This window comes from Macrobrachium nipponense, chromosome 42 (assembly GCF_015104395.2).
Source record: "Macrobrachium nipponense isolate FS-2020 chromosome 42, ASM1510439v2, whole genome shotgun sequence".
NCBI lineage: Eukaryota > Metazoa > Arthropoda > Malacostraca > Decapoda > Palaemonidae > Macrobrachium > Macrobrachium nipponense.
In genome coordinates, this window is record NC_061103.1 from 31,341,793 (window position 1) to 31,413,881 (window position 72,089).

At 41.1% G+C, this 72,089-nt stretch overlaps 1 protein-coding gene and 1 non-coding gene across 2 annotated transcripts; one reads left to right on the forward strand and one right to left on the reverse strand.

The window, feature by feature from the left end:
* The first annotated feature begins 12,305 nt into the window (after nucleotides 1-12,305).
* Trnat-ugu (transfer RNA threonine (anticodon UGU)) lies at nucleotides 12,306-12,377 on the forward strand. The gene has a single exon. It is a non-coding gene; the product is annotated as a tRNA-Thr (tRNA).
* Nucleotides 12,378-28,941: 16,564 nt separating this feature from the next.
* On the reverse strand, nucleotides 28,942-49,610 carry LOC135213427 (ras-related protein Rab-32B-like). Its single transcript, XM_064247386.1, has 6 exons — nucleotides 49,488-49,610; nucleotides 39,098-39,154; nucleotides 31,574-31,634; nucleotides 30,088-30,271; nucleotides 29,504-29,629; nucleotides 28,942-29,174 (listed from the first exon to the last, which is right to left on the reverse strand). The coding sequence occupies exons 2-6, from the start codon at nucleotides 39,121-39,123 to the stop codon at nucleotides 29,140-29,142; spliced, it is 432 nt and encodes a 143-aa protein (XP_064103456.1). The 5' UTR covers nucleotides 39,124-39,154; nucleotides 49,488-49,610; the 3' UTR covers nucleotides 28,942-29,139.
* Between the last annotated feature and the right edge of the window lie 22,479 nt (nucleotides 49,611-72,089).

Sequence of the window (72,089 nt, forward strand, 5' to 3'; positions counted from 1 at the left end):
TGTGTATCATACTTGATAATCGCGGGTATAGTACTAAACATGCCATCCCAAGTAGCTTCCGCCATGTTTAGTACTAGCACCTTAGAGTAGTTGACGAGCAGATAACAAAACTACTCCAGCCGAGGCTTAGCAGCTGATTAAAGGCTAATTCCATGTAACAATAAATTGGTGACGAGGGACTCTCAGTGGGTTAAAAAAAAGAAAAAAAAAAGTCCCCTCCACTTTCTGAAGTCCACTGAATCTGCCGTCTACTTTGTTTCCAAAGTCCTTTGATCTTTGAAAAAGGAAGTTCTCTTACCCCTCCCCTTTGGGGAAAGGAGACTCCCCTTACCCATCGTTTGCTTACATCTATTCAAGCAGGCAAGCAGGTAAGTAATGCACTGCTGCTCTAGGTTTCCTTTGATGTTAGGAAAGAGAGAGAGAGAGAGAGAGAGAGAGAGAGAGAGAGAGAGAGAGAGAGAGAGGACTTCAATTAGTTTTACTTTAAGAACGCCACAAAGAGATTACGAAGAGGGGAATCCCCTATCAAAGTGGAGAGTGTTTATTTAAGAGTGAACAAAAAGGTTGTGTTTTGAAAGGATGCATTGATGGATTCTGGGAAAGCTTTCACAAACATGTAGGAGTTATATCCCTTCTGCTTTATACCGAATACTGTTGGGTATACACACACACACACACACATACATACATCATTATATATATATATATATATATATATATATATATATATTATATATATATATATATATATATATATATATATATATATATAAAGGTTTTTTTGCCACGAAGGAAAAAAATGAAAAAGCGAGATAGCCGAGTACTTCGGTCCTATTCGGACCCTTTACTGAGAACATAGTATGCCTCAGTAAAGGGTCCGAATAGGACCGAAAGTACTCGGCTATCTCGCTTTTTCATTTTTTTCCTTCGTGGCAAAAAAACCTTTATTTATACATAGCATCGCGTTTTATATACTTCGTGATCAAGTTATTCATATATATATATATATTAATATATATATTGTATAATGACAATATATCTGTGACGGTACTACTTTCATCGCACAGATCTAAGGTAACGTGTGCCGTGGAGGCTGTACTTTGGGGTTGGGAATTAGGCTTATATAAATTCTTCTTGTCTTGCTCAATGTTCCTTAATAATTCTGGAATATTCGTTTTAAAAAGGAAAGGTTCTACTTTTAGATGAGAAATGAAATTGATATATTCATACAATTACGTTTTATTCTTCTTTGTTAGGGGTTTTCTTACAAGTGTTTTTCCACCTTCTGAGTTACTGGCTTTTGGACTGAGGTAAAACTTAATTGGCACTTGTTTGCAATTACGAGTCTAATAGGCACGAGGGAATTTTACTAAGTATTGATTGTCACCTTCACTGTCTTTGATTGCTTCGCCACACCACACTTTTGCACCTGTTCTTCTTCTGGGGATTTTCTTTCTGTCCTTCTCTGTTTCACGGCCATGCCACTGCAGTTCTCCCCTCAGGCTCCCCGGTTGTTCTCTCTCTTGGCTTCTCTGTTCCCCTTTTTTCTCTGCTCCCTTTTCTGCTTGCTCTCTCTCTGTCTCGCCTTTTTGTTCAGTTGAAATCTCCTTAGCCCCGCCTTTGGATTTTTGGATTTTGACTGGGTGTGGCATTTTCTGAAAGACTTCTTGTGCCTTAGTGGCTGCAAACATCATACGAGACCGCCTTCCTGTCAGGTTTCTCTACAGTAATCGTAGGCTTTGAATTTGTATACGCCTACCTTCCTTCATGTCCTGGCTTACTAAGGGGCGTATCCCTTGGTAACCTCATAGGTCATTCGTTGATACCCCTTTTGGGCTGTCTTGATGACCAACACTCATGGCTTTTGATTCGTCGATACTAGAGGCCTATATTGGGAGGGTGGAGCACTTAAGAGTTCGGCACTCCCCTCCTTTGAACAACGGGTCATAGAATTCCTTTTTAACGTATGCCAGATGGCTCTCTCTGACCTGTTCACGAAAGGAACGGCGATTAGTCATAGGCGCTAATGAGAGTAGTTTCCAATTTCTCGAATATGCCTGAGCGATATCCTTCGTCGCCCATAATCTCTTGTTGGTCACTAATCGCTGGTACGGACAGAGGCTTTTTGGGGGTTTTTTGGGGGAGATGAAAACCAGATGTCTGATGGCTAAAAGCCTAATGTTTGGAGTAACAAAATCCCTTCGCTAAGAAAAATCATTATCGTATTCCTTTTCCTTGTGAAAATCTTTTTCTTCTCTTATTATCCGTTTCGTGCCTTTTTCTTAAGTATTATTAAGTTATTGCCTTTTGTAATAATGACACTGTGCCACACTATTACAGTCTCGGCCCGCTACCTCGCTGACTCCGACAGCGTTATCTAAGCTGAAGCAAATATTATACCTACAAGAGGACTCCTAACTTATGCTTCTTGGAAATCATATTGAAACTTTAACTCAAAACATCAAAAGTGAATGTAAACATGAGCAAATCCTTGATTAAGTAACGTTAAGGGCAACAATCAAAGTGAATGTAAACATGAGTAAATTCTTGAGTAAGTAACATTCAGAGAAACATTAAAACTGAATATGAATATGAACAAAATAACTTGATTAAGGAACAAATACTTGATTAAGTAATTAAAGGAATCATCAAACTGAATTCAAATATGAGTAAATCACATTAAGAAACATGAAACTGAATGCAAACAAAATAAATCACCAAAAAACCAAGAAAACTGAAAGTTAAACATACATAAGCCCTTAAGTCACAAAAGTTATATAAATGCATGGTAGAAGCAAAAAATAATGGTAACTATCCAAGTTTACAGTACATGATTGGTTCAGTCCTCAGTCCTATTCTATCTAGGTGGATATCGTCTTTCTTTTATGGAAAATAAATTTCGTTCTTCGTGACGACACTGATGGCTTCTTGTTTGCTGCGACTGTGCTTGGAGACAAGTCCTGGGAGAAAAATATCCTTGTGTATTTGTATGCAATAACAAGTGTGTCCTTGACTTCCTACTGAGATTGTGTATTGTGTTTATTCAAAATTTCATTGGACATTCTTACTGTAATTTCTGAGTAACCTTGTACATTAAACAATATAACTTTACAGCTTGATACTACAACAAAATTGGCAACTCGGTTAAAGAAACCGGTTAGTGGTTAATACTTGTAGGTTTCTTCTACTGTGACAACAATTAGTTAGTTTTCACCAATCGATATCTTGTTAGTAAGTTTTCAACATCTACTATCTTGTTAATGAGTCTTCATCAATTAATATCTTATTAGTAAGTTATCATCAATCAACATCTTATGGATTTGAACGAAATAAGTGTATTAATTACCCCTTCAAAATCATAATCATTTCTGAAACGAATTCTCTTATCTTAAAAATCTCTTAATGTCTATCTTAACCCGTCTTATTTATTCTTTTACTTCTAAGAATGTTCTCATGGAAAAAAAGGCAAAAAACGTATTTAAACTTAATATACGTCTTAAAATTCTTATACTGCGCATTGAACTGTTTCTTACATACCCAAACAATAATTCCCTTCAAGTCAAAAAAATTTAATTTGTTTGAAGTTAGAGCACATAACTCCAAAAAAAAACAAAAAATTGACTACAAACCAACTAATTAAAGTAAGAATTGCAACAATAAAAGATTATTCCTAAGTCGACCGATGGCGGTAAACTTAGCAATAAAGAAATCAAATAAATACATGGGAATAATGGGATGAATTAAGGGTTGTCTTCTGTTTCACTGAAAAGTGACTCTTCTATTTCTTAGGTTATATCTAGTTCCTTCTTCTGGAATTTCTTCTGACGTCTCTGTCATTTTGGATTCTTCAACTTCTTTGGTTCTCTTGACCTTGTCCTTGTTTATCCAAAATTCTTCTTCTAATGATTCAGCATATGTGGAAGGCATTTGGTTATTCATTTTCTTAACCTTTATCTTAGTTTCTTGTACGTCTACGACCTTGTATGGTCCTGTGAATTTTGTGGCTAACTTATAATTAATACCACTTCTTACTTCCTTCTTAATATAGACTTCATCTCCCTTCTTGTAGTCTACAGGCCTTAATCCTTCTTGATGCTTCTCTATCACATTCTGCTGGCTTCTTCTAAATTCTTGTGCAATTGCTTGTGGATTACTTTAAAGTTCCCGATTCTTATCTTCATGATATCTTCAGAGTAATTTGGCTGTACTGGCTGATTCAGCCATGCATAAGGTAATCTGGGTTCATATCCCATCAAAGCTTTTATGGGAGTTTGCTGAGTACTCGTATGATGCCTTGCATTTAATGATATTGGACTAAGGTAAATTGACGTACCAGTTCAGGATCCTGTCCTACTGTTGTGGCGTAATAACGTCTAGAACCTTCCTGTTATTCCTTTCTACCAAGCCATTGCTAGCTGGGTGATACGGCTGTATCGCTACCTTTTCTACCTTAAAGGCGTTACAAATTCTTGAACTAATGAGTTGTTGAACTCGGTTCATTATCAGAAATAATGAGCTGTGGGGCAGAATATCTGCAAAATATCTTATCGAAGAGAGCGGTTGCACAATCCTTGGCACTTTTACTAGTTAGTGGTACCAACTCTGTATATCTCGTGAGCGCGTCGATACATACTAGTATATTCTTATTCCCTTACTCGTGGTATGGAGATTAGTGATAAGATCAATAGATACTCTTTCGAAAGGAGTCTGTGGGATAGGATATTTCCCTAGTGGTACTTCCTTGTCTGTTCTTCCTTTGTAGCTGTTGCATGTTTATTGCAGCTCTTCACATAATTACTAACATCCTTGTGAATTCCCTTCCAATGGAAAGTTCTCTGGATTAGTCTAATTGTCTCATCCCTTCCTGGGTGAGCTCTCATGTCATCGTCGTGCATTAGCTCAATGACCTTGTTTCTTAGACTCTTAGTACTAACCTTTTGTGCAGTACACCTAAGAAATTGACCAAATGGGTCATATCGTGACACATCCAAATTAATACGCCATCTATGTCCGTTAGTGCATCTGTGGGACATCCAACCTTCCTACCTAGTTCGGTTAATTCTTGTTGGCTGTGTTTTCTTTCGTTTCTAACGTATTTGAACAGTTCCCTTATATCTTCATCTCTTTCTTGTTCCTTTATGAAATTTTGCCGGGAAAGCTCCTCTGATAATGCATGGTGAGTACATTTACGTCATTGCACATTGTTTCATTCTTTTTCTTCTTCTTTACTTGTCATATTTATACTATCACTTGTGACACATATCTTGATAATGCATCTGCTACCTTATTCGTCTTCCCAAGGGACATATTTCACCTCTATATCATAATCTTGGGCTGTCATGAACCAACGGGCTCTTCGTCCAGAAAAATTAGGGTTCTTTAGCATTTCTACTGCAGCTGAATGATCCGTGAACACGGTTATCTTGTAACCAAAAATGATATACCTGAAATGCTTTAAAGCGTCTATTATAGCTAGAGACTCGAGGTCTGTTACTGAGTAGTTCACTTCTGAGGGCTTTAATTTCCTACTGTAATAAGCTATCGCATTATACTTATTATCTTGTCTTTGCATTAAAACATGCTCCTATACCAATGTGGCTTGCGTCCGTGGCTAAAAAGAATTCTTTGCCGAAGTCTGGGAAACTAAGTACTGGGGGATGTGTTAATCTTTCTTTCAATTCATCGAATGCTTCTTGCTGCTTGTCTGTCCATATAAATGATACGTGTTCCTTTAAAAGTTCAGTTAGTGGAGCTGATATGACTGCAAAGTTCCCTACGAACTTGCGGTAAAAACCTGCTAAACCCAAGAATGACTTTACGTCCTTCTTGCACTGAGGTGTAGGATATTCCTTAATTGCCTTAATCTTTTCGTCGTTTACTTCTACGCCCTTTTCACTTAGTGTATGCCCAAGGTAGTCTATTTTCCTTTTAAGGAAGTTACACTTCTTTAATTTAAGCTTCAGGTTGGCTTTTCTTAATCTCTTTAGGACTTCTCTGACTAAGTCTATATGTTCCTCTATGGTATCTGTTGCTATTACCAAATCATCTATGTAACAGTGTACGTCCTTGCCTAGTAAATCGCCCAAAATTTTATCCATTAATCTTACAAAAGTTACGGGGCTTGACTTTAGACCAAATGGCATTCTTACATACTGGTATCTGCCGTTACTAGTGGAAAAAGCAGTTAAAGGTTTACTTTCTTCGTCTAGAGGGATTTGCAAGAATCCTTGCAATAAATCTATAGTGGTGAAGTACTTCTTGGACCCTATCGTAGCGATAAGATCTTGCATTGACGGCATTGGATAAGGATCATTTTCAGTAATTTGGTTCAATTTTCTGAAATCCACAACTATTCTGTAAGTTTTGTCCCTTTTAGGAACTAGCAAAGTGGAAAAGGACCATGGGGATTTAGATGGTTTCTCTTTTATTCCTGTGCCTATTCATTCTTTGTACTTCTCTTTCGATGATCTGGGTTTTGGGAATGTGCTACTCTATAAGCTGGTATGTAAATTGGCTTTGTGTTTGATGGAATGTCTATCTTGTGCGTTATTTCGCGTGTATTTCCCGGAAGGTCGCCGTCTAGAGCGACTACATCATTATATTCGCACAGTAAGTCTATGAATTCTTCTCTAACATGGTTTTCCTTAATGTCCTTTAAATGAGATCCTATTTTAGCTCTTCTCAGTTTTATGTCCTGAGCGTAATTTTCATTTCCTTTACGGATCGCGGCTACCGTTTCCCTTTCTACAACTCGGATAGGCATTGAGTATACTTCTGCTAGGCCTATCTCTGTACCTGGTGTTAATTTAACCTTTCCTCCTCTGTTATTGGTAATCTGTAACGCTATTTTGCTCTGTCTAACTTCATGTAAACTAGAAGAATAATGTATTCCGTTTACTTGCGACTTTTCAGTAAGCGTGAGAATTTCCTTCCCTTCAAAAATTGGATTTACTGTACATTCTACCCACGTACTTTCTCCTGGTTTAGTCTAAATTCCCCTCTAACTTTAAATAAGTGCATTGATTTGATTCTAAGAGGTTAATGATCTGTTGTGAACTCGTGATGCATTCTGGATATCTTCCCTCTGTCTTATCCTTCTTTAAGATACCTTTCAGTGTGGGATTCTCTGTAGTCTGGGTTCTTTTAATTAACTTGCATATTGGTATTCTAGAAATCTCACGACCGTTGTTAATCACTGGTTCTCTAGGAGCATCAATGCTTATCCCTTGTCTAGCCATAGTTGGATAACCTATCAGCAAATGAGCAAAAGTTAATTGTATATCTCGGCTACCAGAACATTTTCTCTTAGAGCAATTCTTCCTAGCTTAAATGGAAAATCTAACTGTCCAATTACGTGGATATCATTACCCTGGACGCTGTGATTCTACAATCTACCTGCTGTGTTCAAACTTAAGTGAGAAAAATACAACCGATCACCTTTTCTGACTTATATTCTTAGGACTACCCGTATCAAAGAATGTAATAATAGGTTTCTCTAGACCGACATGTGCAGGAAATAATGGTCTATAATATAATTCATTCCCTACATCAACTTTGCTAACCTGTGTAGCTGGGCTTAGCCTTGACATTCCGGACGTTCTCGTCTGTTATAGAGGAAGATTCATTGTACCAGTAAGCAGAAAAATTTCCCATTGCGTCGTCTGACATTGACTGAACTGGTTGATAACCTATACTTGCTGTTTGATAGCATATCTATTTGGGCGGAATCTCTATTTCCTCTAACTGGGGGAGATTGACTATTGGTTCTACTTCTGCCTCTCGACTGACGCTCTACCTCTAGGAGCTGAAACAAATTTATTTCTGCATTCTCGAGCACTATGTCCTGTTCTCTTATGGAAAGGACAGAAGGCCATCCCTCGGCAGTCACTGGCATAATGTCCTCTCTTCTGACAGTTTATAACACGTGACTGTCGAAAATCCTCCTTGAGAAGATTTACCTGGCATCTTATTCTGATTTCTAGATGGTGTCCTAGATCTATTTGGACCCCTTTTGTTCCTTTTGTCCTATAGCGACTAAAGGTCTGTATATAGGATTCCCTTCAGGTCTTCTACCTAGGATTTTTGTTTCCTCCTCCTCTTCAATCTCTGCTACCTCATCGGATGTCTCCCACTTACGAGTCATCCTTGTAATAACTTCCGTTGGCAGGCTTCCGATCATTATTGCTAGTCTAAATATTTTTTAACATGACTCATTAGCATTTTTTGTTTTTCTTGCCTCCTTCTACCTCTATCCAACCTGTGGATTCCATGAAGTACCCCATTCATTCATATGTTTTATACAACTGAGAGCTAAACTCTTGATAACGTCTTTCGTCTAATTTAAATTGACGCACTATCCTTGCCAAGCTAGTAACTGGATCTCTTTCACCAACTGTGGAATAAACCTTCCTAAAATACCGTTTCAATTCTTCCCAATTCTTAAGATCTCGGTAAGTCTCGGAGTGAACGTACCGCTCTAAGTCTCCTCCGGCTTCCAAATCAAGATAACTCTTGGCTTCAATAAGCTTTTCTCTATCTGTCCCCGTTGTCTATCTAGGCGTGTCTCCACTTGCTCTATCCAGTTCTCTAAGTTACAAGCTAACTGACCGTTCTTTCTTCCGCAAAATTTAGCTATGTGATTAATCACATGTCCCTTATGTGTTCCCATTACAGCTGCGCTCGAATTCGCGGACTGTGTACCTTCCGGCATGGTTAATTTCCTTGTTTGACTTCTCGTGAGCACAGGCGTTCTTACGTTCTGATAAGGAGTCGGTCTCCCTTTGACCATCGACTCGTTAATGGAAATTTTCTTAAGTACTGAGTATCATTAAAAGTATCAAAGTTATGACAGTAATATCCCAAAAGAAAATAATGATAATGACAATAAATTGTTTTTTCTTAAGTATTCGATCACCAAAAAAAAAATAAAAGATTTTTCCCAGAAATATTCTCAAAGTCTTACGTTACCGGTGAGCGATTCTTAAACAACAACAAAACCCTCTTAACAATACTGGTAAAACGATACTGAACTGACCATAAAGTGTACGCTAACGAGAGACCTCCCGTGAATTATCCTTGTTATCCTAAACAAACAAAATAAAAACAAGTAAACATTCATTCGACGTAACGAATAAAAGTAAAAAGCAAATACTAAAACAAAAAAAAACAAAGTACAAGAAATCACAAAACAACCAAAATCACAAAAAAAATAACATAAAATGACACAATCAAAATTCAAATTAAAATTTAAAGTTATTGGTTAGTAAATACAAATGTTCGGGAAAAGGTCTTAGTAGCTGATTAGTTATAATTAGTAAAATGAAGAAATATAGAGTTTCGTTGCCAAAAAAAAAAAGGTTCAGTGTGAAAATCTTTTAATCTTGAAATACCAGGAATTGTCTAACTGAAATGTTAATCGCGTAATTTACTCTTAATAAAGTTTAATGTTATGTAAGTGTGGGACATTTATTTGGACTTAACTTCTTTCGTCGTCTTCGACATCCGGGTTTACGTCTGACAGCTTGCGTTCGCCTACCAGCGCGTTGAATGATGTGTTGGTTCCCCCTCTCTCTCTCTCTCTTCTTCTCTTCGGGAAAGGGGATCTCCTTCTCTCTCTCTCGATTGCGTTGACTGTTGCGTTTTCGGGATTATGTTTTCTTTCCTCTTGATATATTCTTTACGCTTTCGATATCTTGTTCTTCTAGTGGAAGTTCTTTCACTGTTTTTCGGAGTGGAGTTTTTCTTCGCAAAGTGTGGGTGGCTTTTATTGTTACGACTCGACAACTGTCTTTGTATTTGGGGAAGCACTGGTAACTGTCTTTGGGGAGAACTTTCTTTTTCGAGTGGCGTGAATGGATTGAAATCTCTTATGCCGACGCTAAACTTTTGATTCTGTTTCGCTGCCGCTGTTTTTAACTGTCAATTGAGTCACGTCGTATCACGTCGCTAATCACCATTTCTTTGCTGTCTTTCTCTTCCTATCCTTACCGTTCGACATCAATTAATTGTGTCACTATATCAATCTTTATCTCATCGGTATCCCATCGCTCTGCCACCAATATATCTGTGACGGTACTTACTTTCATCGCACAGATCTAAGGTAACGTGTTGGCCGTGGAGGCTGGTACTTTGGGGAATTAGGCTTATATAAATTCTTCTTGTCTGCTCAATGTTCTTAATCTGGAATTCGTTAAAAAGGAAAGGTTCTACTTTTAGATGAGAAATGAAAATTGATATATTCATACAAATTACGTTTTATTCTTCGTTAGGGGTTCTTACAAGTGTTTTTCCACCTTCTGAGTTACTGGGCTTTTGGACTGATAAAACTTAATTGGCACTTGTTGCAATTACGAGTCTATAGGCACGAGGGAATTTTACTAAGTATTGATTGTCACCTTCACTGTCTTTGATTGCTTCGCACACCACACTTTTGCACCTGTTCTTCTTCTGGGGATTCTTCTGTCCTTCTCTGTTTCACGGCCATGCCACTGCAGTTCTCCCCTCAGGCTCCCGGTTGTTCTCTCTCTTGGCTTCTCTCTTTCCCCTTTTTTCTCTGCTCCCTTTTGCTTGCTCTCTCTCTGTCTCGCCTTTTTGTTCAGTTGAAATCTCCTTAGCCCCGCCTTTGGATTTTTGGATTTTGACTGGGTGTGGCATTTTCTGAAAGACTTCTTGTGCCTTAGTGGCTGCAAACATTATACAAGACCGCCTTCCTGTCAGGTCTTCTACAGTAATTCGTAGGCTTTGAATTTGTATACGCCTCCTTCTTCATGTCCTGGCTTCTAAGGGGCGTATCCCTTGGTAACCTCATAGGTCATTCGTTGATACCCCTTTTGGGCTGTCTTATGACCAACACTCATGGCTTTTGATTCGTCGATACTAGAGGCCTATATTTGGGAGGGTGGAGCACTTAAGAGTTCGGCACTCCCCTCCTTTGAACAACGGGTCATAGAATTCCTTTTTAACGTATGCCAGATGGCTCTCTCTGACCTGTTCACGAAAGGAACGGCGATTAGTCATAGGCGCTAATGAGAGTACTAGTTTCCAATTTCTCGAATATGCCTGAGCGATATCCTTCGTCGCCCATAATCTCTTGTTGGTCACTAATCGCTGGTACGGACAGAGGCTTTTTGGGGGAGATGAAAACCAGATGTCTGATGGCTAAAAGCCTAATGTTTGGAGTAACAAAATCCCTTCGCTAAGAAAAATCATTATCGTATTCCTTTTCCTTGTGAAAATCTTTTTTCTTCTCTTATTATCCGTTTTCGTGCCTTTTCTTAAGTATTATTAAGTTATTGCCTTTTGTAATAATGACACTGTGCCACTTATTAAATATATAATAACTATATATATAAAAAAAACATATATAATCTATATATATATATTATATATTATTATATATATATATATATATATATTATATATAATATATGTGTGTGTGGGCCGCGCGTGTACGCGTGGTGCCTGTGGTACTTTTTTTTATCTTTTATTAGAATCATATCAGTCATTACATAGTAAGTAAGTTATTACAAATTATTACAAAATTAAATATACATACAATATTTACAATTACTATTGGTTAGAAGAATTAGAAAACAAAATCAATGTATTTTTTAATGAAGATATCAGAGCAAATCCCATCCCTTAATAAAAAAATTCGAGATTTAAATGATAAAATTCAGTGTTATCAGTTATGGTCACAAAGTGACTATATAATTACTGATAACAGTGATTACAGGCACATAGTAGTGACCATTAACCAAGAACGTGTTTCTGCACCTATTCAATTTACATTTTCGGTCAGAAAACCCCTCTACTTTAGTAATGGCAATACAATTTTTATTCTTCAAGAGCAAGAAACAATCGAACGTTGGGGAGATTATATTTCATTCGTACAAACTTTCCACTTCTAGATGACCAAGAATTAATAATAATCTTCTGGGAAGTTTATTACTGTTTATCCGTTCATCAGCTGGAGCAATTTCATCTTGAGATTAACATAGGCGGTTTTTCATATATCGAAGCGTCAGGCAAAACACTTGTGGTCGACATAGCGTGACGTCATCACGCGAAAACGGAAATGCCATTCATTACGCCTGGTAAGGTACGAAGCTCCACAAGTCTCAACGGAATAGTTATATACTAGTAAGGAATTGATTGATCGCTTAACTCCAGATTATCTGGCGTGGAATGAATGTGGTAAACTTATAGAGGAAACTGGTAACAAACCAATAGCATAACTAGCGACCTTACCTCATAGCACAGTATTCAGGTGCATCATAAATTTTGTATATAACCTCCATCATCGAGCCTCCTTAGCTCAGGGGCAGAGCACTGGTCTTGTAAACCAGGGGTCGAGAGTTCGATTCTCTCAGGGGGCAAACGAGCTTTTGTCCTATACATGAAGAGTTAGTACTTATAAAGGATGCTTAGGCCAACATGTGCACAGGAACGAAAACGGAGAGTAGTGTAACCTCTGACAATGAAGTTAGGATTTCTCTAGACTATAAAAAACGATTAGAAGCAAAAGTGGGGTTGCATGAAGGTTGAACCGACTCTCCTTAGTAGAAGTGAGGCTGAATGCGAATGAAAGAAAGCTGGTGATGTGAATTACTAGTGTAATCTACAATTATAGTAATACATGAGGAAGTTACGTGGGGTGAAGGGGTAAGAAATGTAGGTATGTGAAGATGCAGTGAAAAGGTTGGCTTAGGTGAATATGGACCACAGTGTTCTGGGAAGGTTTTGGTCTCATGGAGAGAGAGAGTGGTGGATGATAGGCGGTGAAAATGTGTAATCCAGAAGTGTTGAGAGGAAGGTGAGGAGAGAGACTAAATAACTATTGGTTAAACAGGGTGGAAGGGATGTTACAATAGAGAGATTTAACATCCAAAAGTTCTGTGAGTACCCACAAAAACCGACGAACTACTTAGTCCATAAATTAGGTCACAGAGGAACAGTAAGTCTTGAACAGAGGAATTTCAGTGGCGGAACTATGTCATTATGGGCCCTGGTACAAATTATTTGAGTGGGCCTCTATCACGAAAAGCAAAATTAATTGTCATCACTTGATTTACCAGTAACTAATGTTCATAAATAAATCAAAACACACACCTTTATATATCTATGTGATTTATGGGTGTGTATGTGTATTATGCCTGTTATATGCATCTACATTGTATAAACACACACATTATATATATATATATATATAATATATATATTCAAATATAATTTTATATATAGATATATATATATTATATATATATATCTATATATATATATATATATATATATATATATATATATATATATTGTGTTTGTTTGTATGGTGTTTTACGTTGCATGGAACCAGTAGTTATTCAGCAAAGGGTATATATATTGTGTGCACGTTGAATATGCTAAAAACTTAACAAAATATTAAAAGTCACGTTGTCATCATGATCATTATCATCATCTTTAAGATTTTATGATTACTAGTAGTGTTATTATCATCATAACTTTTATCTTATCTATACTATAATACCATCATTATCATTATTACAACCATTATTAGTATTATCATTATTATTTTTGTTATTATCATTATTAGCAGTAGTAGTACTTAATAATAATAATATTATAGTTGTAACAATGAGTAATGATTATTATATAATTATCGATAAAAATAAAAACTACTACTACTACTACTGCTATGATCATCATCATTATTTATATTTTCATTATTTCTATTACCTAAACGTATTTACAAATATATTACCAAATCAATCTACTAAGCCACATGATGAGGCCAGTGGGCCCTGGTGCATTGCCCCTCCTTGCAATCCCCCCAACCACCCCCCCCCCCCCCCCACCCCCCCCCCCCCCCCCCCCCCCCCCCCCCCCCCCCCTAGTTCCGCCACAGGTTGAAGGCTGAGTCATCCTTAGCTACTAAAAGACGGTCAAATCTCTAACCACCTCAGGTAATTCTGGTATCCCGTACAAGTTATCATTGTTCATCGCATCTGTGCTTTAGGTATTCATAATTTTTTCCTGAACATGCACATTTCTAAACAACACCGAATTTTCATTTCCTTATAATGTTTTGTTTGTATGGTGTTTTTACGTGCATGGAACCAGTATGGTTATTCAACAACGGGACCAACAGCTTACGTGACTGCCACGTCGAGAGTGAACTTTTATCACCACACATTTAACCCCTCTCTCACAACCCCAATGGAATGCCCGAGAATCGAACTCGTGGCTACCGAGGTGGCACGCCAACACCATACCGACCACGCCACCGAGGCGCTTTTTTCCTTATAATGGGATGTACTGTACTGCGCGTTAAAAGCTCGTTTCTCCGTAAGTAAGTTAGAGATTCGCGTCTAATGAAAACCTACGTTGGTCTCTTACTCTGTTGGTTTTCAGAACTCATCGTGATCCACTGAAGCATCCATTAGTGCTACGGTATGCTGCAAGGGATTGGTACTAAACCTTATTCGTAACCTTTCTTTTTCATTTGGGACTGGATCTGCCTGCATACACAATCACTCACAGCAAAGCCATCCTAACGGAAAATAACTTTCTCCTAGTCCTGTGTGCTAGAAGTAGTCCGGCTTTTAAATACTTTCTATTACTATCTACACAGAATACTTCAACTTCCACTCCTGATGCCCATTACTGGTTAAATAAGTAGACAGTGTCTAGTTCCTTCCTGAAATCTTGGTTTTGTAGTGGATAAAAGCCTTATACCTGTGGGCGGACATATTCAGTCATAATGTAGACCTCGCTTCAGCGTAATTTGGCGTTCATTAATCTTCCGATATTTGTGAGCTTGCGCTATACAGAAGTAAAAACTAGGATATGGAGGAGACTATCCATATTAAATCCTTCGTGAAACTAACAAACAGCGAAAGCACATAAAATTCTGAAGCTCTGTTCATCCAGCAAGACACTATAGTATATAATTCACATGACATCACCCATGCATCTGAAATCTAGGCCAGTCCCTTACGACGCTCCTGATTCGGCTGTTAATGAGCCAATCACAGGGCTGGAAACTCTGTCTCTCTCGAGAGTTCACACAGGCAGGATTATGTTCTTCCACCTCTCCAGCCAATCAGGAGCGTCGTAAGGGACTGGCCTAGACAGTAGATGTACGGGTGATGTGAATCTACTATAGGTACCTGCATCGACAACAAGCTTGGGATAGCCGGAGAAATTCATTCTTTGACCTTGTTTATGTGTGTTAGGATGGGTGCTTTTACGTTGCATGGAACCAGTGGTTATTCAGCAACGGCACCAAAGGCTTTACGTGACTTCCGAAACCACGTCGGGAGTGACTTCTATCACCAGAAATACACTTCTCTAACCCCTCAGTGGAATGTCCGAGATTCGTACTCGCGGCCACCGAGGTGCCAGGCCAAGACCATACCGATCGCGGCCACAGAGGCGCTCCAAGGTGATGTTTGTGATCTTGGTAATCAATTTAGTATTCCAGCCCTAGACGGCCGAGAGGAGCTCAATCAGCAACCAATAAAGCTAGAACGAACGGTTTACAATGAAAGCAGGAGCCTGCAAACGGCGACCAGAGCGCTTCAGCGGCGTGGTTGGTATGGTATTAAGAGTGAGAGACGTGTATTTCTGGTGATAGAAGTTCACTCTCGACGTGGTTTGGAAGTCACGTAAAACCGTTGGTCCCGCTGCTGAATAACCACTGGTCCCATGCAACGTAAAAGCACCATACAAACAAACCAAACAAACGGCGACCAGGAAGCCGATGGTCCTGGTCATTGTCACTAGACCGACAGGACCCATAAATCCGGTCAATTTCGGTGATCCCTTGATCTCTTTCACATCAGATGCGTCAGCGCGTCTTAAACGTCTTGAAAATAGGCACATGTTAATGAGACGTTCCTCCGCGCATTAACGAGCTTGAACTGCAAGCAACTGCTTCGGCGTAGTTGTAATTTTAAATGGCCACGCGTGTATATATCAGTATATTGTTATTTCTCTTTCGCTTTGTGGAGATTGTTATCTTTGGACCCTGCTTAGGCAAGCAGAGTTAAATCCTAAACATACACCATAAAAGTAATGAATGTCATAAATTACGCAAGGAAGTAGAGATGCAATCTCTGCTCCCTGTGTGTATGTCATCTCAGAAGAAAATAAACAGAAAGGAAATAAACACATTACTAAAACTGTACAGTACAGTATAATAGTCCTTTGAATTATTCCAATTTTGATGTAGAAATGAAGCGTGAAAACGGTTACTTTTTACGAATATAACTTTAATCCAATTACACAAAATTTAGACTACTGGAAATTTACATGACAGTGTTTTCGAATACTTAATTAGTCCTTTGTAGAGGAAATCGTGTTGTGTATGTGATGAAACATCAATATTTACTGTGTCCAGGAAATCTTCAAGGTATTCTTAAATCCAATCTTCGGTACAAAACACAAAGAAGAATCAGTTTATATATATATATATATATATATATATATATATATATATATATATATATATATATATATATACACATATGATCATGTTTCATTACTATTCGCATAAATACATCTTTGTAAATGGTAAAGTATAACCAATAAATGTAACATATATGCAAACACTATCCGTTACAAAACAGCATAGGGGCACAAGCACATAACGACCATTCAATGGTAAAACCACACACGCGCCAATCGCCTCTTCAAAGCGTACCAGGAAGTCCAAGCTGTATCATTATGCAGCTCCAGCCAGTATCCGCCAACGAATCATCATCTCTCCGTGCCTCCCATGTTGCAAATACAGATTAATGTTAATGGCCATCTTTCACGACGTGACTAATGATTCCAACAACGAGGACCCCCCCCCCCCACCCCTTTCCTCCCCCATCAACAGATAACGATGACCAGTGTCGTTAAAAGGACACTCGGTCTAACGGCGTACCCAGGCAGAAGGCTCTGGCTGGCTTCGTGCGCAGTTGGACAGAGGAATTACCACGAGTGATATCATCCGTCCAAAAGGTAAACAAAGCGGAGTTTGCCTTGCGCCTCCTGATGCTCTTTCCCGCCAAGCCTGCTTCTGGATGGTGTCCTTCTTCTTCTTCTCGATTTTCTAGATGGGGTGACGACTGACGACGCTTCCTGATTTGAGGCTCTCTTCGTTAAGAGCTGGTGGCTTTCCTCTTCATACTCCTCTTGAAAATAAGCATTAGCTGGCTTCAGATGGCAAAGGCGAGCTTTTATATGCAACGTACTACAAAGCATCTGACATACTGCCAATATAGTTTCAAAAATGTACCTGAATATGGCGCTTTTCTAAAGGATAAAAAGTAGATCCAGCATAATAAGATCATGGGTTATTCCAGCGAAAATGCTCTTTTAATGTATCACTAATAGAAAGAAGTAAATGTCACGCATTAAAACTTAATACGAAACAAACGAGCAAAAATGACAAAACGAAATCACGCCCGCTTTGAAAAGATACGGCCATTAAAACCCAAACGGAATGTTCTGAAGACGAAAAAAACAGAAAAATATATTTCCACGCGCAGAACACCTGAAAAAACAAGATAATAAGATTTGCGCAATCTAATGATGTAACACAAAGGTCAAATATACATAATCATAAAGCCAGACATTAAGCTTGCAGAGACCACCAAGAAAAAAAAAAAGTTAAGACTTGAAAATATTATTTTGTCGGCCACTTGCCAATTTTCCACAAACACTTGTGTCAACGTAAATACAAGCGACGCCCACAGGGGTGGCCAAATACGACTACGCGCTTCGGATAAATAAATACGTGGACATCCAACGCGTCTGCATACGCACACACACAAACAGATAACCACATACTGCGGTTTACAGCTCTTAATACAACCGAGATGCATAAACAAACTTCAACCGGCCACATTTCATGAATATCTTGTCTGTTACTAAGCAGTATTGCAACCCAAATGGAATACTACCATATTTTCCAAGACTTAGCTGTGAGGTACGACGTCTTGAGATAAAAATGAGAAGCAGAATTATATTTGTATGTATGTATATATATATATATATTTATATATATATATTATATATTATATATATTTATATATATATATATATATATATTATTATAATTCTGCTATTTGTCTTTCTTTTCATTTTTTAAGTCAAATCTACTTTAGTTTGATTCGATCATGTTTTCATGTAATATTTAGTTTTTTCTTAATATATATATATATATATATATATATATATATATATATAGTATATATATATATATATATTATATATATATATATATATATTACACAATTATAATTCTGGCCTATTTCTCTCTCATTTTAAGTCAATTTCTTTAGTTCTGATTCGATCATGTTTTCATTTAATATTTATTTTTCTGATCTATATTATATATATATATATATATATATATATATATATATATATATCTATATATATATATAATATAGATCAGAAAAAATAAATATTAAATTAAAACACGATCGAATCAGTCTAAAGAAAACTGACTTGAAAGAAACCCCAAATTTGATCTTCATAAGCATTTTCCCGTGGTTTTCAAGCCAAAAAAAACCAACCTGATATCTTTCTCTACCCCGGGCCAAATGGAACAAAGAAACAAGTGCGGGATAGAATCGAGCCCAGCTCCCAAACAAGCGACAAGACGCTTTGTGAAATATGGGAGTCATACAAAGCGTTAGGAGCATCAATGCCTCGAAACATTTTTGCTGCAACCATAAAACGAAAAAGAAAAAATTTAGAACCTAAAAGTATACGTTTAAACAAGTGAATGAAGCTATTAGATTTTGTTCACAATGAAAGAATTGGAATTTTGAAATGATGAAAATCTGGCCCTCTAGCAAAATGCTGTCTATTAATTTTCAAAATGAACTTGTATCAAGATGCTTTCCGTAAGATAAGTTGGAGTCGTCATACCTTAGCAGGACCTGCCAAAGAATGTTGATTCTACAGATATGAAAAAGGTGAACTCTAGACAAGCCTGATACCTAAAAAAGAACAATATAATCATTTTAATCAGCCCTTAAGTAACTGCACATAGCTGTGTACGTTGAAATCTGACGGGCGCTGACACTACTTCAGATTAAAAACTATATGATTATTAGGGGCAATCATAATCACCACTTACATTTTTACATGGATTTTTCCTTACTGTGGTTAAACGCAAAGTGAATTCTCACTATTGTCGTTTGAATTCCAACTTAATCCCGTTCTTCTTGATTTCCTGGGCTTTCCCACTACTCCTCTTAGCGTTATCGCCATATCTATTATTCATTCCAGCCACGAACTAGTCTGTTTTTTGGGAAAACTCAATATTTTTCACATTGTGCCCACGTTCTCAGTAAACTCTTCGTGTTCTAATATCATTTCTTAGTGCATTCTGCTATGAATCTCGGTATTTTGTAGCTACACGTCTCCAAAACTTTTATCTTTAAGTGATACAGAAGCGAAATTAAGAATAGAAGGTGTAACTGGAGGAAAACCTCGCAGCTGCTCTATGAAACAATTATTAGGCGAGGGTGATAACACTTCACTTTGTCCAGTCTCTCTGCTATTTCAACAAATAATACTTTCAGCAATTTCTCTCACTATACTCGGTTTTTTTCCATCTGTCCATCCGCCTGTGGTGCGTATGGTAACACTGCGTCCTGGGCTTTAAATAGTTACATTCAACAATAATAATATCCTATTTCGAATATTAACGGTGTAATTCGCATACAGTAAATTATGAAAACACTTTCAATTGCAAATGTACACCCAGATATCCTTTTATTTACCTAAAACTTACACATAGCGTAACTATTTAAAGCCCGGGACGCAGTGTTACCATACAAAAACCCCACAGGCGGCTGGACAGATGGAAAAAAACCGAGTATAGCTGCTGATGATACATTTTAAAAACTAGGAGCTCAAGCTTATATAAACTTAGGAAAATGCAAAGAAACGTTCACATACAATGGAAACTCAAAATGGCACTGAATAATATCTAAAACCTCCCTATTCTACTGGTGTACATCAGTTACTAATAACCATTCATATTATCGATTTCCTAATATGGCAGCTGCATTATTTTTTTCATTTTTGCTAGGCTAATATGAATTTTGTCAAAACATCTCTTGAAAGAGCAGAAAGTACAGTCTGACTTAGGACTAAAATCATATGGAATAATGGTGGTCAGCTGTGGGCTATCTTGTATGTTCAAGCATTATTTATACTATAGGTCTTTATAGCTTATCAGGGAGCCACGCCTTTAAACGGGACAAATGAAAGGTTACTGACCATCAAAATTCATTAATTTCTAGTTTCTCAAAACTAACATACTACTGTATTGATAAAAGGCAGGATCTGCAATAAAACCAAGATTCAGTACAGAAAATTTATCTCCTCTATATAATACATTTTCTCTGTTTCACATAAGTACAAACGAAAATGTGTAAAAATATACAAATCAAAACTCCTCACCATGTCATTAAAACTTAAAATTATACTTAATTTGATTGTTCTTATACAATACTATGAAAGCACATGTGGTTGTGGATTATATACACATCACTACATAAAAATCAATCAGCACAATTAGTATTGCTCGTTTAATTTTACTTTTAAAACATAAAGTATAAAAAAGGCCAGACAATAAACATGAGGCTCAGAGTCTCTTCAGGCTGGCCGAAGGATTTAAAAAACTATAAAGACACCCAACACATTTAATGTGAACACCTAACATTTCCCATAAAACTGATCTTGAAGGAAGTATATGGACATGTTACTCTATGGTAAGTGGAAAACAAAAATGTACTGACTTTTAAGTCAACAAAAACGAAGCCCTAACACCCAATACACCAAATACAAGAGGAAGAGTCGTGGTGAGAGGCAACTCAAAAATGAGTTTCTAGGAAGGCAGCACAAACAGTACACAACCAAGTTGAGAACACAATAACGAAGGCCAAACAAGGATATGGCACTTATGACAAACATGAATTATGCTCCCTCTTCTCTGTAAATATTTTAAATACAAACAAATTTTTTCAACATAACCAGAGGACCTCAAGGAACATTTCCTATCACATTAAATCTTAAAAGTGCATATCGGTTTTTGGGCGGGGTTTATATTAAGAAAGTCTTTTTAGAATTTTGGGATACATAAACTCCCAAATCAGCTGCTCACTCTGCAAATATGAACTCTACATCACCTAAAGTTTAAACAGTAATATTCTTATAATTCAAGCTTGCATGGATACAAAGGATACACAGAATGCACTGTGCTGAATTCAAAGACTCGGTATGACAAAGAGACAACTAAGAATTAACTTTTCATGCCCTCGCCTTTAAACTAAATTATTTTTTTAAAAAATTACTTCATGGGAAACATAGATATTACTGATGTCAGTGATACAATCTTACTTCAATAACTGTTAAGTACACTAAAAGTTTAATTCTTACAATAACATACTTGTAAAAAAAAAAAAAAAAAATCAGCAGATTATTATTGCATCACCTTTTTTTTATTTTTTTTAGTTTCCAAGGATAATGAATACAAACAATTCACTCTCTGGAATTTAAACTGATTAAAAGAACTCGAGCATTTAGAACTAAAAGTCAGATCAGGACCACTGACATTTGCATAAAATGCCAGAGATTTCCAAATAATGAAAATCATGACAATTCCAAAAGTCACCTGTTGACCAGAGAGCCATATAATTCTTAAAGCCACTGAAAATATATGTAAATGGAGCACCACAAGTTTGCTCACAAATCTAGACAAACGCAAACTTCCATTCTTTTTAAATACACCATGCAGCTTAACATGAACGCTGATGTTTTTACATGACAACCCTCCTTTCGATTAAAATTATGTATGGACGAGATAATAAGATAAAACGACCAAGACAGGAACAAAATTTAAATGAAATCCAAATAAACAAAACTGTGTTCAAATGCTCATTAAACCTTCATCAAACTTACAACATTATGAGGATGTCAAAAAGCACTGAGCTCAAAGCATACGGTTACCATGACACCAAAAAAACTAAGACTAAAATGCTAATAGATGAACACTTTACAAATGTAAACAAACAAAAAACTTCCTGAAAACAAGATGACATAAATCTAACCACTAAAATACCTTCTTTACACAAATTCCAAAGACCATGAATAAATCATCGACAAAAGACAAAACCAGATTTAAACTGACTACACAAAAGAAAGACTAAAAAAATACCCTTTAATTTTTTAAAAGTATAATTCTTCTGCCGACATTCCCCTTTTTAGGTCTGGATAATCTAATCCTTTAAAGTATAATAATAATCCTCAACCAGACAAAAGATTTTGCCACATTTTGTGATTCTAAATGAACAAAACAAATGTTTGTTCAACCACATGATAATCTTCCAAACTAATGACAAGAAAATGACTTCACTCTGTGTGTTTGCGCACTTCTGAAAAATTCGGGAAAGTGTATGAGTAAGATATCAAAGGAGTACTGCACGAAAGCAACCAATATATGTTGAGTGCAATTGTTGTGCCAAGATCTGTAGCTGCATTATAAGTATACAGTTAAAATGAAAGTTTCCTTCTTTCAAATACCTACTTCAGCAGTATTACAAAACTGTCATAATCATCATAAATTGTTGAACTCTGCATTCAGAGAAATTCTTAAGGAATCTTGCCTTAAAACGCTTTATATCTTTTTCAATACTTTACGAAAACTGTGAAAAATATCTGAGGGTATTTTACCAAAATATTCATTAACAAAATATATAATTTTGTTAATATTCACTTGCCTGCATCATTAGAAAAGTTAAGTAATAGTAAAAGTATTGTATCTCCTCCCCCAAGAAATATACTGAATTTATTCATGTAGCCCATATGCTACAAGAATAAATTTACAAAGTAAAATTTGTGTAAAAATTTAAAGCCTCAAGATTTCAGCTTCTGATAAACAGCAGAAAAATTTTAATGCTCCTCCTCTTGGACAAAAATCATGGCCAGCAACTTTCCAAGAACAAGAGTTCTGATAAAGCGGTGTTAAATTTTGGTATGTCATTAAAATTACTGATTCAAGAACAAAGCAAAGTTCATTCTTAAATATGTATAACAAGTATTTCAGAGTATTTGTTAGCCAAAATGAGAGCAAAATATTAAGAAACTGCATAAGGGAGAAAAAAAATGAAGTTAATATAGTATGTAATAGCTGCATGTACAAGGGAGAAAAAAACAACTGCAAGTTAATGTAGTAATAGCTGCATATACAAACAACGTTTTTAGAAATACCAGCAGAATCAGGCATTCTCAATTTTTCACATGCAGTTCCCAATGTCAGCAGCACCAAACCCAGAATCAAGAACGTCTTGTACCAAAAGACTAATTTAATCAAGGCAAACCACATCATGAAACTGGAGCTTGGAACAAATTGAGCAAAAATACAGTCTGAGGGAATGATATGCACAGCGAACCCTGGCAGAGTCAAGACATGTCTCAGTGATCTCAACAAACTAATTCATAAAAAATAATACAGACCAATAATAAAATAATCTTCCACAATAGCTAAAATAAACCTCAACTGAAGAAGAGTTTAAAGGTATTATTCACGAGAGTATAAGTTACATATGCCTGGTATAAATATCAAGTATTCAGAGCTCTTTAAAAAAAATAATAGGCGTAGAGCCAGAGGGTTTGAAAAATTTTAATGGAAAATTCTGTATTTGAAGTCTGAAAACGGGTTCAATAATAATAATAATAATAATAATAAAAAAAAAAAAAAAAAAGGATTTCATTCAGACAAACATTGCAAACACTCAATTTACCTATTAATGAAAACAGGATTTCAATTAACTATGTTATGAAAAAAAAACTTATGCAAAGAACTGGTAAATGAAAACAGGCATACCAGGTACACAAAAGTTCTGCTTAACAGACAAAGTCAATCACAGAAAACAGTTTAACCAGACCACTGAATTTAGTCCAAAGAAATATCACGGAACAAAAAGCCTCAGTTGAAAAAAATTTTCTTCTTAAACCTACATATAGTACTTAAAATTTTAACTATGCAACCAAGAAATTTTGTTTCTGATATTACCAAAGTACTCTTAACCTCCAAAAATGCAGCAAAACAGACTATATTAACTTTAGATTACACATAATGGAACCAGACCACCACAACATTAATGTTAGAGGTCTTGTAGGAATGTAAGATATTCTTAGTAAGGATCATACCTGGAAATGTGAGTATACTAACATATACTTGCCTATAAAACAGCACAATAAAACTGGGGATAGAGACAACACACCCTTGTCTTATCTCTAGCAAGGCTCACAAAGAATCAAAGTGAACTAAGAACACAATCTGATCCCCAAAATTTTTCTTTAGGAAATAACCCACATCCGATTAAAAAATCATCAGAGAGAGAGAGAGAGAGAGAGAGAGAGAGAGAGAGAGAGAGAGAGAGAGAGAGAGAGAGAGAGAGAGAGAGAGAGAGAGAGAGAGAGAGATAAAAAATCTACACTTTCAAATTTCATAAGGATAGCCTCAAGCTGAACAAATATTAGTTCATACAAAGTGTAGAAGTCTACTCACTTCATAGACTAAGAAAAAATAGCTGGTGTTACTGGAGAGTAACAAATGCAAGTTCTACTGTTCTTTAACTGTCAGTATTTCAGTTTATCTCTGCTAAAGACCCCTGGGAGACAGTATCAGTGTTCCCCAAACTCTACCCAGCAGCCTTTATAAAACATTAGATTCCTCACATCCTGCAATACTGTAAAATTGATTGTCTTCATGCAACAACCGAGGAAACACAAGTGTAGATAGCAAGCATTAAGCAATTGAATTGAGTATGGAATTACTCTATATCCTGACATTCAGGCCCAATAACATAACACCATACCCGACTCCCCCTAGATTCAAGTATTTTATTCTTTTACTTATTACAAGAAAATATTTCCAGTACTTAATGAAATAAGTATTACTGTACTTCATTTCCAGAAAAGCTTATGGCAATCATTTAATAGTTGCACAGCACTCTTGATTCCAGCAAGGCTAATAAAACCACTACACTAGTGTGCAATCCAGGGCTTAAATACTGGAAAGAAATCATCTTGACTACACAACCTATGAGAGCAGCACTGGGAATGAAGGGGGTACTTTTTTTAAATTTCAGGTTTCCCAGTTAAGGGACTCATGAATTCCTTCCCTTCTTGGCTTCAGAAACAGCTGCCTAAAGAAAGATATAATCACACCAGCAATGCTCCAAAGCTATCACGATGCTACGTCACATTCCTTAAAAGTATTCAAGCCCACGATGGAATTAGATAAAATGATGATGTGAAAGTGACATTGAGAAAGCTAACTATGGGTACAGTGAAACAAGTTTCTGGATCAGCCCCTTCCCTGCAGGGGATTCCAAAAGACTGGGACAGGAGTATGGTTTCTTAAAACTTTACATGAGAATTAAAATAATCCAGGTAGTTAATTATGTACATACCAATTTACAGCCTATCTTTTCATAACATTTGCAAAGTAATTTTTGTGTACACTTTAATCATACATCCTTCAATAAACTGAAATACAAAAATTTTAGAAACACCACTCCCTGGACCTGCCACAGGAGTTTATCAGAGTTAAAATCAACAGAAACCCAACCACACCAGTTGTATTCTTCAAGACACCCACATTACATCTAAGGAACACTGTACACTATCAAATATATGGCATCTCTATTATAAGCTTTCTCTCCAAAAATATAATATATAAATCCTATCGATCTATATTACAAATATCTACATGTTCATTCCTTTACCTTCCAACTCACGGGAAGATAAGGAAGGTTGTGTTCAACAATCAATCTTGGCCATAACTTCCAATCTCTTTATATCACGTGATTAACAGGTGATAACTTGCAAGAGACTAAATATTTCTGAATGACCCTCTTCAATGACCTCAAGAATTGTGCAAAGGACTTACAAATTAAAACCATCTATATTCTACAAAATTACATGGTAAATGGGAACAAATACAATGGGAACTAACAATCTGTATCTTAAATAAAAACAAGAAAATTCACATCATGATACTGATAAAACTGACAAACTGTCTATTCTATAACTAATAAGTGTACAAATGACAAATATTTCAGAATGAGACATTTGTGTAATATGAACAAAATATCAATAATTTTGTAATCATTGACAAAACATTTCACTAAAGAAGAAAAGCTAAAAATTTGGAATTTATTATGTTGAATACTTAAAAACATGACATACACATAGTAGTTTCATAGCTAATAGAAAATCCTTCTTACAAGAAAAAGCTGAACATATATAGTTTTATTAAACCTAAAACAACATTATGTAGTTGCTTAGTGCTATTACTTAAACCAAGAAATACCACAATTCTTAATGTCCTCAAAGAGGTCAACATTAATTTTTTTTTATATTAATAAAGTAAGCCAACTTTGTGGAAAACAAAAAGTACAGTTGAACCTCTTAAAACCAGCATTCTATGGTCCGGGAACTCACGTGGTTCGGCTTTATTTTGAATCAGCCACCGTTAGTTCGTTGAGCAGCACCAGGGTGGCACCAGGTATTGTTTACAACTTCAAGAGAGCAAAAAATTGTCATATCTCCTTAGTTTTGATGAAAATAGTTGTTAGGAATGATATGTGAAGGCAAGTATGTTTTTGGTATTAATTTTAAGTGATTAAATATATATATTTTTTTAAATATTCCACTTGAGAATGCTCAAAACAATGAGACATGAGGCAAAACAAAAATTTCTTACTCTTAGTGCGCTTGAAAGACATAGTTCATACAATTTTGATCATTTCTTTTACATAAATGTGTATTTACTTATTCAATATGCCACCCATAAGATCAGATGATACAAGATATGAAGTGCAAACATAAATCTTTATCTGTGCTAGAAAATGCTTATTTCATTAGCGAATAGTTTAGTGTTTATTTTCCTAAATAGATGCCGGTGTGCTTTGTTTACGTTTTGCCGCCGACATTCAAATGCACTGTGATTGCCAAAAATCATTCAAGTTCAATTAATTTTTTCTCATCTCACTACCCTCTTAAAATCAAAATAAATGACAAAGAAATTAATAATGATATTTATGAAGATACCAAATTTATGATATTAAAGTCACAGATAATAATGTGCAGAATCTGAGAAAAGTTTAGTACTGTAGTCGACTTATGATTAGGCAGTGGCCTGGTCCCAAGGTTTCAGATTTAAGAGGTTGGACTGTACACAAAATTTTATAATACAGATACTATTTGGTCATAAAAAACATATAAAATTCAGCTCCCTAAAATTGAAAATTATGGCCAATGTACATGGAGGTGATGACATATTTCACTATGCACCAGGTGTACTTAACACAGATAGACATTCATCATTCAGGTCTTTTTTTGTGTTTCACAACCACACATTCCGCAAGACCCGAAAGTATCTAGTGTGCATTTTCTGATTTTGTTACTAAAAACGAAAGAGAATGGGAACAAATATCAGTAAATGCTACTACAAAACAAACTGGTCCTATCAAAGCACTTTGGTTGAATATTTGTAAAATATATGCATATGCATCTTCCTTAAAAATACATAGGACTGATGATAAGCACACTATCTGCATTGTAACCATGAGTATAAGTCGCTAACCCTATCCAGTATAGTGAGTCCCTTATATCAAAATATTTTATCACAGAAATAATTGCAACAAGCTACCTCAAACTTGACCCTGAGTGACCATTCATTTTGACAAAATGTTATGTTTCACTACTCAACAAAATAAAATAAATAAAAACATGAACAGCTCAAATCTGCTCTGAAAATGAACATCAATTTATTCATATTTTGCAACTTTGTAAGAGTAAGAAGTCACATAATTATTACTGCACTTTCGAAAAAATAGTAATAACCCACAAAAGTATATATCAAACACTGGGTATCATTATTGCTTTTTACAGTATTAACATTTGAGACAGACAAGACCTTTGTGAGGAAGGCACAAACTGAGTTCACCACAGCTATTATGTTGCAAAATACATCATGAAAACAATCTATCCCTGAGATGTAAAGAGGATTACAAGGTCATCAAAGGAGTAATAAATGTAAGAATTCAGTTACAGATGTGTGGTTACAGATTTGTAAGTCTTCAAGCAATATACAATCTGTAAGTCTTCAAGCAATATACAAGTGAAAAATGGACATGCTCCCACATAATAATGATGTCCATGACCTCAAAGAAAAGTTCAAAACCTGAGATCCACCTAACTGCAAAGGTCAACCTTATGTGCTATCGTAGCTCAACAGAAAAAAAAGAAAAAAAACACCTGTATGCTACTTCCATGGCACCTCAAAACATGACAGCTCGGAACAATTACTTCTGTGATAAAGGGGAAGCTAACTTTTGTACGATGCTTAACAGTTTGAAGAAAATGTTTGTGTCTTATCACAGACACCCAAGACAAAATAGACTCTTAGCTGTGGTTCATGACAGCCAGAGCCTAATAAAAAGAGCCCAACAATCAATCGGGTTGAACGACCCAAGCGATGGCCTTCCCATATCACAAGACAAGGACACAAAGAGACTTTGCTGTCCATACAAAATGTATGCCACAGTAGAGGACAACCAACTGCACAACTTAGTCCTGGCAGTGAAAGCTAGATATTGGACGGAATAGTTATTCATCAGGCACTTTCAATGTTACAAAAGGAAAACAACATAATATAGATATTGCAAGTACAAAAGATATATACAAACTATGAACTTGAAGAACATGGAAAAACCTTAAAATCTAAAATATATACTTAACCTAATAAAATTCTCCTGAAAAACATTTACATATAACCACAAAAAATTTATTTAAAAAAATTTATTCCATTAACCTAAAAATAAATTTCCCAGCTCTCAGTTATGACTAGATGATATACTGGGCACAAAAAAAAAATATATCAAAAGAAATTTAAACCTTGTTAGTACCCATCCAAAAATCTAGAACCAATGCCCAACACACGGCTCCCGCCATCCACAAGAATGTTGCCGCTTCCCAGCCGGGCTACACAACAGGATGCTGTACCAGCTGAACTCCAGCATACAGCTCAATTGAAAAACTCGGTGAATCCTCACCATTTTACCAACACAACAATTTTTTTCCATATCCCTCATCTGGAAAAAAATTAAGTCTTGTGTTCTCATGAGGGCTATAGGAAGCATTAAAGACATTTCATGCAATATGCGAGACAGAGATAAATATGGAAAGTGTAATCCTAGTCAAGATCTGAATCAGAAATTGCCAAAAAAATATGACAATCCATATTTAACAATTAAAAAAAAAAAAAAATTTGCAGTATCTCATGGATGTTCAATTTCTTTGTGTTACATAAATATAAAAATGGGAACAATTAATAGCATGGTAATATCTAATTCCAAAAGAGATTATTTTAGTTAAAATCTAGTCAATATATATATAAAAAAAACTGTCAATATAAACTTACCTGCAACAAAATGATGTTGGCTTTTCTGGAGGCTCTTCTGGGGCAAGGGTTCGGACAATGGCCTTGGTGCCTGGGAAGTCGAACGAACCTCAAGGATGCGACCCACAAGCCATTTCATGGCATCCTCTATTAAAGCAAATCACCGAATTAACATAAGTGAGACAATCATGACTGCATTTTAATATATTACCAAGTACTCATTTTACCAATAATTCCCAGTTCAACTACATTACTACTATCATCATTAGTGCCTATGATTACTTCTAATGAGCACTCATTTCCCCAAAACCAAGCCATAAAGCCATTCAACTTGTTCAGAACATTCCTCCAAAACAAAATATGTATAAGAAAAGAAAAAATGAGGGCTCTACAAAATGAAAATCAAACTGAATGCAAAATAGATAAAGGGCTGTAATAAGATCCATTTATGGCACTGGAGCTAAGTGCTTTCTGGTTCCTTCCAACCTGTAATAAATTTCATGCCAAAAATACCCTCAACACTGCCAGGAAAACTTCCTACATTTGTCAAACTGGGCATCAGACCAAAAGGACCGCTCGACATATCCAAATAAATTATTACTAACCAATATTAATGTCTTCTTTGGCAGATGTTAGGAACCAAGCATCAATGAGGTGCTGCTTGCAGAAGTTTTTAATCACTTCTGGCTGAATACTGATAGACTCAATATCACACTTGTTGGCCAGAAGCAGGACAGGAAGAGGTCTGCCATCATTCAGGGTGACCTTCTCCCTTATGTCACTGACCCACTGCAAAGAGAAATCACTAAAGTCAATTTTCAGAAGCAATTTTCCCACTATCTAATTGAAGACAGCTTAACAATTAATAACACAGGCGTCCACTATTTGGCCACATTGTTACCACTAATTTTCACTTGTTAAAATAGTAACAACAATAAATTCAGCACCAAATGAAAGATTAAACAGTTACAAGCTATAAATTTATGGCCATGAGATACCTCTTAATTGTTGCTACACCTCAAGTACCTATTTCATATGGTTCTGCAATTTTCACCTCTTCCAATTACACATATCTCAATGAACAGGATCTTTCTACCATGGATACATTACAACTTTGTTTTTAATTACTTGAAATGTCTACCTGAATCGCCCAAGTCATTTTACTTCAAGATCCAAGGCAGAACATATTCAATAACAGATGCAAGAGCCTAATTTACAAATTCAACAATTCACCAAATTCCCTGGCATATAAGCAACATTTAACTTCTCAAAAAATATCCAATAAAATCACCTTGAACCTCACATGGTACAGCTCAGTGGTAAGCCTATGAGTTACTAGTACTGGTTTTGGTGACAGAGTGCTAGTAAAGTTTGAATATATCCCCAATAACACTGATTCCCAGACTGTTGTAGTTACAATTAACTTCTCTACATTTATCAGTAACTGCAATATTATCGCAGTTAACACACATACCAGTGGTCTGCCAATCACTTAAAACATGGTGAAAAGATGTAACGAACCAAACCTTCAAACCTAAGAGACTTGCATAAAGTTTATTATTCCATCAATTCTTCCAACAACTGTACTATAAAATTGTTTAAAATAGGTCCACCATATGGGTTATAGGCAGCCATCTGGCTGGATACCCCATATTCTGCATAGGTAGAGAGAGGGAAGCCTTGAGTGCCCATTGTTTAATGCACGTTCAGTCTCTATGTGCAACAGCACATCACCTGTTCATTGCCTCTGCTGCAAACTGGTGTCTTTTAACTTAAATGTAACCACACATGCACAACAGCACTGCCAAAATGCTGTTACCTTTTTTTGAGACTTAAGTGTCTATGACAATCTATGATTGTGACATGGGTTTGTGGCTTTCCTACATGATTTAAATCCTCGTAAAAGGATACAAGAAGTGAAAATTACATGTATTCAATGATATTTAACAAATTTAAGTAACTTACAGAAAACCATGCTTATTAAAACGGACACCTTTAATGAAAAAAAGGACATCCTTGCAACCGCAATGTGTCTATACTTTAAATCAATAAGCCTAACAAACTGAAAGGAATTACAAGATAACTACTCACTTTAAGAACAGCTTCAAAGGTCGGAGGTCTTGAGAGATCAAATACAACAATAGCTGCCACCCTGTTAAGGATATTAGAATATAAGAGGTTAGACATCAATGCATTCTTAATGCATACCAAAAATGATATTGTTAAACTACAATAAAGTTTTGTACATACTTACCTGGCAGATATATACTTAGCTATAGTCTCCGACGTCCCGGACAGAATTTCAAATCTCGCGGCACACGCGACAGGTAGGTCAGGTGGTCTACCTTACCCGCCGCTGGGTGGCGGATGTACGAACCACTCCCGTAAGCTTGTCAGATTTTTCTCTTCCACCTGTCTCCTGAGGGGAGGCTGGGTGGGCCATTAATCGTATATATCTGCCAGGTAAGTATGTACAAAACTTTATTGTAGTTTAACAATATCATTTTTGTACATGAACTTCCCTGACAGATATATACTTAGCTGATTGGCACCCTTGGTGGAGGGTAAGAGACAGCTCAATAATACAGGTAAGACGGGAAACAACTAATGTTGTAGGATATAAAAACCTTGGTTCTCACCTTTCAGGATGAAGACTTCATAGATACTATCTCTGAGTCTGCATTGCCTGGAGAGCTACAGCTAGGACGTGACCTGATGCTGAAAGACTCTCGGATCTACCACTGGATATGTGATCCCCTATTGTGGTAGAATCCAAGTCGGATGCTGTTAGAGGGACCTTGTCCGCTTACCTAACAGATCCTTACCACTACCTCTGCAAGGAGCCAAAACCAACCAGACCACCTAACCAAAATACAAAGGGTTAATATTACGACAAAAAGAGGTGCCTCCTGCAACCTCTTTCAGACAACCAAAAAACAACAATATAAAATATAGGGTAACATATAAAAATTTACACAGGATAAGTTTCAGCTCCCTGCCCCAGCACCGAATCCGCCGATACGAAAGGACCCAAGGTGAAGCATTTATCATATGTGATTTTTACATCACGTAGGTAGTGGTTTGCGAAAACCGATTGGCATCTCCAAAAAGTCGCCTCCATCAAGTTCCGCACAGACATATTTTTTCTGAATGCAAGCGAAGTTGCGATGGCTCTCACCTCGTGAGCTTTCAACTTTCAGTAGTCTAAATGTTCTTCCTTACAGGCAACATGTGCCTCTGTAATAAGGCTTCTCAGAAAAAAGGAAAGAGCATTCTTCGACATGGGCCGAGTGGGGTCCTTTACGGAGCACCAAAGCACATCTTGATTAGCCTTAAGTTGTTCCTTCCTCTTAAGGAAATACTTCATAATTCTCATAGGGCAAAGAGTTCTTTCAGGCTCTTCCCCTACTAGAAAAGATAAACTACGAACTTCAAAGCTCCTGGGCCAAGGGCGTGATGGGTTTTCATTCTTTGCAAGGAAACTTGGAAGAAACGAACACACCATAGAATCTTCCTTAAAACCCTACATTGCCCTCAATAGCTTGGAGCTCACTCACTCTCTTAGCTGTAGCTAGGGCCAAAAGGAAGATAGCCTTCTTCGTCAGATCCTTGAAAGAGGCTAAGCCAGGAGGTTCGAATCTAGACGATCCAAGGAATTGTAGAACTACCGTCTAGATTCCAGTTCGGTACTATATGAGGACGCTTAATGGTTTCAAATGATCTAATAAGATCATGCAGGTCCTTATCATCGGATATATTTAAGCCTCTATGCCGAAATACCGCCGCCAACATACTGCGGTATCCCTTAATAGTTGACACAACCAGATGACATTCTTCTTTGAGGAAAATAAGGAAATCCGCAATTTGGGTCACAGAGGTACTGGAAGAGGAATGTTCTTCCTCTTGCACCAACGTCTGAAGACATCCCACTTTGACTGGTATACACGCAAGGTGGAAGGTCTCCTCGCTCTTGCGATTGCTTTAGTAGCTGTTGCTGAAAAGCCTTTCGCTCTGACCAAACTTTGGACAGTCTGAAGCCAGTCAGACTGAGAGCGAGGAGATTTTTGTGGTACCTGTCGAAGTGGGGTTGTCTGAGTAGATCGCTCCTTAGCGGGAGCGATCTTGGAAGGTCCACCAACCATTCCAGTACCTCTGTGAACCATTCTTGGGCCGGCCAAAAGGGAGCGATTAAGGTCATTCTCGTTGATCGGACTCTACGAACTTCTTGATGGTTAGCCCCAGGATCTTGAAGGGGGAAACGCGTAGACGTCGAGTCCGTTCCAGTCTAGAAGAAGAGCATCTATTGCTACTGCCTCTGGATCCGATATCGGAGAGCAGTAAGGATCCAGCCTCTTGTTCTTTGACGTGGCAAAGAGGTCTGTGTGGCCTGCCCCATAACTTCCACAGGCTCTGGCATAACATCCAGATGAAGGGTCCACTCTGTGGGAAGGACCTGATCTTTCCTGCTGAGGAGATCTGCTCTTACATTCCTCCTTTCTCCCTGCACGAACCTGGTGAGAAGCTTGAATTCCTCTTTCTTTCTGCCCACAGAAGAAGGTCTCTTGCTGTCTCGTACAGGGAGAAGGAATGCGTCCCCCCCTGTTTCCTGATATAATTGCCAGAGCTGTAGTGTTGTCCGCGTTGACCTGCACTACCGATCTTCTGACTTTGGGCTCGAAAGCCTTCAGAGCCAACCACACAGCCATCAACTCCTTTCTGTTGATGTGCCAGGCTACCTGGTCCCCCACCCAGGTACCTGACACTTCGCTGGTTCCCGAGTTGCACACCCCACCCCATGTCCGACGCGTCGGAGAACAACACCAGGTTGGGGGTCTGTGATTGAAGAGACAGTCGCCTTCGCAAAGAGGTTGGGATCTGTCCCACCATAAGAGATGTTTCTTGATGTCCTGGGATAACGACAGGGAGAACGTCAAATCCTGAGAACGACGACTCAATTCCGATGAGAAAGAATTGGAGCGGTCTCAGGTGCAACCTTCCTAGGGAAACAAATTGCTCCAGAGAGGAGAAGCGTCCCAGCAGACTCATCCACTCCCTCACTGTGCATACTTCTTTCCCTAAGAAGGTTGTTACTCTCTCGAATCCTCGGGCTATCCTTTCCTGCGAGGGAAAAGCCCGAAAACTCAGAGAGTTCATCTGTATCCCGAGATACACACACTCTTGCTCGGGAATTAGTGATGACTTCTTGAAATTGACGAGAAGTCCCAAAGCCTTCGTCAATTCTAAAGTTACTTGTAAGTCCTTCAAACAACGATCTTCTGAATTGGCCCTTATTAGCCAATCGTCGAGGTACATGGATATCCTCACCCCTTTCAAAAATGAAGCCATTGAGCCACATTCCTCAAAACCAAATCCCGGTGAACACTTGAGGGGGGCCGTCCGAGAGGCCGAAACACAGAGCCCTGAACTGAAAAATTTTTTTTCCCCCCCCCCCCCCATCATGAATCTGAGAAACTTCCTCGAGGAAGGATGGATCGGTACGTGGAAGTAAGCATCCTGTAAATCCAAGGAAACCATCCAGTCCCTGGACGAAGTGCTGCCAGCACTGATGAAGGCGTTTCCATCGTGAACTTCTTCTTTTCTACGAAGAAGTTCAGGGCGCTTACATCCAACACCGGTCTCCATCCCCCTGAGGACTTCGGAACTAGGAAAAGGCGGTTGTAGAAGCCCGATGAATGATGGTCTGTCACTAGTTCGATAGCCCCCTTCTCCAGCATCTGATCTACTGCTAGATGGAGAGCTTGATTCACGATGGGTCTCTGTACCTGGCCGTCAGTTCCCTTGGGATGGTCGTCAAGGGAGGTCTTTCGACGAAAAGGGATGAGGTAACCTCTCCTCAAAATAGAAAGGGTCCAAGGATCCGCCCCTTTTTGGGCCCAGACTTCTGCAAACTCTAAGAGTCTGGCGCCCACCGTTGTTTGAAGGACTTGCAAGTTATTTGGGGGCTTTAACAGACTTGGCGAAAGTCTTACCCCTTCTTGAAGGTCTACGACCTCTAAACGTAGAGGTTCTTGATGAAGATGCCCCTCGAAAGGGTTCTCGAACACTTGCCTTTTCCTTCTTAGCCTTGGTAGGGAAGGAAGGGCGAGGTTTTCTTGCCGACTGTGCCAAAAGGTCCTGGGTGGCTTTGGCCGAAAGTGACCTCGAAATGTCCTGCACTCGATGTTTCGGGAACAACTGAGTAGACAGAGGAGCAAACAGCAAAGAAGACCTCTGAGCATGGGAGACCGACTTCGTTAAGAAGGAACAATAAACCGACCTCTTCTTCACGATCCCGGCCCATAAAGGGAGGCGATTTCACTCGCTCCGTCTCTTACCGACTTGTCCATACAAGACAAAACACACATAAGGTCTTCTGGCGAAATTGACTCTGGCACTTCAATTTTCTTGGCTATGACTCCCAACGACCAATCAAGGAAGTTAAATACTTCTAGGCACTCTAAACATACCTTTGAGCAAATGATCCAATTCATTCATTGCCCAAGTCGTCTTAGCAGAGTTAAGGGCAGTTCTCCTTGTCGAATCTACCAGCGCCGAAAAATCCGAATCAGCCGACGACGGTAGACCCAATCCTAAGGGCTCTCCTGTTTCGTACCAGAAACCAGCGCGTCCTGATAACTTCGAAGGAGGAAAAGCGAACATCGTTTTCCCCGCTTCTTCTTTGGAAGCCATCCAGAACCAAAACTCCTCAGTGCCTTCTTCATTGAAAGAGTTGGCTTTCATCCTCACACAAGAAGAACTCTTCGCTGTCTTTTCGCCGTTGAAAAAAGTGAGTGAGGAGAAGGAGGAGCCGTAGGAGTAAGGGAATCCCAAAAACTTGTAAAAGTAGCTCTTGTAAGCGTTCTTGTAAGAAGAGACCCAGCAGCAGAAGGTGTTCGGTTTCCTCATCCGAACCTTCTAGGACGTCTTGTCGAGGCGAGCGCGGAAGATCCTTAGGTGACGAAGGGATCCTAGCAGGAGTTGAGCGAGAGGTTGGAGAACGCCCTCTCTTAGAAGAGTTCACATCCACTGGAGAACGATGAGAAGATCTGGGATGTCTACGATGAGACTCCCTCTTCGAGGTATCCGGAATCTCAGCCGAAGGAAGAGGTAGGGCTCCTACTCCGAGAATCCTCGGAAATATCCACAGGGCGCTTACGAGGAGGCGAGCGCCTACTATACTCTATGCGCCTATCCTGAGGCGAGCGGCTGCCAGGAGAAGAGCGCCTATCGAGAGCAGAGCGCTTGCGCGGCTCTCCATCCTGTCCAGTTGCGTACGATCCAACGGAAGTTCGACTAGAAGGCGAAATGCGCCTACTAGGAGAAGGCTGCTTGCGAGACTCTTGACGTCTAACAAGAGGGTAACATTCAGGAGAAGGGCGCTTCAAAAAACTAACGAGCGCCTACTTGGAGAAGGGCGCTTCCGGGATTCCTGGTGCCTACCAAGAGACAAACGGTCAGGAGAAGTGCGCCTAGAAGCGGGAGAGCGCCTACATGGAGAAGGGCGCTTGAAAGACTCTTGTTGTCTGCCCCTAGGAGAATAATCAGGAGTATGACGCCTTAAAAGAGATAAGCGCCTACTAGGAGATCTATGTGCAGTAGGCTCTTGGCGCCTACCTTGCGGGGAGCGGCTAACAGTAGGCCGTCTATCATGCACACGACTCCTACCAGACTCTAGATGCCTGTCAGGAGAGAAAGTCACGATCCGACACTCGAGGAGAGTGACATCTGGAAGAAGAACGCCTACTTGTATAAGGGCGCCTTCTAGAATCTTGAGGCTGCTGAGGAGAAGTCTCACGCGAGGGAGTTGAAGAAATCGCGTGATGAGCAGGTGCAGTGCGCTTACCGGAAGCGGGAATCCAATCTGGAGAAAAAACTTCTTTCTCCATAGAGCGTCCTACCGATGTTTGGCGCCTTGAAATCGAAAGAGAGCCAGGCGAGCGAGGGCGCTCACGCGAGCCCCCCCACCTTCATACGAAACCTCCCCATATGAAGGAGAACGATCCTCCGAAGAGCGGCGCCTAGATCTCTTGATCGGAAGAGAAACGTCCTTCTTCCTGTGATCTAACTGCTAGAGAGTCTGCTAGCGCCGTGATCTGAGCTTGAAGTCCAGCGAGTACTCTCGTAGGAGAATCTTCTTGTTCTTCCTCGGAAGCAGGCGCCGAGCGCGGAGCGCGAGAAGAAGAACGATCACGCAGGATTTCTTGGGTTTCTTCGCCTCCACCGACGATTCTTCCGGGAAAACCTCCGGACTAGAAGCCAAAGGGGACTGCAGGGAGCCTTCCAAGCCCTCTTCAACGGGGGCGCGACGCATCCGGGGAGTTTCCAACCTCTCTTCTGGAGGGAGGGAAGACGACGAAGAGGAGAAGCATTGGCGTAGGAGCTCCTTCTTGTAGCGATCCGAGGCAGCCTGGGAGCGTACTTCAGGATCTGCCGAGGGACGCCTGACCGGTGGGGGCTCTCCCTAGCCCTCCTGCGGCTTTCGACTTTTCCTCCCCTCCACTGGAACTGGGAGTCTGGAAGAGGTCTAGGCCTAGAGGCACTAAGGAGCCGGTCAGACGCACCCTCCAACAACACTGGGGACACTGCACTGATCACTAACACTCTCCTTACCTTCCAACTGACGAATCTTCTGATCCATAGAACGATTCGTGGCTTTCAGAGCTGCCGCCTCCGAAGGCGAATCTTCGGCTTCGGTGCGGGGAGCCGGGGCTGCAACTTGGAAGAAGGTTCTAATTCTACGTTAGTACTATTAGGGTCCACATCCAACTCACTCATTCTAGATCTGCTAGACTTCTAGAGGAAGCCTTACGCACTCTATCACGCCTTATATTCTTCTTCATTCAATCCCTTACATTCACTACAAGGGTTAGCAAAAGAACATTCATTCCCCCTGCATTTCATGCAAAACCGTGTGGGGGTCTACCGAAGCTTTCGGCAACCTCACCTTACATCCTTCATTCACGCAAACCCTAAACAAAACCGAAGTTTTAACTACCGAATCTAGATCAGACATCGTTAAAGAAAATCAAACTCAAAATCAAACAGGTCCACAATCAGCGTATGCCAAGCCAAAACAAAGCGAATACGTCACCAAAAAGAAGTCCAAATTAACTCCAGGCAAGCGAGAATCGAAAAACTATCGAGAGGGAACCGACAACAGTTGTTATCGTTCCCGCGACAGAGAAAAAATCTGACAAGCTTACGGGAGTTGGTTCGTACATCCGCCACCCAGCGGCGGTAAGGTAGACCACCTGACCTACCTGTCGCGTGTGCCGCGAGATTTGAAATTCTGTCGGGAACGTCGGAGACTATAGCTAAGTATATATCTGTCAGGGAAGTTCATGTACAAAATATACTAGCTCATAAATAGTTTTGTAAACAAATTGACAGCTGAATTTACATTGTAGTACAAACACGTACCAAAAGAAAAAGAAAACATCCGTAGCCAGATGATGCCTCAACAGGAAACAGTCAACAAATTTTCTTCATTAGGTTTTCATAAACATAAGTTCAAAAAGGAAATCACTGTCGTATAGATAGTTTTTATTAAAAAAAACATGAAAGCATGACTCCTGTGTGCTAAGAAAACAGTTACTATATTATCAACAACACTACGCATATTTATAGTAGACCCTTGTCATATGTCCAAATCTCTCATGACCAGCAATGTCCCTGAGAACAAAAATGTGTTTGAAGTATAATGTGCACAAAAAAACATTACATGATAGTAAACGTCTAGAAATACATAGTCTCACTTGAGAAAATGTAGTCATCGTAAGAACTAGATCCACCAACTATGGAAGCTTGGTCCCACAGAACTTGGGGGGAAAAAATCTTACAAAAGATACAGCCTTAAAATTGCTACAGAAACATGCTTCAAATATTTGCAAGAATGAGTTTTCTTGAAAAAACAATTGAGAACAAATAAAAATATGATAAAAAAAATTGGAACAATGGATAAAAATTCTAAGGGACAAACTGGGATAAGTTCCTGTAAAAGGAATCGTGTTATAAAACATGTAGTGCAATGGTGTTATTCAAATCTAAATAGCACTATTTTTTTCCTAACTGCAATAATTTCTAATTATACTGATTGGCTGACTCAACATCATGATAATGACTAATGCCTCAGCAACTAATATGGACAAGAAAACTTTCAAATGTATATTTGCTTCAAAACTTGTCTCCCTGAGGAGTTGTTCTTGAAGGAAAGCTGCATTGTGGAGAGAGAGAGAGAGAGAGAGAGAGAGAGAGAGAGAGAGAGAGAGAGAGAGCGAGAGAGAGAGAGAGAGAGAGAGAGAGAGAGAGAGAGAGCGATAGAGCATTTTACTTTATCAATGGATGGCACAAAGGGTTTGTTTCTTGATGAATGAACTAATTTTCTTAATTTACTGCAATTCCCCAAAAATATAATAGATGACTAACAACATTTATGATTCTGACATAATCTCTCTACCAAGATTGTTTTACCCTTACTTTACATCTGTTGTCGGTTTGAAAGGTGGACAATCACAAAAGATATGCTTGATTGTAAAGTGTTCTGGGATGTTATCTGTGTGTGTTATTCCACCGACGGATCAGATCATGGGGTAATTCATCTAATAATACCCATAGGTCGGCAAAAAAACTGACCCATTCAAAGACGGATATAACTTAAAAAGTGGCTTTAAGTTTTTGAATGAAAAACACCATAATCTAACAGTTGGCTTAATGTTTCAATCTGCTACAGTTAGCCATTATTCCACAAAACCTGCCATTTACCAAATGTGATGAGTCTGTAGGCCAGACAGAAAGCTAACAGGTAGAATTTCATTGGAAAGTAGAGGAATGACCGTTAATCTTTAAAAAATGAAATTTTCATTATTAAAATGAAGTTTATTGTATACTTACCGAACAATTATAGAGCCGTGATTTCCACGAGCGGCAGGATACTAAATTCAAATTTAGCGCGTCGGCGTCGCCAACACTGGTGGTGATGACGTCATCTCCCTCCACTCGCGGGAGAACCAGGTACAACTGCCCAGGTGAATCCAATTCTTTCTGCCGTCCGTCCACCTAAGGGAGGAGGAGGGTGGGTAATAATCATAATTGTTCGGTAAGTATACAATAAAACTTCATTTTAATAATGAAAATTCATTTTTTATTGTAGTGTCTTACCGAACAAATTATAGAGCTGATTACACATTTATGGGAGGTGGGATTCAGTGGACCACTAGTATTTTTAAATGGTTACATTTATTGCAATACCAGTAAACACTCAAGGTGTCTGTTGTACCTTACCTTGTAAGAGAGCTACAGCAGACTGTTACTGCCTCTGGTCGGTGCTCTTCTTACTAATGTAGAGGAATTGGAATTTGACCAAAGTTAGCCTCTACAGGAGTGGAATCCTTCCGTAGTTCAAGCGAGTCAAGGCTGACTGACGGAGGATAGTAACAACAAAGATTGCCCTTGCCCTGGGCTAAGACCAGAAATTCAATCATACAAAACATTTGTCACCAACACCAGATTTAAAAACACATATACCCAACCATTGTAAAATCTGACCTAACAGACTGGTGAGTATCCCAGGTACTCAGTACCCCCAGCTTCCCTTGAACTCGACAACCTATTCAAGGTGAAAAGTTAGCATAGAGGTGACGACCCCTGTGCCGTTTCTCCCAACACCATGCCAGAAACCGCCACCGGACCTAACGTTTTACAATTCTCGAAAAACCGTTTCTATCTCTTTGAGATAATACTCGCAAAAAACCGAATTCGATCTCCAGAACGTGCTCTGAAGAATCGAAGCTAAAGATAAATTCTTTCTGAATGCTAAAGACGTTGCCACTGCTCTAACCTCGTGAGCTTTAACTCTCAGAACGGAAAGATTGTCGTTCTCGGACTGCGAGTGAGCTTCCTGATAAGCTCTCTAATAAAGAAACGATATAGCATTCTTAGAAAGAGGACGAGAGGGATTTTGAACCGAGGTCCAGAGCTTAGAAGATTGTCCTCTAATACCCTTAGTGGCAAACAGATACTGCTTAATAGCCCTGACTGGACATAAGAGCCTTTCCTCCTCCTCATGTCCACCAACTCAGATAAGTTCCTTACCACAAAACTCCTCGGCCAAGGATTAGAAGGATTCTCATTTTTGGCTAGAAAGGTCAAAGAAACCGAAATACAGCATTGCCTTGAGAGAAACCGACTCTTTTTTGTCTATAGCGTGCAATTCGCTGACACGCTTTAGCAGAATCTAGTGCAATAAGAAGAGTGCCTTCTTAGTCAAGTTCCTGAGTGAAGCCGACTTCAAAGGCTCAAACGGTGGCCCCATGAGGAACTTAAGCACCACATCTAAGTTCCAAGCCACTGTATCCTTGCGGGAGCCTTAGTGGTTTCGAAAGACCTAATGAGGTCCGACAGATCTGAATTGGAGGAAATATCCAAACCTCGATGTCGAAAAACCGAAGAGAGCATGGCTCTATATCCTCTGATCGTCGAAGGAGCCAGTTTCTTAGAGTTCCTAAGAAATAGAAGAAAATCTGCTATTTCTGTTAAAGAGTGCAGAAGTAGAGACTTTAGCACTTCTACACCACTCTCTGAAGATTCTCCACTTCCCTTGATAGAGTTTGTTAGAAGACTCTCTCCTACAACGAGCGATAGCTTCTGCAGCTCTTCTTGTAAAAATCCTTTCGCTCTGACAAGATTCCGGACAGTCTGAACCCTGTCAGAGCTAGAGCGGACAAGTTTTGGTGGAACCTCTTGAAGTGAGGTTGTTTGAGAAGCCACTTCTCTGGAGGAAGAAGTCTGGGAAGTCTACTAACAACTGGAGAAGGGGTCCGGGAACCACTCTTTCCTGGCCAAAAGGGAGCGATTAACGTTAGCGTTACATTGCTGTCGACATGAACTTGTTCAGCACCTCTCTTTATTAGACCGAACGGAGGGGAATGCATAAGCTTCCAGACCCCCTGACCAATCCAACAGCATTGCGTCCCACCGACCAAAGCTAGAGGATCTGGGACTGGCGAACAAAAAGAGAGGAAGACGGTTGTTCCTTGATGTCGCGAACATGTCTATTGACGGTCGTCCCCCCAAGGGCGCCAAAGTTTCTGACAAATCTTGTTGTCCAAAGTCCCCACCTCCAGAGGTAACACTTGCTGTTGACGACGTTAACTCGTCCGCCAGGACGTTCATCTTTCCCGGACAAATCTCGGGACCTAGCTGAACCTTCGCTTTCGTTTGACCACAGGAGATCCTTGGCTACTTCGTACAGAGAGAAAGACTGAGTCCCCCCCTGTTTCCGCACGTACGAGAGAGCCGTGGAGTTGTCGGAATGCACTGCCACTACTCGACCTTCTACTAAGCTCCGAAACTGTCTGAGCCCCAAGAAAATTGCTAACAGTTTCTTTACATTTATGTGGAACTTCTTCTCCTTCTCCGACCAAGCTCCTGAAGTCCGTTGATTTCCCAGTAGGGCTCCCCAACCTGTGTTCGATGCGTCGGAAAAGAACTGTAGGTTCGGAGGATGGGTCGTAAATCTAACCCTTCTTCCAACTTGCTCGAGAGAGCCACCACCTTAGGTCCTCTTTTATTTGATCTGTGACAGGAAAGGTAATCGAGTCTGGTTGTGTCTTCCTGACCAAGAGGCTCTCAGGAAAAACTGCAGAGGTCTCATGTGCAGTCTTCCCAACGTCACAAATTTCTCCACTGACGTCAATTTGCCCAGGAGCCTCATCCACTGATTGGCGAACTTACCTTTTTGTCCAAGAACTCCTGAAACTGTCTCCAGACAGCCTTGAACCCTCTTCGGGACAGAAAAGCCCGAAAAACTTGAGCATTCAGAATCATCCCCAAATAAAGGATGCTCTGAGATGGAACCAACTGGGACTTCTGTTTGTTGACCAGAATTCCTAACTTTCTGGCAAGATCCAGAGTTGTTCCAAGGTCCTTCATGCACCGACTCTCTGATTCGACGGAGAAGCCAATCGTCCAGATAGAGGGAGATTCTTACTCCTAATATGTGCAGCCAGCTTCCTATCGGGATAGAACCCTGGTGAAAACTGAGGAGCGGTTGCTAGTCGAAGCAAAGCGCCCGAAACTGAAACACCTTGCCTTAGAACATGAACCTCCAGGTAACTTCCGAGATTCGCGATGTATCGGAATGTGAAAATAAGCGTCTTGCATGTCCCAGAGAGACCATCCAATCCCCCCCCCCTGTCTGATGGACTCCAGAACCGACCGAGTGGTCTCCATATGAATTTGTTTTTCTGGACATGCAAGTTCAGGGGGCGCTCACATCCAAAACCGGCCTCCACCCCCTTGATGACTTGGGAACTACAAAAGGCGATTGTAAAACAGCCTGGAGGAAAATCCCCTTCTATCTGGTTCTCATCGCTTCTTTGAGAACAAAGCGCTTCCACTTCTGCGGCTAGCGCCAGAAATTTGTCTGAGCCCGGAGAGTATGCCTGGAATGGAATTGGCACAGGTGCAGAGCGAGGGAGGTGAAAACGAGAGGAATACGATAGCCGAACTTGAGGTACTTGCACTACCCAGGCTTCTGCTCCTCTGTTTTCCCATTCCTCCCAAAACAGCGCCAGCCTGGCTCCCACTGGTGCATGAAGAACCGAGCTTTCATTTGGAGGTTTTGTTAACCTTGGCCGAGGCCTTAGACTGAGGTCGCAAATTCGACTTCGGCCGAAAGAAGCGCTTGGGTTTTCCTCCCTCGAAAAGGCGCTTGGGTCAGAGAGAAACCGAAGGAACAGTCTCCACAGGAGCTTTAGGTCTCTTAGTAGACTGTGACCAGTAAATCCGAAGTAGATTTCTTACTAGCGCAGACGAAATTGACACCCACTACATCGCTGGAAAGAGGTTATCTTTCACAAAAGAGCAAACAGAGCAGACTTCTGTTGGGACGTAACCTTTTAGAAGCAAAGGAGCACCAAAGTTGCCTTTTCTTAAGTGTACCAAAGGCGATGAGTGAAGCTAACTCATCACATCCATCCCTAATGGATTTGTCCGCACAGGACAGAACACCAATCCAATCCTCCGCTAACTCCTGAGAAAGAGAAGGACAGTCTTCGATCTTGGCCGCTAAAGCGCCAATAGTCCCAATCAAGGAAGCTAAAGACTTCCAAAAGTTTAAATTGATTCTTTACAACGTGGTCCAACTCAGGCGCTGTAAGAAAACTTTCGCTGCGGCGAAAGCATATCTTCTAGAGGAGTCGATTAAACTGGAGAAGTCTCCCTGGGAGGAGGCAGAAACTCCCAGAGAAGGAGCTTCCCCGGTTACATAAAACCTATACCTCTTACGAAGCAACTTAGAGGGAGGGTAAGCAAAAAAGAGCCTTCCCTAAGTCTCTTTTTCATAGACCATCCATTTCTCCGTCTCTTTCAACGATGTCCCCTAACCGCTTTAGGATCGAACAAGTTTTGGAGGAGAGGGTCTGAAGTTTTCCCTCCTCATCAAAAAAAAAGTCGAAGTTGGGGACGCGGGCCGCTTTCTCAAAATAATCTGGATAAGATACCAGAAGAAATCTAAGGAGACGTGAATAACACGAGAGGTGATGTGAAACTCCTCCTCCTCTACTTCTTCTTCATTCTCCGATACCGCCGAAGAAGTAGACGGAACTACAACCGGATCTGAAGGTTTCGAACCACCCTTGGACTCATTCATCCAGTTGGTTAACATCTCTAACTGCTTGCGCAAAGGCGCCAGAGACGAATCAAAAACAGTTTAACGTAGGCTTGGAAGAGCCTAAATGTTCAGCAGGAGGCGGAAAACAAACTTGCGCTCGCTCGGAGCCGCCGAAATTCGAGGCGAAACAGGCGCATCAGGCGTAACAGACGAAAAAAAGCGCCTAAACAGAAAAACACCCTTAGAACTGCTAGCTACAGCGCTAAAACCACCAATCCTCTACTAGTAGATGGAGCCGAAAAAGGCACATTGATTCGAGTGGACGAACGAGGCCGCCGCTAATGGTCGCGGCGCAACCCCTACTCTCAGTCTCCTTATACCGCTTGATGGAGGAGGCGAAGAATCGGCGCCTGAACGCCGCTTTAAGGACGCGAAACGGGCGAATCTCGCCAAGAGCGCCGCGCGACCGGAGACGAATCGCTTGAATCATTCGAAAGGCGTCTGACCGCAACACCTTTCCAACGCTTAACCGAGCCCTGTTGAGGCGCAACAGGCTCAACAGAGAGGCGCCTGTCTGTGGCAAATCCCGATCGACTCCCTTGGACTTCCGGTATGTCTTCTCCCCCGGTGCGGGGGAGCTGGACAGTGACCTTTGTCTAGGAGACGTGTCAGGACAGACAGACGCACTCAACTACACTCTTACCTGAAGCCGCTTTCTCCAAAAACGTCTTAACTGAATTACCAAGTTGCAAAACCGTATTCGCTAGTACCGAAAATTTCTGATCTAGCCTCGATTCCAGACTGGCAATGGTGTCGAAGAAACTACACGGGAAGCCGGAGAAGCGGGATTAGTAGGAGGAATAGGAGGTGTAGTTATTAAAGGAGACATAACAATTTGAGGAGAAACAGAAGGAACAGAAGCATCGCAGACGAAGCGGAGCTAAGTCTACTTTCCCTAAGCGCTGCTTTTCTAATTCTGTCTTTAGCTAATTTCTCCGAGTATGAACTAAAAAACTTCCATTGAGAATCAGTCCAATCACTACACTCGTTACATGTTCGATCTGCTGAACAAACCTGTCCCTACACTTAACACATTTAGTGTGAGAATCATATTCTAACTTGGATAATCTAGTTTTACATCCTGAGATGCAAAACCTAACTCCCGACGGACTAGAATCCGACATGGCAACCGCCTAAATAAAAAGCAAAATAACAACAACGCCAAAAAGAGTACTTCACCAATTCCGAAGATCAATTTACAGAAAAAAAAAGCGAAGCAAAGTCATCCAACCGCACCGACCACCGATGTTCACCGACGCCGGCAGGAAAAGAATTGGATTCACCTGGGCAGTTGTACCTGGTTCTCCCGCGAGTGGAGGGAGATGACGTCATCACCACCAGTGTTGGCGACGCCGACGCGCTAAATTTGAATTTAGTATCCTGCCGCTCGTGGAAATCAGGCTCTATAATTGTTCGGTAAGACACTACAATAAAAAGACTGAACATATGAGACATGGGATGAATCATGCCCAACAAGCCATGATTAAGCTGGGAGAAGTGCACGTCAAAGAGTGTATGAGTGCCTAGTCTCAATAACAAGCGAACTGAAGATAAGTAAGAGGTTATCAATCAAATTAAAGCCATATGAATAACTGGAGGGTAGCATCATGCAAACTTATTCAGCTAAAAGGCAAATGATATGATGTAGTAGTAAAACCTACAAGTATAATGGGCTAGACAAGTGTAGCCATTAGAGAAAATACATCAAGGGTGGCAACGACACTGAAGAAACTGTATTAAAATAAGGGTTTGCAGACAAAATTCCGACGGTCATATTGACGCCGGACAAAATGTTGATAGGTAAAATAACATGGTATGTCCAAAGGGGACAAAATGTCGACGAAATAAGGGCATGATATAAATGAAAACTTTATAAAGAACATGATATGATAGTAGGTTTGGTAAACATAAGCCACAATTGATACAAACTGTATCAATAAGCATCAAAAATTTATTTATTAAAAAAACATAATTAAAAAATTAGAGCAATTGCTGTTAAAAACAGGACATAAATGAAGATAGGTTTGCTAAACAAGACATAATGGATAATTCTATAAGGAATTGATTCTTTCTTTAGTAAAGCATCACACACATCCTCTACTGATACATCTGCTGTAGCGCTGTGGATTATATTTGAGGGAATATATATCTTCTGTAGCCCTGATCATGTCTTAAATTTTGTTCTGAACTTTAAGAGTATCACATCTGAGATTATCAGGTAGGTGATAATGGCTTGTAAAAGAGGAAAGTAATGTTAGAAGTTGTTATTCTTTCATTATAATATCCATGATTTTCACAGCGCCATGAAATTCTGTTTTCCTTTTGCTTATCTACAATGTAAGCATAACCTTTATAAAGAAGTTTCTTGCCATCTTTATTAGCATTTGTTATCTCCAATATAGCATGAGCTGGTTTATAAAAACAACTTCAACACACTTAGGACCTTGGCAAACTAATGGTGTTAAAAAAATAGGCTAAAACGTTGAACAATCAATCTTTGCAACAACTTCTTCAACAAGACAACTACTAATTCAACTTGCTTCATGATCGATAGAAGATTAACAGAGCAGACAGAAAAGGAGATGCAGAAAAAAACCTGATAAGAGACAGAAGAAAAACCTAAGTGAGAAAATGAAATTGAGTTTGCAAAAACTTTATTACATTGTTTTAATTATGTACTGTTGTCGACATCTTGTCCTGTTTGGAGGACATCTGCATTTTGCCTGTTGACATTTTGTCCATTGACATAGTACAAAAAATAAGTTAGAGGTGGCAGAAATGAGGATGTTCAGATGGACGAGTGGAGTGACAAGAAGAGATAGGATAGTATAAGAAAATAATACATCAGAGGATCAACAATGTCAGTGAAGAGTTAAAGAATGCCTAAGGGTCAAGACTGGAGGGGAGGGTTTGGGCACCTAATGAGGGAAGAAGACAATGAACGATATGTTGCTGGATGAGAACATGGAAATGGCAGTGTTAAGGATGCAAAGAAGAGGAAGGACCCAAGGAGGAAAATGACAAGACTGCATTTAGGAAGACATGAGACAAAGGAAGGACACACAACAGGCAAACCTGGAAAAGGCCCATTAAAAACAGTAACCACCACAGGGGATTAAGCTGAGAAAACACAGGAAAAACACTAAAAAAACACTAAAACTTATATAACAAAAAAAAAAAATTCAGTGATTCATTCTTCGTGAAGCAGGAAACAGGACCCTAGTGTTACTGTAAGTTTCTTAATCAGGTTCCTTCTTCATCAAAGGCACTCTACAGAGAACCTTCATTTACCCATATCAGACCTGAAAGATTCCATTTAAACAAGTCAAAATCCTCAATATCATGAAAACCAGGAACCCATAGTGTTATTTACTAAATAAGTTTCTTAATCAGGGTTCCTTCTTCATCAAAGGACACTACAGAGAACCTTCATTTTTACCAAATCAGACTGAAGATTCCATTTAACAAGTCAAATCCTCAATATCATTGACACTCAACAACAAGAAGGGTGCTTCCTGATGTTTGAAAGCCTAATAATTGTAAAACAAAAACCATATCAGCAACTAATTCCCAAATTCCCAAAATTACAAAATTACAGGAATATTAACAAAAAAATACTTCTAATTTAAAACTAATCTGCAGTGCTCACTTCTGAAAGACACAATTTGAGATATTAACTCTATTGCCCCAATGATAGCTTTGCAACTTTTCAATTTATCCTATGGTTCGTATCTTGTATTCTGTGTCCCATACATCTGACAATACCCAAAGAACCCTCTTTTGTTCGTGGCCAACAGTACATTTATCAAAAACAATGTCATTTCTGATCTTACAAGCACTCTCAATAGAAGCATAACTTGACTTCAAAAGCAGAGAGCACAAGAGATCTCATTTATGCCATAATCTCATCATAAAAATAATTTTTAGAACACCATTTATAACCTGGCAATATTTGGTTTGGTATTGGCTTAACATCCTTAAGGCTGTGAATCTTAGTAACAAATACTGTACTGCCTAGTCTACCTAAGATTTCCCCCAATAAAAGCTTACCAGGTTCTTATTGCACTGTACAAATCCAGTAATAATTTCTTTCATTCCATAACATTCCCATCTTTTGCATAAAACTTAATTTTCCCGTTATAGCACACAACATACCAAATGATGATACAATACTGATTCACTAAAACTATCTGCCTGACTTTTGGAAAAGGAAAAGTAAATAAAGACAAAAACTAAGTATAAACCTTGAAAATGCCATAAATCTTATCTCTCACTTCAAATAAAATTAGTATAAACTTATTTGCTACTAAACATATAAAGAATAATTCTACTAACCATAGCTGCAGATTGACCTTAGTTTTGGGGTCCCAATCCAAAGTTTTAACTGCAAAATCCACCCCTATGGTAAGCTTGTAGTAGGGACTGAAGTGGCCTTCTGTGTAGCGTCGTATTACAGCCGTTTTTGCCTGCGAAAAATATAAATCATTAGTAAAATGATATTGTTAAGATACAATAAAGTTTTGTACATACTTACCTGGCAGATATATACTTAGCTATAGACTCGGGTCGTCCCGACAGAATTTCAAAACTCGCGCACACGCGACAGGTAGTCAGGGGTGATCCACCCATTCCCGCCGCTGGGTGGCGGGGTCTGGAACTATTCCCGTTTTCTAAGCCATAATTTCTCTTCCACCTGTCTCCTGAGGGGAGGCTGGGTGGGCCATTAATCGTATTATCTGCCAGGTAAGTATGTACAAAACTTTATTGTATCTTAACAATATCATTTTTGTACAAGTAACTTACCCAGCAGATATATACTTAGCTGATTGGCACCCTTGGTGGCGGGCAAGAAGAGACAGCTAAAAACAAAATAATACTTAAACTAAATACATTAAAAAACAGGGAAAAAACAACCTATGTTCTTGGATAACATAATCCATAGTTCCTACCTTATTGGGCTGAAGAGACTTCATGACTACTGTCGATGAGTCTGCTTGCCTCAAGAGTTTCAACGAGGAATGAACCTATGGTTGAATAACTCTTTGGATCGTGTCAATGGGGGCTAGCCCGCTTACGCGACAGAGCCTATACTGGATCGTACCAATGGGGGCTGACCCACTTACATGGTAGAGCCTTGACCTTTTGTCATATCAATGGAGACTCGCCCTCTTACATGACAGAGTTAAGGTTATTAAACAAATCACAAAGCCGACTGAAGCCAATCCGATCACTGAACCATGTTAGTATTGTTACAATCTATGAATTGTAAGAGGGTCCCTATTCCCTCTGACAATTAACCAATAAAAACAACCACCAATAAACAGTAAATTAAGCCTTAAACTAAATAGGAAGGATTAGCCTCAGCCCCTTCTCCCACAACTGAATTCGCCGAAAACATACGCTCCCAGATGCAAAGCACTTTTCGTACGAAATTTAACGTCTCTTAGGTAATTCGAGGCGAACACCGAATTACATCTCCAAAATGTCGACTCTATAAGAGCCTGAAGAGACCAGTTTTGTGAAATGCCATAGACGTAGCTATGGCTCTCACTTCATAGGCTCTCAACGTCTGCGAACCTTGAGATGCTCTTCTTCGCACTTAAGGTGAGCTTCCCTTATTACATCTTTTATGAAGTATGTAAGGGCGTTCTTAGAAATCGCTCTTTTCGAGGATCTCTTACAGAGCACCAAAGACTTTCTTCTGTACCTTTCAGCAACTTCTTCTTCTCCAGGTAGAACTTGAGTGCCCTGACTTGGACACAAAGTCCTTTCTAGTTCTCTCCCTGTTAATGAAGATAGTCCTTTTATCTCAAAGCTTCTTGGCCAAGGCTTTGAGGGATTTTCATTTTTCGCTAAAAAAAATGGTTTAAAGGAGCAAATCGCTGAATCCTTCTTAAACCCCCACTTTACCTTCCAAAGCTTGCAACTCGCTAATTCTCTTGGCTGTTGCTAACGCAAAAAGGAATAATGACTTTCTCGTTAAGTCTCTAAACGAAGCTGAGTGAGACGGTACAAATTTTTCCGACATTAGGAACTTGAGGACCACATCCAAGTTCCAGCTAGGCTTCTTGATTACATGTTCTTTCGTGGTCTCAAAAGATCTTATAAGGTCATGAAGATCTTTATTATTCGTCAGATCTATTCCTCTATGTCGAAAAACTGAGGCCAGCATACTTCTGTAACCCTTCACTGTTGAAACTGCCAGGTTACAGTCTTTTCTCAAACAAAATATAGGAGAAAATCTGCGATTTCAGTTACAGAGGTACTGGAGGAGGATATTTTCTTTCCCTTACACCATCTTCTAAACACTCCCACTTCGACTGATATATATATTTAGAAGTGGAGACTCTTCTGGCTCTTGCAATAGCCTTAGCCACTTCTCGTGAAAAGCCCCTTGCTCTGACGAGTCCTTCGACAGTCTGAAGGCGGTCAGACTTAGACGGGGGAGGTTTTGTGAAACCTGTCGAAGTGGGGTTGTTTGAGAAGATCGTTCCTTAGTGGAAGCGATCTTGGAAAATCACTAACCACTCCAGCACCTCTGTGAACCAATCGAGAGCCGGCCAGAAGGGAGCGATGAGGGTCATTCTTGTTCCTCCGAGCAAGCGAACTTCCTCAATAGTTCTCCTACTATCTTGAAAGGAGGGAAGGCGTATGGCGTCCAAGCCCGTCCAATCTAGCAGAAAGCTGTCTACTGCTACTGCTTGAGATCCGAGATCGGGGAGCAATAGGTTTCTAATCTGTGATTCTTGTTGGTCGCGAACAGGTCTATATTGGGCCTTCCCCACAGATGCCAAAGTTGTTGGCAAATCTGAGGATTGAGAGTCCATTTCCGTGGGTAGGACTTGTTCTTTTCTGCTTAACAGATCTGCCCGGACATTTTTCTCTCCCTGCACAAACCTTATGAGGAGAGAGATCTTCCTTTCCTGTGCCCAAATCAGCAGATCCTTGCTGATTCGTACCAGGGAAAACGGAATGCGTCCCCCCCCTTGTTTCTTTATATAAGCGAGGGCTGTTGTGTTGTCCGAGTGAATCTGAATCCCCCAATACCTGGAGACCTGGTTCCTCGAAATGAACCAAAGCTAGATGAATGGCTGTTAGCTCTTTCTTGTTTATGTGCCAGGACACTTGTTCTCCTTCCCAAGTGCCTGACACTTCTTGCGAACCTAGGGTCGCTCCCCACCCTGAATCTGAGGCGTCTGCAAACAACGCTAGGCGAGGGTTCTGTAAGCGAAGGGAGATTCCCTGCTTAGTTTCTGTGAATCTAACCACCAACGGATATTCTCCTTGATCCCTTTCGAGATTGGAAATGTATCTCCTAGATTGTTGGACTTCCAATCCCACACTTCTCCTTCAGATAAAATTGAAGGGGGGCTAGGTGAAGTCTTCCTAAGGAAACGCACTTTCCAATCGAGGAGAGGGTCCCCAGTAAGCTCATCCATTCCTCGCGGGAAACAATGTTTTCCTTAAGAAGGACGACACCTTTCTAAAGCAGCGTTCTCTCCTTACTGCGAAGGATACGCTAGAAAATCCAGAGAATCCATCTTGAATCCCCAGATAGACAATACTCTGCTGGGGAGTCAGCATGGATTTCTCGTGATTTACTAAAAGTCCTAAGGACTTTGTCAACTTTAGAGTAACTAATAGGTCCTCCAGACATTTTTTTCTCTGATTGGGCTCTTATAGCCAATCGTCCAGATATAACGAGAATCCTGATCCCTTCCAGATGTAGCCAATAAGCTACATTCTTCATGATGTCCGTAAAGACTTGAGGGCAGTCGAAAGTCCGAAGCACATCGCTCGGAACTGGAACACTTTCCCTTGGAACATGAACCCTCAGATACTTCCTTGCTGCCGATGAATTGGCACATGGAAATACGCATCCTGAAGTCCAGGGACACCAATCCAGTCCCCTGGACGAAGAGCAGATAGAACAGAGGAAGACGTCTCCATTGAAAATTTCTTCAATACAAAGAAATTCAGGGCACTGACGTCTAGAACCGGTCTCCATCCCCCCGATGCTTTCTGGTACCAGGAATAGCCGATTGTAGAATCCTGGAGACTGGAGATCTTGAACCAGTTCTACCGCTTCCTTGGAAATCATCTGTTCCACTGCTTGCAACATAGCAAGCTTTCGGACCGGATCCGAGTATCTTGCGGTCAACTCCCTTGGAGTTGTCGTCAAAGGGAGGATTTTCCCTGAAGGGGATCAAGTATCCTTTTTTCAGGATAGAGAGGGACCAGGAGTCCGCTCCCTTCTGCGCCCAGACTTTGGCAAAGTGGAGTAGCCTGGCGCCTACTTTCGTCTGGAGGACTTCCTGCTCATCTAGACTTCCCGAAGGACCTTCTAGATGGTCTACTCCTTCTCTCTGGTCTGCGACCTCTAAGAGGGGCTCTAGAAGAGGAGGCACCTCGAAAAGGGCTGTACAAAAGAGGGTCTCTCTTTTTTCTCTATAGGCACTGCCGGCCTCCTCTTCTTGGCTGAGTGCGTGAGGAGATCCTGAGTTGCCTTCTCCGTAAGAGATTTAGAAACCTCTCTAACAGTCTCTTGTGGAAAAAGGTGCGGGGATAACGGTGCAAAAAGAAGAGATGTCCTTTGCAAAGGTGATACTGCTCTTGCTAAGAAAGAGCTAAAGACAGATCTCTTCTTTAATACTCCCGTTCCAAAAAAGAGAGGCAACTTCAACAGAACCGTCCATGACCGCTCTGTCCAGGCAAGCCAGGACGCTCGAAAGTTCCTCCATGGAAACAAAGTCAGTGTCCTGAGCTCTCTTCGCTAACGCTCCCAAAGCCCAGTCCATAAAGTTGAAGACTTCTAGGGTTAAAGAGGCCCTTTAGAAGGTGGTCTAGCTCACACATGCCCCAAGTCGCCTTAGCAGACAGCAACGACTTCCTCCTAGAAGAAGTCCACTAAGGAAGCAACAATCCGCATCTGCGGAAGAAGGCAGAACCTAAACCCCATAGGTTCTTTGGTCTCGTACCACCTTCCTGGTTTGCCTGTTAACTTGGAAGGAGGGCAGGAAAAAACTGTCTTGCCCGCTTCCCTTCTGGAAGTCAAACCACTCTGAAAAAGTCTTTAATGCCTTTTTCATACAAAGAGCGGGGCGCATCTTGATGAAGGAAGACGACTTGAGAGCTTTAGTGCTGGACATCAACGATCCTGGTGAAGGAGGGTCCGCAGGATGAAGGGAGTCTCCGAACTCCTTTAGCAGCAAAAGAGAAAGTCTCTTGTAGTCAGAAACTGCTACATCTACTGGCTCTTCGTCTTCGATACCTGGTCCAACTGATCCACAGAAGGAGATCGTTTTGGAGTGATCTGGCTCTTCCGGGCCCGGGAGAAGAACTCCTTTCCCGAGAAGGGAGGGAGCGCGGAACATTAGCACTTCTATACGAAGAGTGAGGCTCCTGCCTGTCGGAAACACTCTTGCGCCTACTAGACTCTTGTTGTCTAGGTTCGCCAGGTTCGTGGCGCTTGCTAGGCTCCTGACGTCCTGATTCAGGGCGCTTGAAAAGGATCCCCGCGTCCTGATTCCTGACGCTTAACAGGCTCTTGGCGCCCTAAACACTGACGCCTAACGTACTCCTGGCGTCCTGCCTCCTGGCGTCCTAAACTCCTGGCGCCCTGACTCCTGGCGCCCTGACTCCTGGCGCCCTGACTCCTGGCGCCCTTGACTCATGGCGTCCTGGCTCATAGCGTCCTGATTCCTGCCTTCTAGCAGAATCATGACGTCCTGAATCTGTGTTCTAAAAGGCTCTTGACGCCCTTTCTTGCGTCTTGCTGCCTCTTTGCGCCTGTCTGGCTCCTGGTCCTGCAGACCCAAAGGATCCTGATACCTAAATCGGGTTTTCCCGGTTCCTTGCACCTAAACCGATCCGAGACTTCTGCTCGATTCGCGGCGTCTCAGAGGGCGCTTCGGGGAAGACAGCCTATAGGGCGAAAGGGCTCTTCTCTAGGAGAACAACTCCTATCAGACGAGTCTCTCGACGAAGGCGATAAACGCCCTGGAGATCGTGAGGGTTCTCTCCTATACGAAGCGGGGCGCTTTAGCGGAACTCTTAACAGGGAGCGAGACATCCTTCCTCCTTGTAGAGTCCTTAGCAAAAGAGCCTACGAGAGAATCTAACTGCTCTTGCAGATTAACCAAAAACTTCTTCGTAGGATCCTGAAGAGAAGGCTCCTCTTGTTTAGTCTTCTTAGGTCCCGAAGGCCAATCCCTTCCTCGGGAAAAACGCTCTGGGCTGGAGTCAGCCCGCGTCTCTTTAGGAGCCTTCCAGGCTCTCTTCAAAGGGCGCGAAAGAGAGGGCCGAACTCCATCCTCGTTTAGGAGAGGAAGAGTCTGAGGCCGAAAAACACTCCTTTAGGACGCCTTTTCTGCGGCAATCCGAGGCAGCCTGGGACTTAACAACAGGATCTGCCGAAGGGACGCCTGACCGTTGGGGATGTTCTGCATCCTCCCTGCCGCTTTCGACATTCCTCCTCCCCTGGTCCTGGGAGTTTGGAAGCGGTCTAGGCCTAGGAGCAATGAGGAAACCGGTCAGACGCCCCCTCCACTGCACTGGGGACACTGCACAAGTCACTATCACCACTCTTACCTTGGTTTAGAGCTCGTAGCTGCGCTTGAAAGTTTCTTAATTGAAGCTTTTACATTTTCCCTCTCTGACGAAGAATCTTTGGATTCAGAACAGGGAGAAGCAGCTGAGGCTAAGGGAAAACTTGTTAGAAGGAGAGTTAATTTCTTGTTCTAAGGAGCAAGATCTACTAGATGACCTAGCTGAAGCCTTTCCTCACTCTATCTCTCTCAAGCTTCCGAACATAGATGGATAATTCCTTCCCATTCAAGCTCCGTAAGGTTCTCGCATTCAACACAGGTGTTAATAAAAGAACATTCATTCTCCTGCATTTAGCGCAAATACTATGAGGATCTAATGCCGATTTAGGCAGCCTAACCTTACAATCTTCCCTACTGCAAACTCTAAAACATAGGTGAAGCCTTAGCGTCAGACATCGTGAAAGAGTAGTCAAAACCAAAGTCGAAAAACAGTCCACAATAAGCGTATGCCAAGCCAGAGAAAAAACAGAATACGTCACCAAAAAAACCAATCCAAATTCTCGGCAAACGAGTTGAAATCCAAGATGGAGGAACGAACAATAGGTGTTGTCCGTTCAACCAACAGAGAAATTATGGCTTAGAAAACGGGAATAGTTCCAGACCCCGCCACCCAGCGGCGGGAATGGGTGGATCACCTGACCTACCTGTCGCGTGTGCCGCGAGTTTTGAAATTCTGTCGGGACGACCGAGTCTATAGCTAAGTATATATCTGCTGGGTAAGTTACTTGTACAAAAAAATACCAAGAAAAGTGGAATAAGTATATGCAACTCTAGGTTTTAAATTCACTCTCTAGCAATAATAAAATTTTTCTGGTGACTGCTCACCCAAAATTTACATTACTTAGCACAGACCTATATCAAATCACCTCTACCTAAGGATTTCGAAAGTTGTGGAAAAAACTACAAGCTTAGCCAGAAACAATTGTTCAGCAGAAGACTTTTGCCTACATGATAATTCTCTTTACAAAGAAAACTGACCCAAATTATTGTTAATTCTCATCAAATGTTGTGAACATCTTGGACATGTCTTCAAAGCGTACTGCCATATGTGTGGTAATGCTTCCAAGAAAGTGATGGGGAGTGTGAGTTTAGCTCCTAAAGTAAAGTTGGATATTGTCCAAAAAGCAAAAACTAGTTTCAAGGTATACAGCATTATTCCCAAGGTTACTAGACTTGCCAAACCAAATGTACATTATTTAAGGTTCTTCAGTAGGATGATGCTATGATATTTTATCACGTCCTGACACCGGAGATGGGCACCAGTCACGAGTCATTGGTGGTGAGAGCAACAGCTCAAGACCTTTACTTCCTTTCGAAGTAAGTATTTTCTCCAATCAAGTTAGAAATTAAGGTCATATTTTAGATTAAATAGAGGTTAATGAAAGTCTAGCATGCACAGTGCAAACATACCTACATGACGCTTTCAAAATTTTTGTTACTTAAAACACCAAAAACTTAGAAGATTGACACCATCTCGATGTTTGTGGAGTCAATTGTATCAATAAACTTTCTATTCCATGTGGTAAATCCGCACACCACTTGTACCCAGAGACGCTGGGGCACTTTCCTTCACAACAATTGAAGACAATGACGACGTCCGTCTGGGATCCAAGGAAACTCACGATTTTTCGGTAGAAAGAAGAGGCGTGCACTAGATAATTATTTAAATAATAAATATTTAAACATCAGTATAAGGTCATGAATTGCATAAGTTTTTTTTATATATTCATGACTATTAATTTGAAAATATTTGCTGTGGAAAAAGTAACTAGATTCCTAACTCAAATATCAAAAGTTTTGCTGTGAACAGTACCTAAGGGGTAGTTTACCGCTCTTCTGCTGTTTAATTCAGTGTTGCCAATTGGTATGTGTTTTATTCTCCAAACTGGGTATATGACTTACAAAAAACCGGGAAATAAGTGAAATTAAGCGTATCTAGTAGTAGTATACATATTAAGAGTAATTTTTGCATTACTATGACAACTAGAATTCATGGAAGTTTGTAAATGCATCGGCATGTGTGTGAAGCTCCACTAAATTGGCAACGATGTAATTTTGCTGTCGCCTACTCAGGGATGACAAGGCTAGAAATACGTACTGGATTGTATCTAATTTAGAAATATCTGTAATTTTTCAGGGTTAATTTGGTTGCAAAAAAAGGGATATAGACATGAATTAAAATAAACATTTTGAAGTAACAAAGTTGAACTAAATGAATGAGTAAGGTAAACAATTAACCCATGAATGCCCACCACTAACTACTGAAGTATTTATGGTTTTTTTTCAGAAATCCTTAAATTTGGTCTAAGATTTTATATGTGTAACTATAAATTTGTGGGTGGCAGGATTTCCTACCGCTGGGCAGTGGAGTTAACATATTTGCGCAATTTTGTATAAAACTCATGTATAGTAGTCAAAAGAAAGCATTGAATTATATCCTGAAGCCTAAGAGGAGTTACTTTATGATCAAACATTCTGAAAACAGAGTAACTTTCATTAACATTAACTGTTATTTTGTGTTAGGGTTCAGAATATGTAAAATAACTTCTCCATCTCGTCATTACCTCTTGCAATAACATACTGGTAACCCACTGTTGGCTACCGCGCTCTAATTTAATGTGGTTAGTGGTAGCCTAGGCTAGACGTTTTACATGTAGGCTAGTAGTTCAAAAAAGTTCTGCTAAGTAAGGGGTCCTAGGCTAGCCTAGCCTACGTCAACCTTGAATGCAGAGGTAAGGGGTCAAACTTTTGTATTCAGGGTAATGGGTCTGGGTCTCAAAAACCGGAATTGAGAGTTTCGGGCGCGTGAAAGTCCGAGGCTGCGTCCCCCACCCAAAAAAAACCCCAACCCCGGTTTCCCCACTGGGTCCCCCCTTTACTGTGATGTTTTATAGGCTTTATTTTCACTGGGTCAACTACAAAAATGTGTTTAACCCCTTCTCATTTTCCAAAAATATGCATTATACAATGTAGGGTAAAAAAATCACGGACGATCCCACCCATCATCATGCCGGACAGGTCTTATTCACGTCGATCTTTAATTGGTGAAACAAGAATACAATTACAACGCTAAGCATACCATTCAAAAGTTGAAGTTTCGTCAACATAATGTGATATATGAAAGCCCCATACGAACTAAAAGAAGCATATGACGCTCTTTGTAAAATATGTTTTCAAGGCAGTTTTGAAATCCAATATGGCGGCTATCGTGTGGATGGACGGTCTGTTCACGGATGGACACCATCTTTCCCAGCCTTCCCAGCACTCATTTGAACAATGTTAGCGTATTTAGTAACGTTTATTGATCTTACTCAAGATTGCAGTTGTAATCAGCGCAATAAAACATTTTGTTGCCTACTTTAGTGAAAGTATGAAACTTGTAATTCCCGGGGTCATGGTTTGAACTGAATTCATTTTCTACCTTGTAATCGGTGGTTTTATCCTTACTGCCATCACACTGAAACTCCACAGTGCTTATTTGATTGTTATACACATTTGGTCTCAGTTCACTCCACATTGCACTTTAAAGAAGTTGCTGTTCCTGGTTCCTAAGCGCGCGCCCAAACACACGTTACGAACAGCAGACGACGAAACTGCAAAGTTTTATTCCCTAAATGTTGTTCACTTTAGTCGTTAGTTTAGTTCAAATTTACTTTGTTATTTAAAAGTTTTAATTTAATTCATGTATATTATCCCTTTTTTGCAACCAAATTACCCCGAAAATTACAGATTTCTAAAGTAGATACAATCAAATGTTTCTAACGTTTTCATACATCTGGCTGCCGAAAACCATAGAGGAAACGACTACAGATAAGTGAATTATATTCATTTTTTTTTTTGCTTTTTTTGTTTTTTGTTTTTGCTAGCACTTTTTCATTGATTTCAGTCTATATTAGTATTTTGAATTTCTTAATAACCGTATGCCAGAAATAAATGTAACCTTTACTGTTTGCATGCTAAGAATGGCAAAATCATCGTTGCCACATTAGTGGAGGCTTCACACATACGCCGTTTCATTATTATAAACTGTTTCCATGAATTCTAGTTGTCATAGTAATGCAATAATGATAAAATTGCTTTAATATTTATGTATATATACTTCCAATACATAGCCTAATTTCACCAATATGACAATTTGTCCAAAATTGCATTTTTCCTAACTATACAAACCTGAGGTCCTTTTACAATAGGAAGGTACTAAGCGGAAGCTGATAGGTCGTAAGCTTTCGAACAAGGGGTTCGGTAGTTAACTGCTTGTCCGACAGGCGCGCGCGCGCGACTGGTAGGTAAAACAAATCACTTTTGCTTTTGGCCCAAGCAAAAACTGCAGAGTGATGGGTGGCATGAGGTGGGGCTATGTGTAAAAGGACCTCAGGTTTGTATAGTTAGGAAAAATGCAATTTTGGACAAATTGTCATTTGTTCCGACACGGCATACAAAAACCTTCGGTCCTTTTACAATAGGAAGTACTCACTTCTTGGTGGGAGGAATCTGAGTTTTTCCTTTTGTGAACAGACTGGTGTTCTCGCCCAACCTTGGAATGCCTCCCTGGTCGTAAGAGCGAGGGAGGGATCCAAGCCTCTGTCCGATTGATCGGGGTGTGCACCGCAGATCAATGGTCAGACCTCTGGACCAAGTACTTAAGAGAGGAGGCAAGCGTTATCTCTTCGTACCAGCAAACAAGAACAAGTTCCTATTTGCAAGAGGCAACATAACGTTATGGTTTGTCTCTTGTTGGCATCCACTTCCCCCCCCTTGTAGGAGGAAGTGGTGGATATTCGCTCCCATCCCTAGTGAAAGGGATAGGATGGGGCTCTGTCGAGTAGCTCACCGGCATCTCGTCCTTATCCAGCAAGGTGATGGACCGTATCCCTCTACCCAAAAAAGATAGGAAGAGAAGCCAGTCACTCTCTCATTCACTTATCTATTCTTTACAGTCACACCAGGACTCGATGCTGTTCAGCCTGCTAGGGTCTGGGTTTAGCTAGACAACGTGTTGAGCAGCCACACGGGTCCTAAGGAAAACGATCCAAGGACCTGTGGGCAATATCCAAAAGGTAGAAGGAGGTGCCAGTGGTCTGGTTGTACCAGACCCCTGCCTTCAGTACCTGCGCCACGGAGAAGTTCTTGTGTACTCGAGGGAGTGTACTTCTAGGTCATCTTGGTGCTGACGAAGAGTCTTCAACACTCAGCCTGGGATGTCGAGTTTCTTCAGAAAGCGCGGTCGCGCTTTCACAGGACAAAGCAGCATCTCCTTCGCATCGAAGGCGGTGAAGTCCATTAGGGAGGGGATGTGAAGGACTCTAAACCGATCGTCAGGAACCGAAGGGTTCAGAGTCTTCGTACGAATTCGGTACGAAATCGAGCGTCACGAATCCCCATCCCCTGGATGCTTGACTTCGCAGGAAAAGTCATGCAATTACCTCAGAGGAAAAGAAGGGAATGGTCGTATGACCTATCCCTCTTCTCGACTTCGGTGATGTCCTGTACCCATACTGGTCTATCCGTCTGCAGCGAAGTTGTTGTTCTCGGTAGTGGATAGGAAAACACCGACACTCAATGGTGGGTGTCGATGGTATGGGTACTGTGACAAGCCGTTATTGGACGAAGAAAAGATTGTTATGGAACAACCGAACTAAGTCCACAGCGAAGTTCGTAACAGACTTGGGCGCTCTGACAGCTTGCCTACTGACTGCGTTCGGTAGGAGGCAAGTTGTCCAAGCACCCGAGCAAGTCACGTGACCTTCGCCTTAAAAGGGTTATGCCAAGAGACTAAACAAATAATTTGTTCGTCACCGATGCCAGAAGGCAAGGTGATGACTCTCTTAAGGCATGTGCCCAACAGGCGAAAGTCAATTGCCTTCTAGAGACCGAGGTCCTTGATGGCAAGATATCTCATAGTATAGTTGATTCTCGGTTAAGGAGAAACAACACTATGTGACGTTGAAGACGAAGGTGTACAGAAAATGCAACCTACGTCTTCACAGCTGAACCGAGAGAAGGATTCTCAAGATTCTGAACCTGTGCTACAAAGACTGAGAAACGCTAACCGCTATTGATTGCTGTCCGGTGAGGATCGTAGTTGCAATAAAAGCGGAGCGCTTCCAGTAATGAAGACAGGGAACTACTGCCTGAAGAACTGCTTCTCATGGGCTGAACATTTTGGAAGTAGAGCTGTCAGGTCGGTAGAGTAGGCGATGTCTTCTGACATATCTGTTAATTCGGTGGGCGAGCAATGAATTGCACACCTACGAATACGAGATATTTTGAAGACAAACTCAGATGTCTGCAAAAATCATTCGCATTATCGCAGTGCGATGCAGCGGTTGACTAGTTACATTACTTCTGTTACCGTGCGGTAAACAGAAAGATGAAAGAGTCCAAGAGATATCTCTGTTGAAAATTCTCGCAATGTCGAAGGCGATGAAATCGAGCGTCACAGCAGTAGATGGTCCTTCATTATTGCGAGAATCCCCGTTAATCAGAGACCTAAGTCCATGATTGTTGGGCAGAGATACGGTTCGGTAGTCAATCCAACCAGGGGAGAGAGAGACGTAACCGACAGTGCATCTCCGAGACCTAGCTGATACTGAGCCGCTATCAGGCAGTTCAATACGCAGTAGCTCTCGGTGACTCGTCATCCTGAGTTGCCAGGTAATCCATTATTCCACGAAGGAATGCGTTCGGCTAGAACCATCGAGCATAAAGAATACGCTCGAGCAATTATATTTAAACAGAAACGGATTTCGGTAAATACAAAAGCTGATTTGGTGTTGTCATGACAATACCAAGTATCTAAAATCGAAACTGATACTGCTGGGAGGTTGCAGGAACAACCCGAGTTGCAGTTCAATTAAGATACAATTCGTCTCGGTCACAAACCGTAGAGTTAACTACGGTATGCGCCTACCCCACGGACAATTCAACTGTTAAAGAATCATGTCGCCGGAGGGTAATATACGTTAGTATATTTTTGTAGGTTCTGTACCACGACCTCCATCCTAAAATCTTTTCCCTCGAGGAATGAGAATAAGGATTGGAGATCGACCGCCTTCGTTCTCTAGTCAAGAGAGTGAAGGAGAAGTCTTTCCAAGGAAAGCTTCAATGGTGAACAGAATACGACGACGATAGTTCAAGCCAAACTGGAAGTTCCCGTCCGTTCTTCTCTATTCCAGGTTAAGCGCCTACTGTGAGATACTCTTCTTTCAGCAGCAGTCTTCTTCCAAATGCTAGAAAATTACAGGAATTCGAGCATAAGCGAGGTTCCCGATTATCGTGTAACAATTATCGGGGATTCTCGCTCACTTTGGACCGTGTCTCGCGTTAAGTGTTTGGAGATCGTAAAAAACTCGAACACTCTGAGTGCGCTAGAATTTCCGTAGAATTCTAAGCACTCTGCGAAACCCCCCACCGAATTCGTCAAACGATATCGGCTGGTGGTCCTCCTCGATTCCCGTAGAAATCGAGAAAGGGGCAGGATCCCTCCTCAATGACCGGGCTTACGTCAGGTAGGACCGAAGGTCCCCCGGTAGCGCAGCCCTAACGTGGGATCTTACAGAGAAATCTCTGTAGGATCCCTCCCCTTTCCCTCGTAGCCGTAAGGAGAGAGTGGGAATGGGGGAGGAATTGGATACTGGCTCGCCTTCCCAGCGGAACTAGCAGTTGGAGAAGAAAAGGGAGCAGCCATCGCCTTACGGCGATGGCCTCTCAGAGCCTGGGAAAACGTATCGTCAGGAGAAAACGTTTTCCCAGAGGAGGGTTACGAACTCATACTGTAGGTAAGTGTCTGCCGCCACTGTGAACGTCGTCTGGGTGGGCTGATCGACACCTGACAGGAGAGAGCCGATACCGCTCCGACTCATTCCAGTCCTCGTCGAGGTCGAAACCTCAGGAGGCACGAAGGGGTATTTAAATACGGTGTCCGAAGACACGTAGAAACGCCTCTGTCGCAGTAGAGGAGGTGAAGTAGCTTGTTCGACCGGCCAGAACTGAGAGAGCCTTCTTGTCCGGAGGGACGAGAGACTACCTGGTTCAACCCAGTCGGCAAGCTCCGATCGCGGCAGACCCACCGTCGATTTGGGTTCCCTCTCGGGCCCCACAAACGACTCGAGCCGAGACGTGGCTCTGCTGGTGGGCGGGGAGCGGCGATCCTTCCCCGAGGTCATTGTGCTGACGAATCAGCGCCATAACCTCGCAAAGTTCCTCTGGATCTCGGAAGTCACAGCATCTTGCAGAGTGGGACCGTTAAGCCCTTCGAACAAGAGCATATTCCGAGAACCTTCCTCCTAAGAAGGGGGAACAGCGACAGTCCTCTCGGTCTTCCCCATCCACTTGCGCATACGTCCTGGCCGTCCCAAGAACCGTGCCTGGCACGTAGGGGCGTCGTGGGGGGATCATGAGGGCGCACCCCTCACGATCACTCCTCAATACCTCGCTCCTCCCGGTGTAACCCGAGGAGGTTGAAGGTACGGGAGAGGCAGAACCTGACGCTCCCTCGTGCTCGCTGGCAGAACCAGCAGGCTCGGAGGGCTGCAGGCGATCGTCAACCCGCTCGGTGGCGATCGAGCTGCAGGCCTGGTCGAACCGTCTCGCTGTGGAGAACGGCTGGACTGAGCACAGCGGCCCCAATCTCGAGTGTCAGAAGAGCTGGTGCTGGTTGCCGTACCCGGTCGCTTCTATGAGAGCGACGGTCAGGCGCCCTGCAGGCTCCACTGTCACAGTGAGACCGGTGCTTGTCCTCACGGCACGTCACGTCGCTGGTTTCCAGCCGTGGCTGGCACCGGCGAACGGAGAGGACCTCTTCCCAGCCTCAGCCCTTGGTTCGGTCGTGGACCGTCACGTCCCCGGGTAGCCAGCTGTTCGCCGCGAGAGTGAGAGCTGGTCTGGTGAGAGTCGCATGAGCGGCTGTCACCAGATCTTCCGCCCCGTGCCGTGAACCTGACGCTGAGCGGACTCAGAGATCTGGTTTCCTGGCTGCACGGTCGCTGGTAGGCGACCGTACACTCGGTACCTCCCGCGAACGACTGAGGCCGAGACGGACCCTGATGCAGTGGCAGAACCACTGACACCAGGCGAGGAAGTACCGGTGTGAGCCGGTACCCCTCTGGTCCCCGTAGCCTTCTTCCTTGCGGAAGAAGAGACGGGCCCCGCTCCCGAAGGAGCAGGAGGACCAGCGGAAGGAAACCCTCCGTCCCACCGAGGTGAGACGGGTCCCGAGAAGCTCCCGAGGGAGACTTCTTAGGAGGGAGGAGGCAACCTTCTTCTCGGCGTGAAGCCTTAGAAGTCGAAGGGGAAGAGGCGGCAGCCGACGACGATGAGGAAGATGAAGACACGACGCGACAAACCTTCCTCCTCTTCTTCGTCAGCTCCTCAGGACAGACGTAAGATCTGCTATCCAGGGCGGAGCCGGGGCTGCTGTAGCCGAAGCCACAGGGCCCGGTACGCACCTGTACAGACAGACCAAAGTCTGGGGTAGTACCACCAGAACAGGGACGACATCAGCAGGTATGGGCATCTCAGGAACAGCAGGCACAGCCGCACAGCATCGGTAGGGACAGCCAGCGCAGCAACGGCAGGGACAGCCAGCGCAGCAACGGTCAGGACAGCCAGCTCGCAGCAAACTGCATGGACATCAGCCCAGAATCGGCAGGTACGGCAGGCAGACCGACCAAACACAGGAAGTGGAGCAGCAGCCAGCAACATCCTGGTACCTGGCGGCAGGTCCAGCGCCAGCTCCTAGGGGGGTCCAGGGGCGAGCTCTAGGGCAGCGGAAGTGTGGTCGCTGCAGCGTGGCAACCACGAGCGGCGGCGGCACGCCCCCCTCTCGGTACGGCGAACGGCACTTCACAGCGGCTGTAGGCAAGACTGTTACCACGTGAGGCGAGTACACCAGGTGAGGAGGGACGTCGTCACCTGGTTGCGTGTCACCACTCCATGGTGACCGCAGTAGGCCCAGACATAGAACCGCAGCCCCTGGACAGTAGCACGCCCTGCAAATGGAAGGACGCCCATACCTCACCAAGGTCCACCCTCGTGCAGTAGCACCTGCGGAAATAACAGTAGTAGCGATTAGTGGGGGGGAAGTCCCCTCGCGCGGGGGGGTGAGCCCTCTCGAACGAGTGGAAGACCCCGAATACAATTGTACATCGGGCACCGAGCGCCCTCCCCCGCGCTCGACGGATCGGGCGAGGAGAAGAACGCCGATAACCTCCCCCCCCCAAAGGGGAAGGGCCATCTGTGGGAGCTGAGCGGGGGGGGTTCTCTGTTCCCCCACCCCCACCCCGCACAGTACCCATGTACCCAACAACAATATAAGAGCCCGAGAGCAATCGTGCCATCGGCCCGAATGCAAGGGCATAAGGATCAATTCCCTGACTGAGCGGAACTTGAACCAAATAAATATTGATGCAATCAATAATAAGGAATAAAATGAAAATGCATCTTGCATTACGATTCACTTCACAATGAATAAGGCTCGGATCGAGCGCATTTGCGCCCGTCGGTACCGAGCGCAAGGGTAAAAGGATCCATTCCTTACCTTTATGGATCAAGGTTTATGGAAACCTTGATCCATAATGAATTGATGCAATCAAAAAATATATGAAAATGAAAAAGAATACTGCGCTTTCGATTTCACTTCATACAATAAAAGGGGAAGGATCAATTCCCGGGAAATAGCGGACCATTGATCCCAGTAAACCAATGCAATCTCAATAAAAATGAAAATGAAAAAGAACTGCACTTGCGATTTCACTTCATTCAAAATAAAAAGGGGAAAGGATCAATTTCCGGGTAAGCTCGGAAACTGATCCAAAATGAGTATTGCTACAATCAAATAATTTATGAAAATGAAAAGAATACTGTACTTGCGATTCCACTTCCATACTGAATAAGTTTCCGTGCCGAGCGCATTCGCTCGGCAACGGGCATACAGGTCAAAAAAATATAAATGAAAAGAGCACTTACTTACGATTTTCATCTACACATTTCCAACCCAAATATACGCTCGGAGCGAGCGCTCCCGCCCTCGGCACCGAGCATACACAATACGAGGATCATTTCTGGGAAAATGAATTCCCGCACTTACGCCCTTCAGTCCCGGCACTCGGGTAATCGGAGGCGTGGTGAAACCAAGATCCTTTAATTCACAATTGAATTCAATGGAAATAAATATGAATGATTGTACTTACAATTCAGTTTCACTAGATAAATAGAAAAAGAAAAACACAATCATGCGAAAGCAACGACGATGAAGCGGGCAGAGAGCGATGATACACGTTCCACACGCCAGCAGGCCGAAAGCAAAAAAAGTGATTTGTTTACCTACCAGTCGCGCGCGCCCGCCTGTCGGACAAGCAGTTAACTACCGAACCCCTTGTTCGAAAGCTTACGATCTATCCAGCTGCCGCTAGTACCTTCCTATTGTAAAAGGACCGAAGGTTGTATGCCGTGTCGGAACAATTCAACTTTTGTGTGTACTCTTATACCCAGTTTGGAGGTCACACATACCGAATGGCAACTGAGAGAGAGAGAGAGAGAGAAAGGAAGGCGAAGGAACGAAGAAGGAAAGGTGGAGGGGGGGAGAGGGTAGGTGGAGCTTTTTACGCGTGTTCGTATCCATTTCTGCATAATGGAGTTTTTGTCTCTTGGTACAAGGACAAGTGTCGTTATTCTTTACGATTAGTGATTCACGATACCTTATAAATTACGGCACTGGGTGTAATGCACCATAGCAAAATCTCGTTCTGATACGAGTGTTCGTTACAGAAATAGGTATTGCCCAAAAACGTGCTTGCACTGTCTCTGAAACCCATAGTAGGTATGGCTGCTTAGTTGTCAATCAAGTTTTTTGTAATCAAGTATTTTTTACAAGCTAGCAATTGAATAAAATTTGTATTTTTCTCAATCAAAACATATGCCCCTCAATGCTAACTTTCCTCTTTTAACGACTTTCTGGTCATTGCAAATTCGGCCCCATAATTTCTTATGGTGCGAAAACAGAGGCCCAGGGACCGAAAACGATTGCGTCACACTACGGCGATAATCCGGCAGTTAAACTTCTTCATAGTATATCCAAAAAGTAATTAATAAATATATATATGCGCATTACAATTATACCAATTACATGAAGAGCTGATAATCTGCATGAATAACTGGTAAACTGTTCTGCAAGAAAGTTGAGTAAAGCAATTATTTACAATAGGTACGAAAGTCAAGATGTCGTGACGTCATAATACAGGACTTAAAAGAACGTTCTAATTCCAAAAAAATAATTAATTAAATTTGAGTCAGAATAGAGTTACTTTTCCAATAACGAATATTTTCAAATTAATCATCATAAATAGGGTAAAAAACCGCATGGTACAGGGGTGGACCGTGTACGATCAATGTGTACAACCCCAAGAAAAGTACATTATAACGTCGTCCTGACACCGGAGTAGAATAATGTACTTTTTTTGGGGGTTGTTACACATTGATCGTACCTGGTCCACCCATGTACCATGCAGTTTTTTACCCTATGTAAAATTGAAGTTTTACTATTTATTTAAAAAATTATCGAAGTGCACTCTTCGTCGTCGTCTTCTACAAAACAGTTGTTTACTCGGTGAGGGAAAGTTTTCCGATTGTTGTGATGAAAGTGCCCCAGCGTCTGTGGGTACAAGTGGTGTACGGATTTATCACAGGAAATGGTTAGTTTATTGACACAAGCGACTCCATAAACATCGAGATGGCGTCAATCTTCTAAATATTTCGAGTTGTAGGGTAGATTACCACGGCTGGCCAACCAGGCCACCTACAATCAATGTTTGCCACCCTCCGAAAAGTACATTATAACGCGTCCTGACACCCGAGATGGGCATCAGTCGCGACTTGTTGTTGGTGAGAAACGGAGCTAAAGACCTCTACTCTCCTTTCGAAGTAAGTATTTTCTCCAAAGTTAGAAATTAAGGAAACCCAAATTTTAAGATTTAAACAGAGGGTACTGAAAATGGCGCCCACGGCAGTGGGAAATCTCACCAAAAACAAAACGCTTAGAAATTTTTACTTACAACTAAAAATGTTTCGAAGATTGACGCCATCTCGATGTTTACGGAGTCGCTTGTGTCAACAAACTTTCCATTTCCTGTGATAAATCCGCACACCACTTGTACCCACAGACGCTGGAGCACTTTTATCACAACAATCGAAACACGATTTCTCACCAACAACAAGCCAGGAGTAAACAGCTGTTTTGGTAGAAGATGACGAGAAGCGTGCTCTTAGCTAATTTTTAAATAAGTAGTAAAACATCAATATTTTACATATTTATGATGATTAATTTGAAAATATTCGTTATTGAAAAAGTAACTCGACTCTGACTCAAATTTAAGTAATTATTTTTCTGAATTAGAACGTTCTTTTAAGTTCTGTATTATGACGTCACGACATCTTGACTTTCGTACCTATTGTAAATAATTGCTATACTCAACTGTCATTGCAGAACAGTTTTACCAGTTATTCATGCAGATTGTTATCAGCTATACATGTAATTGTTATAATCGTAATGCGCATATATATCTTTATTATTTACTTTTTGGATATATGAGATGTTTTACTGCTGGATAATCGCCGTAGCGTGACGCAATCGTTTTCGGTCCATGGGCCTCTGTCTGTTTTCGCACCATAAGAAATTATGGGGCCGAATTTGCAATGACCAGAAAGTCGTTAAAAGAGGAAAGTTAGCATTGAGGGGCATATGTTTTGACTGAGAAAAATACAAATTTATTCAATAGCTAGCTTGTAAAAATACTTGGTTATAAAAACTTGATTGACAACTAAGCAGCAATGTCTACTATGGGTTTCAGAGACAGTGCAAGCACGTTTTTGGGCAATACCTATTTCTGTAACGAACACTCGTAACAGAACGAGATTTTGCTATAGTGCTTTACACCCAGTGCCGTAATTTGATAAGGGTATCGTGAATCACTAATCGTAAAGAATAACGACACTTGTCCTTGTACCAAGAGACAAAACTCCATTATGCAGAAATGGATACGAACTCGTGTATAAAGCTCCACCTACCCACTCTCCCCACCACCCCTCCACCGCCATCCCTTTTCCCTTCTTCGTTCCTCCGTTCCTTCCTTTGCTCTCTCTCTCTCTCTCTCTCTGTTGCCATTCGGTATGTGTTGACCCTCCAAACTGGTATAAGACTACACACAAAACGTTGAAATTGGTGAAATTAGGCTATGTATTGGAAGTATATATACATAAATATTAAAGCAATTTTATCATTATTGCATTACTATGACAACTAGAATTCATGGAAACAGTTTATAATAATGGAACGGCGTATGTGTGAAGCCTCCACTAATGTGGCAACAATGATTTTGCCATTCTTAGCATGCAAACATTAAAGCATGCAAACATTAAAGGTTACATTTATTTCTGGCATACGATTATTAAAGAAATTCAAAATACTAATAAAGACTGAAATCAATGAAAAGTGCTAGCAAAAAACAAAAAAGCAACAAAAAAAAAAAAAAGTCGTTCTTCCTCTGCACTTTTCCATATTCGTTCCTCTATGGTTTTCGGCAGCCAGATGTACGAAAACGTTAGAAACATTTGATTTTATCTACTTTAGAAATATCTGTAATTTTTCAGGGTAATTTGGTTGCAAAAAAGGGATAATATACAGAATTAAATCAAAATTTTTAAATAAAGTAAATTTAAACTAAATAACGAGTAAAGTAAACAGTTTAGGGAATAAAACTTTGCATTTCGTCGTCTGTCGTCGTCTGCTGTTCGTAATTGTGTTTTATGGCGCGCGTCGCTTAGAAACCAGGAACAGCAACAGGTTTAAAGTGCAATGTGGAGTGAACTGAGACCAAAATGTGTATAATAACAATCAAATAAGCACTGTGGAGTTTCAGTTGTGATGGCAGTAAGGATAAAAACCGCCGATTACAAGGTAAGAATGAATTCAGTTCAAACCATAACCCCGGGAATAACAAGTTTCATACTTTCATAATATAGGCAACAAAATGTTGTTTTATTGTGCTGATTACAACTGCAATCTTGAGTAAGATCAATAAACGTTACATACATACGCTAACATTGTTCAAATGAGTGCTGGGAAGGCTGGGGAAAGATAGGTGGCCGTCACTGATGAGAACCGTCCATGGCAAAACGTAGCCGCCATATTGGATTTCAAAACTGCCTTGAAACATATTTTACGAAGAGCTCACATGCTTATTTTTAGTTCGTATGGGGCTTTCATATATCACAATAGTTGACGAAACTTCAGTCTTTTAAATGGTATGCTTAGAGTTGCAATTGTATTCATGTTTCACCAATTAAATATCGAGTGAATAAGAACCCGTCCACCGTGATGAGGGTTGGCCGGTCGTGATATTCTACCTTAAGTAAAAATGTTGAACGCGTTTTGGTGAGATTTGCACTACGTTTGACACCGTTTTCACTACCCTCTGTTTAAATATGATATTGTTATTTTACAATAAAGTTTTGTACATACTTACCTGGCAGACATATACTTAGCTTACGTCTCTGACGTCACGACAGAATTCAAAACTCGCGGCTAACGCGACAGGTAGGTCAGGTGATCTACCTTACCCGCCGCTGGGAGGCGGGTGTAAGAACCATCATACCTTTCTTGCCAGATTTTTTCTCTCTTATACCTGTCTCCTGAGGGGAGGCTGGGCGGGCCATCAATCATATATGTCTGCCAGGTAAGTATGTACAAAACTTTATTGTAAAATAACAATATCATTTTTGTACATGAACTTTCCTGTCAGACATATACTTAGCTGATTGACACCCTTGTGGAGGGTACAAGACAGAAAATAACAAAGAAAAGGTAAACAACACCTGTTGTAGGATAAACATAACCTTGGTTCTTACCTGTTTAGGCTGAAGACTTCATAGATACTGTCTATTAGTCTGCATAGCCATAAGAGCTACAGCGAGGGGCGTGACCTACAGCTGAAAAGACTCTTTGGGTCTACTAACGGGACTTGATATCCGCTTACTTAGTAGAATCCAAGTCGGATCATGTCAATGGGGGTTCGCCCTCTTCTATGACAGAACCTGTCCACTACCAACGCAGGGAGCTTCAAACCAAATCCGATCACCTAACCAAACTAACGTTATTAGCATTACGAAACGAAAAAAGATGCCTACCTGCATCATTTTTCATACAACCATATGAACTCAATTACCAAAAAAAAAAACAAGGGAAAAACTACTAAGGATATGTTCCAGCTCCCTGCCCCAGCACCGAATCCGCCGATACGTACGGGCCTAACGCGAAGCACTCGTCATACGTAATACT

Bases quoted from the DNA above. Each gene is read 5' to 3' on its own strand.
- LOC135213427 (XM_064247386.1), bottom strand. From the start codon at position 39,123: ATGACAAGGGTCTACTATAAATATGC. The intron at 31,635-39,097 runs GTAGTGTTGTTG...TATCCTTAACAG, and splicing joins AGGGTCTACTATAAATATGC to GGTGGCAGCTATTGTTGTAT. The intron at 29,175-29,503 runs GTAAGTTTATAT...ATTTTTTTCCAG, and splicing joins CCAACATCATTTTGTTGCAG to ATGAGGGATATGGAAAAAAA.